The sequence below is a fragment of the Sardina pilchardus genome, chromosome 22 (genome assembly GCF_963854185.1).
Source record: "Sardina pilchardus chromosome 22, fSarPil1.1, whole genome shotgun sequence".
NCBI lineage: Eukaryota > Metazoa > Chordata > Actinopteri > Clupeiformes > Clupeidae > Sardina > Sardina pilchardus.
Window position 1 is genome coordinate 19386599 of NC_085015.1, and position 60948 is coordinate 19447546.

The 60948-nt window shown below is 42.3% G+C and overlaps 5 protein-coding genes across 5 annotated transcripts; 2 read left to right on the top strand and 3 right to left on the bottom strand.

Moving 5' to 3' along the window:
• Positions 1–8364: 8364 nt before the first annotated feature.
• rgrb (retinal G protein coupled receptor b) lies at positions 8365–11647 on the bottom strand. The gene is made up of 7 exons (XM_062527097.1): positions 11572–11647; positions 11112–11268; positions 10777–10898; positions 10274–10433; positions 9236–9353; positions 8859–8972; positions 8365–8493 (listed from the first exon to the last, which is right to left on the bottom strand). Exons 1-7 carry the CDS (start codon positions 11645–11647, stop codon positions 8365–8367), a joined length of 876 nt encoding a protein of 291 aa, XP_062383081.1.
• A 4633-nt stretch (positions 11648–16280) lies between these two features.
• On the top strand, positions 16281–20110 carry lrit1b (leucine-rich repeat, immunoglobulin-like and transmembrane domains 1b). Its single transcript, XM_062525702.1, has 4 exons — positions 16281–16402; positions 17086–17546; positions 17923–18228; positions 18613–20110. Exons 1-4 carry the CDS (start codon positions 16281–16283, stop codon positions 19692–19694), a joined length of 1971 nt encoding a protein of 656 aa, XP_062381686.1. The 3' UTR covers positions 19695–20110.
• Positions 20111–23847: 3737 nt separating this feature from the next.
• Positions 23848–26342, top strand: LOC134069855 (leucine-rich repeat, immunoglobulin-like domain and transmembrane domain-containing protein 2). Its single transcript, XM_062525982.1, has 3 exons — positions 23848–23952; positions 24283–25067; positions 25531–26342. Exons 2-3 carry the CDS (start codon positions 24296–24298, stop codon positions 26340–26342), a joined length of 1584 nt encoding a protein of 527 aa, XP_062381966.1. The 5' UTR covers positions 23848–23952; positions 24283–24295.
• A 4408-nt stretch (positions 26343–30750) lies between these two features.
• On the bottom strand, positions 30751–43940 carry LOC134069675 (cadherin-related family member 1-like). Its single transcript, XM_062525704.1, has 17 exons — positions 43889–43940; positions 43110–43205; positions 41809–41954; positions 41651–41701; positions 41448–41537; positions 41036–41122; positions 40199–40315; positions 39648–39791; positions 39353–39431; positions 38977–39077; positions 38632–38835; positions 37722–37874; positions 37213–37377; positions 36549–36616; positions 34445–34673; positions 33726–33980; positions 30751–31720 (listed from the first exon to the last, which is right to left on the bottom strand). Exons 1-17 carry the CDS (start codon positions 43938–43940, stop codon positions 31115–31117), a joined length of 2643 nt encoding a protein of 880 aa, XP_062381688.1. The 3' UTR covers positions 30751–31114.
• Positions 43941–51487: 7547 nt separating this feature from the next.
• Positions 51488–58594, bottom strand: ghitm (growth hormone inducible transmembrane protein). The gene is made up of 9 exons (XM_062525986.1): positions 58481–58594; positions 57662–57821; positions 57210–57312; positions 56843–56954; positions 56356–56497; positions 54441–54549; positions 53650–53838; positions 52592–52763; positions 51488–52242 (listed from the first exon to the last, which is right to left on the bottom strand). Exons 2-9 carry the CDS (start codon positions 57791–57793, stop codon positions 52158–52160), a joined length of 1044 nt encoding a protein of 347 aa, XP_062381970.1. The 5' UTR covers positions 57794–57821; positions 58481–58594; the 3' UTR covers positions 51488–52157.
• Positions 58595–60948: the final 2354 nt, after the last annotated feature.

Below are 60948 nucleotides of genomic sequence, written 5' to 3' on the forward strand. Positions count from 1 at the left end.
CATAGGAAGACAGTTAATTTTGCTCTGGCAATAATGCCTTTTTAATCCGTCAACACATAGAGGGATTAGACTCGGCTCACTAGAGAGAGCCCCATTTCATTAACGGGAGGGCCGTTTTCTCGGTCACTTTCGAAATGAAAGGGGCCACCTGATGGTCTGCCTGACCACAATTGGTGATCCACCTGTGTCAGTGCAAGACAAGAGTAAACAGCTATCTCTTAATGTTCACCTCAGACAATCTCTTAACACCTCTTGTCCCCATCGCTTTATGTGCGTCACCTTATTTTGCTCGTCATGGTAACCACAGCAACCAAAGCAACACCAATTGCGGTTCTGTGGCAAATTATGTTGTTTTATGATGTACCCAAAAATGGTTATTCCCAAAGTTTGTTAGTGAAAACAAGAAAGTTTGTATGGGGGGGGGGGGGGGGGGGAGAGAGAGAGAGCGAGAGAGAGAGATGTAAAGAGGCTATCTATCATAGAACTCCTGTGTGAGTGTTGGGTGTTGATAAATTAGAGCAGGAAGCACTAAAGAGCAGTGACGCAAATATGATTTAATCCAGATTATTCTATGCCCTCAATCCCTTAAAAATGATTTCTTAAAAAAGAGCCATAACAGACGTTGCTTGTGTTCATAATGCAAGTAAAGTAAGTACATGCATATAAATATGTAGAATCGCAGGCATGAAATGGAGTGCAGTCCATCATGTAGTGGTAGTGTATCAAGCTGAACGCATAACTACACAATTTCTCTCCGTGGTTTGGCACGTGTATGTTTCACGTTCAGTCTGTCCCGTGGTCAAGCCCTCAGATGAGGCTGGGGAGGGCCGAGTGTTTTGTGCTTATTAGCGCACACTCTGACGTCTGACCTCTGATGGTGTTCTCTGACCTTTGGGCTGGTCGTGCAGAGAAGAGACAGCCGTGACAGTGCAGAGAGAACAGCTACAGCTATTTTAAAATACAGAGCACTCTTTCCGCTGTCAAGCCTGCTTGTTTATACACAAACAAGCAGCAAACATACAGGCAGCACAATATAAGCAGTGCTAAATTAAATGTACAACTAAAGCAGAAACAGGAAGTGGTCATTTGTCATTTTATTGACTAAAATATTTGAAGTTGATGTCATCTATGTTATCTATGAACAGTGCTCAGGCATATTACTAGAAAGCTATACTAAATTCTACCACAAAAATCACCACAACTCAGCACAATTAATTATCCTCCAGCCAAATGACTGCCTCAACCACACTGACCTAAAACAAAGTAACACTGACACATGTCTGGGTCTTTTGCAATTATAACTATAGAGACAGAACCTCATCCTGGGAAAAGGGGAGATAACAGGATTTGTTGATCATAAGAATTCATAGTCTTATTGGGTCGAAAAGTTTATTCTAAAAATGAACAGGGGCCAATGAGGAGGGTATTATAAACTGAAAGAGACTATGAATTAATATATCAACTAGAAACGCAATTCCAAGGAATTACCAGTGCATGAAAATGCAAAAAAATATATAGATAGATAATGTAGATATGGCTACTAAGGTATAGCTAGGGTAAACATGGTGGTTGCATAGTTTAAAGAGAGTTGATAGTGTTTAGGTAGACATTTTAAAGCTTAAACATTCCTGTTCTAACTTAACTAATGATTTCTAACAGGTATTCTAAAATGTTAACTATGCTAACAATGATAACCAGGTTGATTGGTTTACTTGGCTAATGATTTCTAGCAGTACTGTTAAAAATGTTAACTATGCTAACAATGCTAACTATGCTAACAATGCTAACCACGTTGATTAGCTAACTTAGCTAATCATTTTTAGCAGTTATGCTAAAAATGTTAACAATGTTAACTATGTTAACAATGCTAACCAGGTTGATTAGCTAACTTAGCTAATCATTTTTAGCAGTTATGTTAAAAATGCTAACTATGCTAACAATGTTAACTATGCTAACCATGCTAACTAGCTAACTTGGTAATGAGGACTTTTATTTTGAAACATTTGTTGATGGGGTATCCATGGCTGCCACTATCAGGAATAAAGAAGTTACTGTAGTAAAATCATGTTGGTTGCTATGGAAACGGTCATAAACGCTTAATTTTGATAGTTGCTATGTTGGTTGCTAGGTGCATGGAGGTCTCATGTAGTTGACTGGAGGCATAGTTGATTATAACTGACAGTTGGAATGGTTGAACAGTTAAATAGTTGAGTAGTTTCAATGGTTAAATGATTTAATAGTGTATTATTGTAGTGAGGACTTTTATTTTGAAACAGTTGTGGAAAGAGGAAACAGTTAACAGGATATGTAGTCTTCACAGAGAGATTGTATGCTTAAAGCCTGAGAGAGAGAGGGCTGCTGCAGGTGGGGCTGGCCACCTGGCATAAGATTCTAATTGCTTAATGATCCGATTGTGATGTCATAGAGGCCAATGTTAAGTCTATGGGGAAATTTGTAATAGTTTTTAATTTATAGTTTAAAAAGTATAAAAGTTACAAAGTTGAAAAATACTTAGCAGCCTTCCCCTATTTAAGACCTACGTTGCGACGTTTGAATGAAGTTTCTAAGTTAAATGGTTCAAGCTGAATAGAAAAAATGAATTTGATCAGCGGAATAATAATAAGAAGAAGAAGCCTTGGAAGAACAGTACAGTGCATTTTCATGCACTGTAATTATAGCCTATGCTTGCCTTATGTCACAGCTTTACCTAATTTTATCATTCTTAAACACGTAATATATTTAATCACTTCAAATTGCTTCTAAATACAAAAGGGTACCAAAGTCAAGTCAAAGTTGCAGAGAATAAATAAAAGTAATGTTGAAGTTCATGGGAGTGTTTACAAAAGGAACAGATTAATGTACGGATTAGAGGCTATAATTCTCAATTACGTATCTTCATTAAATCTGCCTCCTGTTGTCACTTATATTGGATTATCTTCTGCCTAAGAAAGATACACAGGCAGTGATGGTTTGGAAATTGTTTTCTTGTCATTCAGTCATTGTTAACATAAGCAATTATGGGATTATTCAATTACCAATACGAATTATATGCACTTATAGACTTTTGAAGCCAGTTCATAATCTTGTGGTTATATGTTTTGCTACTATTGAAATTACTTACAGTACATGTTCATTATGATTTCCAAATACCCTATTTTTGAAATTGTCAAATATTATTATGATTTATGATTATTGTTGCATTTATAATTAATGACTACTACTACTACTACTAGCTCTGCCCATAGGCCTAGGACTAGCATTTCTCATTGATGAGTGTCTGTGGAGTGTCTGTTGAATACCTAAACCCTTCCATTAACCTCACTATTTAATTGTGTTGTGATCTCTACAGTCTCAGGGAATCCAGGTCTACTTTAGCTATGCGTTTCTAAGAGAGAGTGACTCTGTACAGACAGTAAGACCAGTTGCTCTGAAACCTTTCTAGCGGGTCCTTATTTAGCCTGTGCAGGCAAAGTATAGGCTTCCTCTACAGGAACCTGGGTTCTCAGAACTCACACTCTCTAGGTAATCTTGCGGATCTGTAACACTTCCGGGGATGACCTGATGGAGCCAGTGGGTTTGTGTGCCTTAGTGAATGTGTGCCTACAGTATGTACTGTATCTGTATACCTTTGGAACTTGGATGTATGTGTGATAAATGTTTCATTTCAACATAATCTTAGAACTAACTACATACAGTAGGTTATATTTTATACAGGTACATGTAGGCTACTTGACAAATATGGAGAAAAGCTAGCTTGTTGATCTTTCCTTCCAATATTATCATCTTGGGAATAACTATAATAATATAATAATAATTGGGGTTGTGGCAAAACAATAAGAAAAAAAAACATTTGGGATAGAAATAGGCTCCCAGTTGTTGTGTTTCAATCCTCTTCTAAAATGTGATATCTACAGTAGCATAGCATTCACCTATTATGTCTCTCACTGTTAAATCCAGTCCCTTACCATAGGCAACCAAAACCAGCACTGGGATAACACACAATTAACTTCGGTATGTGGTTCCATGACACGACATATGGAAGCATGAGAGATGTGAGTCAAATTACATTTCCAGATGGATAAAGTTGTCAGTTCTCAACAGTGCTTTCAGAAGATCAATTTGTATGTTACTGGTGCATTGCTTTCACACATCCACTGTTCTTGGTGTGAGAAGCTCGACCAAAACATGTTGGCTGTCACTGCGTCAGAGGTTTGGGTGTCAGATATTTCAGGTCCAGGTGAAGCCAAGAATGGCCTCCATGTCTAGTGGGAGCACCTCACCAGTCCACGCCCCATGGGGTGAGCCTTAGTGTGACAACAGCGCTTTTCTCGTGGATTATCACATGGCTTCCTGATGCATTAAGCCACAGTGGATACGTCACACCACACCTCCCTCCCTGTCACCTCTACATCCTCACCTATCATCAGGCTTTACCCCATCTTGTGCGCCTGCTCGCACTTTATGATTCTAACTTCATTCCTAAATATGTCTGATGACTTTAGAAATGTCCATGTGGCAATGTGATACTGAATTCTATAACTGGCATTATCTTTGAAGAATGTCGTAATTGTCACAAGGGCCAGCTTTAGGCAGGGATTGTGTCTTGTCCACCCAAACAAGGACAAGAAGTCAATTGTTTTTTTGTTTTTTTACGTTCTGTTCCGTTCCTTTCCGTTCCGTTTTTGTTTTTTTTCCAGTGTGCAGTCTCAAACCCAGTTTGGATGTAGATGTGTTGGGGTTGAGTGTAATGGTAGCTACTGTAGCTGGTATCTACAGTAGCTGTGCAGTAGGCTTATGTAGGCCTATATGTGTTAGGTAGGCTAAACCCCTCTCTTGATGCCTGATTAAAGGAACATTCTGGCCATTTTGCACGTATAGATCTCTGTTTCTCAAAGTCACTGTACTCAAGTTGATCCCCAGAATGTAACACTAGACTAGAGCTTTGCTCGCTGCTCTGTTGGCAATGATGGGCAAAAATACATCCAAATGTAGCTTTTCTCTGCCTACGAGACATGTCAACGGTCAACATATCAGTATGCTGACCTACCCGATATATATCATAGCCTAAATGCTGTATCAGAGATGCACTCAAAAAGTCACAAACTTGTGAAGCGGTACAAAGTGTGTCTTACATAATCAATGTATGCCCAGATTTAGCAATGTTGCAGGACAACCAATCGGTTTCATGTGTTCTGATTGGACGATTGAAGTTATCAATATTATGATGCAAGCCTGGGCAAATCCTTAAAGAGGAACTATACAGGTTTGGCAATTTCGCTATTTTCTTGTTTTACGCTTGCCGGTTTCTCAAGCAGAGCTTCCCCTACAGCTTCAGCATGTATATTTTACAACACAACTCAATCGGTCAGTCTGCCTTTTCATGAGCATGATCGCAAGGCTGCAAAACGTTCTGTTTGTCAGTGCCACTGACCCGGTGGCACAAACTTGCAAGCATGGTTTTTCCGTTAACAGGCGATAGGGGGACGCGAGACGGCCATCACTTAACCTGCAATAGGTAAAATAACCATTCCAATCACTCCGAAACTGCAGTTAAGGCAAATTAAGCTGAAAAAAAAAAAAATTGCATAGTTCACCTTTAATTAAATCAAATTTTCCATTGTGTTCCTTTAAGTGATACATGGGGCAACTTTTTGCAAGGCAACCCTAGGCCTATAAACACATAGCTTTATAGGCTACTCGACAAATGTGGAGAAAAGCTAGCCTGTTCACCTTTCCTTCCAATATTATAATCTTGGGAATAAGGGGTTGTGGCAAAAAAAAATAAAAATAAGAAATGGGATAGAAAATCTGCTCCCAGTTGTGGTTCAGCCCTCTTCTAAAATTTGATATGTAGCATCTAGCTTTCCCTATTGTGTCTTGTCTCTCACTGTTGAGTCCAGTCCCTTACCAGAGGCTACAACCAAAACTAGCACAGGGATAACATACAATTAAATTAGTTAAAAATATGAGTCAAATTACATTTTCAGATGGATAAAACTGTCAGTTATCAACAGACTTCAATTAGTATAGTTACTGCCTTGCTAGTATCGTTACTGCCTTGCTTTGAAACATCAGCCGTTCCTGGTGTGTGAAGCGTGGCCAAAACATGTTGTGTACTATACTGCATGTTGGCTGCGTCAGAGGTTTGGGTGTCAGATATTTCAGCTCCAGGTGAAGCCAAGAATGGCCTCCATGTCTAGTGGGAGCACCTCACCAGTCCACGCCCCATGGGTTAGTGTGACAACAGCGCTTTTCTCGTGGATTATCGCATGGCCCCGTTAAGCCACAGTGAATACGTCACTCCACACCTCCCTCCCTGTCACATCAGCGTCCTCACTTATCGTCAGCGTCCTCACCTATCATCAGCTTTTACCCCCTTGTGTGCCTTCTCTCACTTTATGATTATAATTTCATTCCTATATAGTTTGATGACTGACTATGAACTGACTACACCTTTGGAAAGTGTCATAATTGTCACCAGGGTCAGTTCTAAGCAGGGGCCAGATTGGCAAAAAGGTGATCAGGCCTTTGCTGTTGCGGCTACACGTTTGTGGAACCAATTGCTTTTAAATCAAGGCTCAAAACTCATCTTTATGAACTAATGTTACTTACTCACTTACTTACTTACTATGAAAACAATCAGTGCAACATAGCTTGTGTTGCTGCAGCCAAATAGTTAGAAAAGCCAGGCAGCTACAGTGCTACTAGGGGGGCATGATTTTAAATATGGCCCCAGAGCGTAGCAGCACAGCTGCCTTGACAAGGATGGGCAAAAATGTATTTTAAAATCAAATATCAAAATAATCTACGAAAAGTGTAGCCACACCATGTATCAAAAATAAAATACTGTGTTTTTGTGTTTTGAAAGTACTAGACATACTCTTCAAAAGAAGCATGCTATCACTTTGCAAACCTTCCATGTCTTTCATTTTAATCTATTCCTGCAAACAGTCAACAGATCAATATGCTGACTTACCTAATATATATCATAGCCTAAATGCTGTATCAGAGATGCACTCAAAAAGTCACAAACTTGTGAAGCGGTACAAAGTGTCTCTTACATCGTCAATGCATGCCCAGATTTAGCAGCAGAGGCTGCATTCATTGTTTTGCACTTTTATGATGTCACTACAACTACAAAAATACACAGATAAAGTATGTTGATGCAAAATATTAAGCTACAAATAAAATACAAATGACAACATACTATTTTGTATTTGAAATACTTATTTTAAATACATGTATCAGAAATGCCTATCCCTGGCTGCAGCAACTCAAACTAGGTTTTAATTTTTCTGTAGTCAATTTTCGTCCAATTTGATCACTTTGCTACAGTATGTTGCCCACCCTAAATTTCCACCAGCTTACCAAGATGTAGAAGGGTAAAACCAGTCATGATTGTCACACAAGATTGTCATATCTGAGCAATCATTTTACATTACTGATCTTGTGATGGGTTCAAAACAATGCCATTCATTTATAGTAAAGTATAGGATGGCCAATCAGAGAGTTCTCAAAGCACAAATTGTTCACGACACACACACCTGCCTCCTCCTCTGTGCGGTTACTTAGTATTACACATTTCTTTTGCCTCCTCGTTAAAATTGAACCATTTACCTAACAGTCACATGGAGTAAGACCTAATACGGAGAAGACATCTTTACTAGCCACTAAGGTTAGCCGTGTGCTCTTATATAAATTGGAAAGAAACGTCTTGGGAGAGAGCAACACTGGCTAAGCTGATTAGACCGAGTTGGCCTTGGCATGAGCCAAATAGCCACGACTGTGTCAGATAGACGAGTGGTCAGTGAGCCCGCTGAATTAGATGAATGGCACACTAGCCTTCTATTTACGGAAATGTCCAAGAAAGACCTGGGAAAGATCTAATAGAGCCAAGTGCTGATCTTCTATTGTTAGACAGAGAATTGTGTTGGCATGCTGAAGGTGACTGTGTGCATATACAGTGGAATGAAACAGTGGCATTTATTTTATAAAAAAAAATCCCCTCCAACATGTTTCTTTATTTGTAGAATAAGAGGTAAATATATTGAAGGCACAATAGCCATGAAAAGGGGCCTTAAAACAAATCCGTCTGTTTTAACTCAAAATATCTGGCCTTTTGCAGAATAGATTCAACTACTATGTTCCAAACAGTTCTTCATTTTCAGTTACTTGACAGTACTAGCCTAAGGCAATAAGTGGTGAGGAGAAAATACACTGATTAAAGAAAACACAGCCGATTCCTTTTATCTTCACACGTGGAACTCTTCCAAAGGGAAATCTACATATTAGCGATTGTGATTGGCACTGGTTGCATACAGTCACAGCAGATAAAGCAGCATTTCTGTTTCCTTGTGTCATTTTTTATTTCCTCTTGTCTGCAACCCTCTGACCAGTCAACAGCTGCCAGATGCCACCTCTGTAGGCCTCATTGGTAAATGAGTAAAGAACGGCATGGAATATTGGGGAGGTCTTCGCAATCACAGGAAGCAGCTGAAATGGGGAAAACAATTCCTTATTTCTAATAGACTTTTACATTAAACCCTTGACTTTCACATTAGATCATTACAGTTGTCAGATATCAGTTTACTGTCAGAGGTGGACAAGCTTCAGAGAGTCCCACCACATATCTGTGCCAGCCATTCATTTAAACCAGCTGATTTAATTAGCACAACTTTTCAGCTACAGCAGCTAATTAGTGAGATCACCTGTGTTAAGTGCACAGTTACCGTAGAACCAATAAATGGTTGGATGTTTACTTTCTGAAGTTGGACTTTTCCACCTCTGGTCACAATATACCTGATATGAAAATATTGTGTCATGCTTGTTTTGTAATAACCATGAAGAGCCTTTCTTACCATCCTTAGCTTTGGTGAGATCAATTTGACATTCTCTACACAGGCATACATGCACATAGCCACATAAGGCCCCCAGGTCAACAGCAGAACCTTAATTGGGATAGTGGTGTTGAACTGAAAGAGACAAAAAGAGATGAACAGTCATCGTATTGAACAAACTTACAGTAGAAAGGCCAAGCAGAAGGATTTAGTGCAGTGGCATCACCAATCATAGGTACATTAGTCTTATGCTGTGCACTGCAATTGTATGCATATGTATGTAGATGACATAATGCTATATTCCATCTGCAAGTTGAATTTTGAGCATTTAACATGCTTGATGGCGTGGTTTTTTATAACAGTGAAGCAGTTAGGCTTTGGTATGTGGAGCTCTGTACCTTGTAGTTGTGAGTCTTCTTGAAGTATTTGTAGATGGTGCTATAGCAGTCATGCATCACAAATAGAGGGACGAGGAGGTAGACGAAGGTAATTGTCAGCATGTAGGTGATGTAGTTCCTGTTGGGAAAAAAAAAACATTTGAGCTTAAATTCGAGTATGGTGGCATTCTTCTGCTGAGCTGCTATTATGCCTATTTCCAATTCTGAGGACTTGGACAAAGCTGCTATGGATGAAAATGGACAAGTTAAGCCTACCTTACACTGACAAGATTTGGGAAAGATTCTTGAAAGATTGTAGTCTTTTGAGTAAAGCTTGAATGAGGGGGATTAGTTAAAAGACTACAATCTTTTAAGAATCTTTCCGAAATCTTGTCAGTGTAAGGTAGGGTTTAGGTGATGATCTGGAGCAGTAAGATGCTTATTTAAGTAGCTAGCAGCATCATCATCATAATCATGTTCATAAATGATGGTACAGATAGACACTTCATGATATCCTGTTCCAATTGTACAATCAAATCTGTTTTTTTAAAGACAAAAAAGTAAAAATAGGAACAGGAATATTGAAAGAAACTGGGAAGATTCACTGAATGTTCATTCCAGTCTTTTCTAACTCTCTATTTCATACACTCCAAAGTATTTCTTCTTCTGGTCTGGTATTTCAATCTTGTACTGACCCAGCTCATTCAAAGACGGAATTAATCGGGAGGGCAATAGTGGAGCTTGGAGAGCCCCAAGTCTGCTTAGTGCAAGGTTATGTTTGAAATTATTTTACTCAAACTATCTATTAGATCAGGTGAACAGGTCAGGTTAACATTTTAATTTGATATTGTTTACTGTTACACTTATTAATCCATTATTTACTTCCAATTTATTAGTAGAGAACCTCAAATCGGTATTGCAGGTATTGCAGTAGCAGGCCTACCACTCGACCAACCCTGCTACCAGTCGTCGTAGTAGTAGTAGTAGTAGTAGTAGTAGCAGTAGTAGTAGTAGTAGTAAATTTAGTAGTGCAGAAACAGTAATAGGACGTTAAGTTACCTGTCTCCTTTGGTGTAATCCAGAGTGCAGCAGGTCCTCATTGGCTCAAAGTCAAACTCTCCCCAGCCAAAATAGGGCAGAGGGAGAGATGCCCAGAAGATGGCCACTACCCAGACCACAGTGCAGATGGTGCCAGAGGTAGCCCAGAACAATGGCTGCCCTGTGAGGGTAAAGAGTGATATCAATTTGAAAATCAGATTTGATAGCCTGTAGACATCTCTGACTACATACAGTATGTACGTGCTTTTTAGTCATCTTAGAGAAAGAAATACTGGATATACAATTCTATTGTGTTACTGGTCTTCAAAAGCATATAGCTTAAAACATCATTTTGTTCACGTTCATTGTACACTAAAAATATTGATCCAAATGAGCAAAATGTGTATGTTATTATGTTAACTATAAATGTAATAAGCAATAGTCCTAATTGGAGCCTTCTCTGTCCTTTCAGTCTAAATTCACAGAAATGAAACTGTGTTTCTATATGTTGGTATAATACTCACTGGTAGCCCAATAGTGATACTTGTCCCATGAAATCACAACAAGAAAGCTGATAGCTGCATAGATGGCAATTAATCCCTGGAAGCCATGGTTGATACACCCCTCCTGACCATATGGCCAGACCCTGTCACAAGAGGTTGTTGAGATTGTGAGATCAGTTATAGCATAGAGAGAGAGAGAGTCTATCTTTCACTATTTTCATTTCACTCACATAAAGACTATCGATTTTTCTCTGAATTGTTACATGAAATGTTACACTGTACACTTCTCAGTGCAGAAACCCCATTGTGAGGCCAACAAAGACAAGGTTATAAAATATAAGTGAACATAGGCCTACCTGATATAACTGGCGTAGGCGGCAATGAGGCCGTTCACATTGAGCATAAGGTCAGCAATATTCAGATTGAACACTATGAAGTTGCTTGGAGTCCTCTGGTCTCTGATTAGGATAAAGGACAGCGCTGCTATAGAGTTCAGAAATAATCCCAGAAGACCTGTGCGGAACAAGCAAGTGCATACAAAATCACAACCGGGCAATTAGTAAGACACTCCTTCAACTTTCAAGTTTACAACATTTACAATTTTGAATTGAAACATTCACTGGTAATGGGCTAATAGGCCATTTAATATGAAAAAGCATACTTTGATTTCAACAGATAGTTAGTGTTAATGTCAAATGTAACAGCTGCGACAAATTCTCTACTTGGGTCTACTGAATCCGTTCGTTATGCTTGTAGCCTTTCCATAAACAGTGCAATCTATGCATGTGACCGTCTGCACATGACAGCCTCACTTACCCTCCACAAGCAGAGCAGTGCCGAATCCAAACATATCAAAATCAGTAAAGCCCTCCGGTAAAGTATAGGCCGCCATTTTTAGCGGTTTGGTTTCTCCCAGATATGATTTGTGTCTCTGACTATAGTGTAGAGCGCAGTGAGTTTTGAAGCTCAAGTCTTTATAGGGTCTGTTTCACGTGAAAGGGCGTAAAAGCCATTAATCTGGTTAACCTCCCCCCGAATCCCTCAAAGAATTTCCTTACACTCAGTATCAGACTAGGGGCCGACCTCAATAGAAGGTTCCACACAAGTCTTGCTGTTGCACAAGTTTCTGCAACAGTGGCTCTGCTGCTGTTGGAATGCGCTATTGCGCACGCTAACCTCCCTTGTTTTGTCTGGTGCCGCGGGAAGATGCTCTACATTGCTTGCCTTTTGCCATCAGAGAGCCAATGCAACTTTCAAGCTATTTCTGTGCTTTTTTCGTTGGGCTCAGAGATAAAATATGCCTAAATCAATCAAGTAAAAACAATTGTAGATAGGCTTTATGGTTTTAGGGATTGGCCGCCCTATAAGGATAGCCTGTGAATTGTAAACAACTTTCACAGATCAATATCTCAGTTCTCATGTATGCTATTGAAGTCTGTAGAAAAATAGCAGTTTCAGTTACATTTTAAAAATGCGTGGATTTTAAAAAAGTGGATTTTGATCTCCAACTCTTCACAGTAATTCATCTATAACAGTTGCTTCACCATAAGACTTTCACCATAAGTTGAGCCATTAACCTATAATCTCTTTATGTTTGGGAAATCTAAAGCTCTGTGGGTACTCAAAGCCCTGTATATTGTGTTCTGTGTTGGTCTCTTAGTGAGTTTCAATGTCCCCTCTGAACTCGTCTTTAGAGATACAATGAAGGTATTAGAGGACTCAACATTTGAAAGTTATGATAGTAATTCTATATTTTTTGTGCCTATTATGATGAACTACTGTAGGTCAACATTTTTGTCATATTTCATCAAAAACATCACATTATCACATCACTTTACAATTGCACCTTCAGTGTGTCTAAATTTAACTATGGAATATCAATTAGGGGTGGGGAAAGAAATGCAAAAAAAAAAGAAAAACAAGGAAAAAAAGAGGAACGTTCATTTGCCCTTTTTAGGCTGGATAAAATCTTGAATTGAGTAACTCGAAAAAGTTACCATGTTTATGTGGAAGTAATGCGGCTCACGGTGGGCACAGTCATAAGCCTCTCTTGGCACATAGGCTGCCACACCGCTTCCACTGCAAGTAAAGCCACTAAACAAAGACTGCACTCAGACACAAAGGCAAGGCTGACTGTTTGTGGAATTTCAGAGTATTGTGAAACGTCAAAGACATGTGTGAGTGCGAAACACAAATCCCAAAGCAAGTGTGAGTGACTGGTCTGTGAGTGACTGACCGGTCTGTGTGGGACTGCCGCTGCTCACATGTCAGCTACGCCGCCTGACCGTGGCACTCCTGCCTCCGGGCAGATGTTCCCTGGCAGCCTCGAAGCTTAGGCCAGCAGCTGTAATACAAGTAAGCTTATTTGATGCTGCAAAATTCACATGTACAGTGGACTGTGTTCGGGGCACAGCACTAAATACTGTATGCATTAATATTAAGTCCCTGATAGGCATAGCATGCCCGCCCGGATTAAAGGCTTTCCAGATGTCTGTCAGAGGCATTCAAATCCCATCCTGCTTTGACCCTAGAAGCCAGCACCTGGACAGTGACCTTTCTTGAGGACACCTTTAGAGTAATCTAGACGGTGTACTGTATGCCTTTATGGGGGTCTGAGAGAGACATATTTTTTACTTTCTTCCTGGAAAGGGACTTTGCTTTTGATCATATTTTTGAAGCTGTCACTTCACTACCACAAGACAAAAAAATTGTCTGCCAATGCCTTGTGTGAGAGTCATTGCATTCACTCCAAATGTTGTGCATAAAAGGTCTTTTCTACCAAATTTGGTGTGCATACAAAGACTGGCAGTGGTTCAGGATCAGGACATCACATTTAAATACCATTATTTTTGGAAACTTTGACCTTTTTGTATGACAAGATACTGACACACACATGTCTTGAGATAGTGAGATATGTTATTTACAGTAACCTCTGAATGGACCATCATGACATTTGCTGTGAATCTAAAGAATGCTGTATGGATTTGCATTTACTGTACATCTGGCGCTACACCACAAATGAGTTGTCATTGGCTGGATTGATGCAGCCTCCTTGAGACAAACTAGCCACCAAAATAGCTGTTGGGGGACCAAAAACATATATTCCTTATCAGCAGAATGGGCTACATGTACATGCCCACCAAGTTTCATGGGGGGTGGCTGTTCTGGTGCCCCAGGTATCACAGGACAAATATTGCTGAGCAAAAAAAAAGTAGAAGAAATTTGAGGACAAAGCCCATATAACTGTAGTCTGGCTATCGCCATGCTAAACTCAATCTTTTAAGACTGAACATTAGTATGGGGAGTCTGCGCTTTATTTCTACTGCACAAGAGGCGTGCTCTTTCGGAGGAGGGGTGGGACTGTCTAGCTCTATTGGCATCATTCAAATCCTGACTCCGTACGCTTGGATAATCCTTCAACCAATCAGACTAATGATCTGATGCATCTTTTGGATAAGCTAGTTTGTGTTTGGAGCCAAAGGTTCTGGCAGGGAACAGAGGAGATAGATATGCAGGTTTCCAGCCTGAAATCCAAATTCGCCGGCAGGTCAGGCAGGGTTCACTCAGCCCAATGTAGGATAAGATAAGATAAGACAAAACTTTATTTGTCCATAAAACGGAAATTTGGTTCTAATAACTGACCATAATTATTATACTGAAATAAAGGGAGAAAATGTTATTTAAAAAATAAATGTTTGACAAAAACCTAACCTTCCCTTACCTGGAGCTTTCCAAACTTGAACAAGATTTATGCTCCTTGAACCTGTAACACATTGAAAGAATGGTCCAACTTAATAATGCTAATTCTGAAGGATAGCAGAATAATAGTTGAAATTCAATAAATCATTATGTTGTATGTATACAAAAGTGTAGACACTACTGTAGGTACAGAGTACTGTAAAGCATAGCGTTTCAATGAAGTCTGAGACAGTGGTCCGTCTAGCCAGTTGAAAACTTAACCTGGACAATGGGCAGTGTGACGTCAGCTACATGTGATGTGAATAAATAAATAAATAAAAGCGTAAATCAGATATGCTTTTCTATGTGAATGGCTTCACACAGCCATTACAGGATGCCCTAGAGGTTCACACAAGGTTAGTCAAGTAGGTCTTTTGTTGCTTCAAACAATGAGTTGTTGTGCTTTCTAGGGCAAAGATGGAGACGCAAGCCAAAGGGGACAAGAAAAATCAGGAGCACTGTGTTACTCAATTAGTAGTTAAGCTCTAACCCTTTAATAAAACAAAAGGGTTGTATTCAATGTACATATGCATTGCATATGCAATGGTAGGCTTTTAAAACCAGTCTATTTAAAGCTTTAGTGTTCAAAATACATATTTTTTTAACTTCCTCCAATGTCCCTGTTCATTTCTGCCCAGTTCTGGAGATGTGGAGTTCCTCTCCAGTATCTGATTTCCAGTTGACGCTGGTCTTGTCCTAAAGCCTGAGACTCACAAAGCAACTCCTGAAGGTACATCATCTTCAAATCTGGGCATAGGCCGACACATTTACTGACTTAGAATTCACTTTTTTGTTTTGTTTTTAAATCAGCATACTGTAGTATGATATTGCATAGATACATCAGTATTCTGTTTATTCGGCTCATAAGGGGAGCTGTGAGTTGAGCAAATGGGTGAAAATAACATATCTGTTCTTACTGCCATCTACAGGCTCACCAATGTGAACAAATATTATTAGCATGAACATGGCTGGTTTGTTGTTGTTTGTAGAGTTTGATTGCAAAATGTGTTTGTCAGTTAATGTAAAATAAACATGTTGTGAGTACTTAAGTAAGATTGTATTATGGCACACTGTTCTCCCGTTTAAATTATTCTTTGACCTGTTTTAATTCAGATTAAATTAATGGTGAGGCATTAGATACAAATATTTATTATTGGAAAAACATTGTGGAAAGTGATCCAGGATCTGTATGAAAAATAGTCTCTCTGTTACCAGTTTCTCATTTAACCATTAAGTAAATACATTCATTTGCATGCATTTGTGTATAAAATACATTGAAAAGCATGCATTTTATATAATGTACAATGCAATTTTAAAATCAGTAAAGTATTCTGTTTTCTACGTCTATATTTAACACATCAGATCAGTACAGTATAGTACAGTTTGTCAACCTATGGTAGATCCTTGATACTAGTGGGAACTGGGAGAGAGGGAGATCACCAGTAAAAGTAGGTAAGAGTTCCAAACATCGTCAAAGCCTCTATTATTACCCCTCAGTCACTACCTCAGGTCTGCTTCTTCTGTATATAAACAAAGAGCACCCATATAGCCTATCAGCTTCTAGGAAGCAATAATCGCGTCAATGAAAATAACCCAAGTCCTCTCCCTAATCCTAGTCTATCCTTTTTATCTCAGGATCCGACGCGGCACAGCACAGTCCAGTACGGGCCACTGAGCGAGCAGGACAGTACGATGCCGCGGACGCTGGAGGAATAAGTCAGCTCCATCTCCTCTCCGCGGATGTAGGAATAGTCCGGTTAGGATACAGCCAAAGAAAGCAAGTCACCATGTTGGGCCGTGCGGAGTTGGCGTTCTGTGTGGCGTTGTGTTGCCTTCCTCTGGTTTCCTATTCCTGCCCTTCCCAGTGCAGCTGCTTCTATCACAAGCTGAGTGATGGCTCCAAAGCTAGGTAAGGGCTAGAGAGAGACATTGCAGAGCTGCTATATTGCAACATTTGAAACAGATGGAAAAAATTGCATTTTAGTTTTTTTTTTTAGAAGCATGGTTTGTGCTGTTTGTTTTGCACCATTTTGTTGGATAGCAGATTTTCAGGACTCTTTATTTAGTGTGGGATTAACTTGTGCATGCTTTTTAATCTTCTTTCCTTGTTAGGCTGTGTGTTCTGCAGTGTAGCTTCTCACATATACGGCACACAAATGAAAAGCCTCTCTGCCTCAAAAGAAAAGAAGCAAAGATACTGCCTTTTAAAAACTGTATTATTTCAACTGTAAAACAATAAATGGCCAAAAAATTAGGAAGGAAAGAGAATGGAAACTGAAAGATCTGCAATGATTTATGCACAAATGTGTTTCTCTGATGCATCAGTCTTTTGGAGAAGTGTCAACACTTGAAAGGCTGTGATGGGTCATTTTGACCACTACATTTTTTTTTAAAAAACGACTTCCTTTTTTTTTTTCATTTAACGACCTGTTTATTTTATTTTATTTTTTAAATTCTGCTGGAGATTTTTTTTGGATTTAAATCCCAGCGGTCCAAGTGACTGCCTTAGTGGTTTCTAGTAGTTTTGAAATTGTTGGTAGTCCTGGTGTTCAGAGCGATCTGTTGATCAACTCAGTCTATTTCTCTACTCAGGAGCGTCCTCTGCAATGACCCAGAGATCACTTTCATCCCGACCAACTTTCCCCTGGACACGTCCAAGCTGCGCATCGAGAAGACGGCCATCACGCGCATCTCCAGCCAGAACTTCCACTACCTCAGCAACCTGGAGTTCCTGTGGATGTCCTTCAACGCGCTCTCCTCCCTAAACGCGGACAGCTTCCGCGGCCTCTCCAGCCTGGACGAGCTGCGGCTGGACGGGAACGCGCTCACCTCCTTCCCCTGGGAGTCCCTGACGGACATGCCCAACCTGCGTCTCCTGGACCTCCACAACAACCAGATCGCGGCCATCCCCAGCGAGGCCACCCTCTACATCAAGAACCTCACCTACCTCGACCTGTCCAGCAATAGCCTGACCACTGTGCCCATTGACGTGCTCAACACATGGCTCAACGTGAAACCCTCCGTTGACACGGACAGCTCCAAGATGATTTTGGGTAGGGCTGCACATTAGATCATTCAAACTTATTATAGTATTTGAGGACAGGGTGTGTGATGTGATACAGATAATTGTTTGTGAAGAACAAAAATATCATTACAAGTGTCAAATGTAAAAAATATATAATTTCAAACACAAGAATGCTGAGGCAACTTCAATTAAATTAATTTCTGTTAATAAAGTAACATTAATAATAGTATGTCTTGATGTTAAACGGTAAAGTTTTTTACTAAACCCTTTTCATCACCAACACAGAACATAAAATGTAACACAGAACATGATATGCAATGCAACTGGAAGCATAACCTTGTTCTTTGACAGCTAATAACTCAAAGGACTCTGATTAACTTGAATAATATTGTTTGTGTTCAAAGGTCTCCATGACAACCCTTGGGTCTGTGACTGCCGCCTCTTTGACCTGGTGCAGTTCCAGAAGAGCCCGTCGTCGGCGGTGGCGTTCATCGACACCCGCCTGCGCTGCGCCGAGCCCGAGAGCCTGTCGGGCGTGCTGTTCGGCGACGCCGAGCTGCGGCGCTGCCAGGCCCCGCGGGTGCACACGGCCGTGGCGCGCGTCCGCAGCTCGGTGGGCAACAACGTGCTCCTGCGCTGCGGCACCATCGGCGTGCCCATCCCCGAGCTCTCGTGGAGCCGCGCCGACGGCAAGCCAATGAACGGCACAGGTGAGCGAGCTGTCCCCTCGCTATTTTGGCGTGACAGCGAGCGACGCCGGTGTGTGTACCGCTCGCGAGCTAAAATAAAAAATAAGCCGGCGGTCCGTTGCATAACTGTGCCATTTATTGTTGCCGTGATGGGAGGGGAAGGGCAGAGGCCAGATCGGGCGGCGGGCGGTTTAAGCCGGTCCTCAGAGACAATTCTCTTGGGATCAGAGTGTTTATCTCTGCCGGGCTTTAATGTGGGTCTGTTGACGGCACCATTTCTCTCTCTTCTTTTGTGTGGCACCGTTTGTTTGTAGGTCACACCACCGAGGGGTAGATTAGTTTTTACAGCGACTGCACGCTCACGCTGTTCTAATATGTGCTGCGGGTTCTTCTGTGTCGTTACAGTTCAGCAGGAGGTGTCGAAGGAGGGCATCATCTGGTCCATCCTAAGTGTGCCGGCCGTGTCGTACCGCGACTCGGGGAAGTACGTCTGCACGGCCACTAACTTTGTGGACACGGCGGACGCCATCATCTCCCTGGTCATCTCGGACACGTTCCGCTCCGAGGAGGTCATGTCCTCGGGCCCGCGCAAAAACCGGGGCAAGAAGGGCGGCGGCGGCGGCGGGATGGGCCGTGCCGCCTACCAGGAGAAGCTGATCGCCCGCTACATGCCCCCGTCCACCACGTCGGGCTCGGTGCCCATCATCGAGCCGCTGGGCACGGGCCGCGGCTCGCTGAAGATCGAGAGCTACAGCGTCTCGGACGGCGCGTCGGACGGCCAGCCCACGGGCGGCTCCACGGTCATGGACGGCTCGTCCATGGAGATCGCCAAGGAGGTGCTGTCCAACCTGGCGGCCAACGCCTCGTCCCTGCAGCAGGGCCCCGAGCGGCGGATCGTGCGCTCGGTCAAGGTCATCGGCGACACCGACCACACGGTGTCGCTCAACTGGCGCGCGCCCATGGCCACCAACACCACGTCCTTCAGCGTGCTCTACGCCGTCTTCGGCGAGCGCGACATGCGCCGCATCAACGTGGACCCCGGCAAGAACCGCATCACCATCGAGGGCCTGGTGCCCAAGACCAAGTACATCGCGTGCGTCTGCGTCAAGGGCCTCATCCCCAAGAAGGAGCAGTGCGTCATCTTCTCCACGGACGAGGCGGCCAGCGCCAGCGGCACGCAGAAGCTCATCAACGTGGTGGTCATCACCGTGGCCTGCGTCATCGCCGTGCCGCTCACGCTCATCGTCTGCTGCGGCGCGCTCAAGCGTCGGCTGCAGAAGCTGCTCGGACGCAAGTCCAAGGACATCCAGGACTCGTACGTCACCTTCGAGACGCTCGCGCCGGGCGCCAAGGCCAAAGGGATGGAAGGGGAGTACCTGACGCGACTCAACCCCGACGAGTCCAACAGGCTCCTCTCGGCGCGGTCCAGCGTGGACTCGGAGGCCACCGCCAGGACTGAAGGCCCGCCCAACGAGTACTTCTGCTAATCGAGAGTGGACCGTCCTAAAGGCCAGAGGCCAATCACACTGAGCCACGCACACTCACTTTCACAAACACTGAAACTGGCTCAACAACACATGTTGTGTTGTATGACAAGAGTGAGGCCAGCTTTAACTGACCAGTGAAGCCTCATTGGCCGTTTGGTTCTCTGGAGGACAGATGACCCATTGCTGTGAAGGTGTTAAGCGGCATTAACACCAAGAATGATAACAAAAATTATAACTATAACCATAACGATAAAAGCGTCCACACTGACCAACGATAACGAATGTTAATGAATGTGATGGCTAAAATGTGATGGGTTCTGATTGACTGTTAGCTTTTTATTGTTCTCAAAATCAGTCTGAAAGTGATCCCCAACAATAACGATCTTTATGTCGTTATCGTTATACTTTATGTGTGAACGTCGTTATTCGTATTAACGAGAACAATATTTGTTTATAGTTATCATTATAATTATCGTTCTTGGTGTGAATGACCTTTTAGAATGTGCCTGCAGGCCTGGTGGAAGCGATGTTCATTAATGTTGCTGTAAAGTCTTTGATGCATTTTACTATTTATTTTATAATCAGATCACCCTCTGATTGGTGTGCTGTGATGAACAAAAGGGAGAAAAAAAATCTATTTATTTTTTTCATTTGACGACCTGTTTATTTTATACGTCATGCTCTGTTTTTGAGACATATACCCATATAGTGGTGCGTCTTTCAGATGATACTTTGCTAGAGTACCTGAAGCCCATCTCATTGAGAGGATGGTACACTCACAATCCGCTCAAATAACTCAACAAGTACCTTCTTCTTTTCTTCAGCGTTTGATTCCCAAAAATGTTTGGAAGATAACTGTAGGCCCAGTAAAGAATTAAATATTTTTTTTAACAAAATATAAATCTATGTACTGTGTGAGTTAATGTGCCAGGTCGACTGTGTTTCAATTCTAACCTAGAACAATGTACATATGGTATCATCTCTATTTATCTCATAAGATCATATAAGTCTAAATGTATGAAGGAATAAATCTTTTTTTATATAGTGGTGTGGTGATTTGTGCATTTTTCTAGAAATGTGTCAGTAGGCCTATACTGTATATATGATAATGCAAGATGTCATGAAACAGGCTAGAGGTCACATGAAGGTCAGAGGGAAAGATGATAAGGCAGACAGGAAGCACGTCTTTGAAAATTCAGAATGAGTGACAACTGCTTTGCTGGGATCTGACTAGACATAGTCCACTAAGTGTTTAAGTCCATCAACATGACTGGACAAGTTTATTTTGTCACACCTAATTTAAATTCATTTTATGGCTAATTTAATCAAGCTATACGCTGGATTCGTATTTTCGATGGGATGTTGCAACAATTCATTGTTATTTTTGTTATATAGTTTAACCTTTGCTTTTTTTAAGGTGTCCAATCACCCCGAATATACAGTGTAAGGAGGACCGCTAAAAATACCATGCTCCATTTTGGTTCTTAAAAGTGACGCAGAGGGGGATTAAGTGTAACAAGCTTGCTTCAGTGAGCCAGTGAACTTGCCATGTAAAAATACCTCGTGTTTCCTTTTAAGGAAAAGTGCATCTCGTCCTGTTCAGTGAGGGTGATTGCACCAAAGCACAAACCAGACCAGAAATTGCCATCATGTTGCGATATCAGTTTTTAGATTTAGAATTTTAAACGAAAGGGCCCTAATTTGAACACCCGTTTGAAGTGGGCCAACAGCTACAAGCAAGAATGTACTAAAGATAAAAAAAAACCAATTGTTTTTCTTACTTATGATTATGAGCAAAAATAGCATGAACATTAGTGCAATACTCCCCCACAACACACAATAGCTTTTGTTTATGCATGAGAGACTTTGTTTGTCATTTAAATTAGGGCCCATAACTGTCCAGAGAGATAAATAAAGTGTAAATAGGAACAATTCTGGGTAACGTTTTTAACGTGTCATAAACATTCATGACTTACAGTATTCATAATGTCTGTATGGCATGTTCATGGCAGTGTACTGTCACGTTTATGTAGATACCTTCAAGTAAAGTGTTGGGTAGGTTACTTTAGAAATGTAATGTGTTACAGTTACAAGTTACCCTGTCTAAATTGTAATAGTAGTGTAACTATTTGAATTACCTTTTCTGAGTAACGTAACTAATTACTTTTGATTACTTTTTGATTACTTTTCCGATTTTTTTATGATATATATAGTCCCCAAATCCATGCGAAGATTTCGGCCTTGGTCTACAGGCTGCCGAGCAGTTCTATACAAGCGCACAAGGCAGCAAGGGCATTCAATACATGAATTAGCATCACATTTTTTGTGAGGATAATATAATGATAATCATAACACGTTTACAGGCAGGTATGTAGGCCTACGCTGATGGCGCTGTAGACGTGATAGAGCATATCAGAAGGTCCCGTATCAAACTATGGCTGTGGAGGGAAACAGTTATTTTTACATACAATATTCTTTGCCAGATGCTGACAATATTGAGATGTAATTCAAATTGTAATTTTGAAAAATTTCAAAAGTACCTGTAATTGAATTACACATTTTTCTACAGTAACTGTAATATATTACTGTTACATTTATTTTGTAATTAAATTACGTAACTCAATTACATGTAATGCGTTACTCCCCAACACTGAGTGTAACCTAATTTTTTTTCTATAGTCACACTCCATATTCTGTGTGGAGAGAGTCCAAAGGAGAAAGACAAGGAGAGAGGGAGACGTTTGCTGAAACCGGGTTGATCGGTCAAGCTGATGATGAAGATAATTTTCTAAAACTTTCTGTGTAGGATTTGTAGGACTATACTGTATATAACTAACACATCATTTTATGATATACAATTAATTTACACACACTCTCTCTCTCTCTCTCTCTGTCTCTCACTCTCTCTCACACACACACACACACACACACACACACACACACGTAGGGCGTAAGCATGTGAGGGCATGCATGCGTGTCAGAGCTCTACTGTCCGACAGCAGACAGCCACAATGACCATATATGGTGTGCAACACCTCACCTCAGCTGTTATCAATTTATGTACTGTGCACTGTAGCGGATGACTCATTTTCTGTGGCAAAATGCATCATGTCGAAACAGTTTTACACCTGCATGGCTTCTTTAGTATTACGTCGCTTAATTCAATGACATTCTATTTTTAAACTTACTGTATTTTAATGTATTCATGTTATTATTATATATTTATATATCATTTCATTATAATCATATCAATGCATATTTTTGCACAGCTGAAGGATGTGTGTGTAATAGTATGCACTGTTGGGCTGACACTGGCGTGCTGTGACACTCTGTGCTAAATGCAGACATCTAAGACTTGCTCTACAGAACCAGCCCGATAGGTCAGCTTGATTAGTATGTGACAGTGCTCTTGTCTCCTAGAGACCATTGTGCTTGACCTGATTCCTTCCTGTCGCGCGGCAGGACACACACACAGCTCTGTGCGGCCCTCTACTGTCCTGGAGAGGGTTGCCGGTCAGCTCCGAGATCTAAAAGGAGAGGAGTCTCCCAGCAGGACATGGAGACAGGTAGCGTGGTGATGTCACAGGTGGCACGACAAGTGGAAAATGTCTCCCCTCCTCCCATCCACCACATGGTCGACTAGACAGAGTAACTGTTTGGAGTCAAACAGGTATCAGGTAGAATGATATCCATAATACCTGGAGTCAAGTATATTTCTAACTTTAATACACTTTTATGAAAAACTATGAATATGTTATTTTTTTTGTGTTTCTTTGCTTTTGACAGAACAGAGCAGATATTCAGCAATATTTTATTTTTTTTCTCTGTGACTCACTCATCTTGGATTGGCAACATCCATACTTTTTCAATGAATTTCACACATTTGTGTTTTGCATAACTCTCACTCCTCATTTCAGCATCACAACTTTCACAACTCTGCGAAGAAACTGCACCCAAAGATGTGCCAAACTCTCTCTTCTCCCTCTTTGGTCAGACATCTTGATGCTGTTTGTTTTCCTCAGATCTCTGATCTGCGTCAAGACGGCCCGGGAGGATTAGCCGTAATAAGCTTACCTCGCCAAACCCATGCTCATCTCCCGGGCGACGCTCCACATGCAAGCTCTCCATAGCCTATGGACCATAGGAATATGGACTCCATCTATGGAACACTAGCCATCATCTCAGTCCTCCTTCAAATTAACTCTGTATCATCGTTCTGTGTCACTGGCTGTTCCTGCACCGATGATGGCTTCGGAAGGTAAGTGTGCCCAAGGTGATGAAACGTCGGTAGATTCCAGTCTGTGTGTTGTCTGGTTCACCGTGAACGTAACTGCTGTTCACACTCAACCTGTCAACCTAAAATGACAATTTTGGCAAAAATTATCCTAGGCACAAGCCATTTCTTGTAAATAAATGGCTTTGCGTTGTTGTTATTTTGTGTGGGGGTGGTTTTCTGTATTGTGTTTTACTACTTGTGATAGATGCCGGTGCTAGAAAATAGGCTACTATTATGACCTATCATGACTATTACCCACAATACCTCATGATCATGTCACATCATAGTTCACTATGGTCACCCGATCTCTAGGTCCCTGCTTTGTATGGAAACCTCCCTGGGCAGAATTCCCGACAACATCCCTCCCGACTTCACCAAAATCCGCGTAGAGAACTCCCACCTAACCGAGATCCCCCAGAGGTCCTTCTCTAGCGTCAGTGCCTTGGAGTCTCTGTGGCTGAACTTCAACGACATCACCCTCATGAACATTAAGAGCCTGGAGGGTCTGACCAACCTGACCGAGCTGAGGCTCGAGGGCAACAAGCTACGCTCCGTGCCCTGGACGGCGTTCCAAGACACCCCCAACCTGAAGATCCTGGACCTGAAGCACAACCGGCTAGACGTGCTGCCGGAGAGCGCCCTGCGGCACCTGTCTGAGTTAACCTACTTAGATTTATCTTTCAATCAGCTTACGGTCGTCTCAAGGGACGTCTTCCTCAACTGGCCCCGCTTCCAGAGGCCAAGGCCGGGGGGCAGAAACGAGGAGAGCTCGGCGGCCAACGTGGTGCTCGCCCTCCACGACAACCCCTGGCTGTGCGACTGCCGCCTGAAGGGGTTTGTGGAGTTCGTCAAGTCGATCAGTCCGCCGATCATCCTCATGAACTCTTACCTGACTTGCGCCGGGCCTGCTTCCAAGGAGGGCAAGTTCTTCCATGAGGTGGAGCTGAGAAGCTGCATGAAGCCCGAGACGTCCACCGCACAGGCCAACGTCACACTGCCCCTAGGGGCCAGCGCCTCACTGCAGTGCCTGGTGAAGGCCAGGCCCGAGCCCGTGGTCCGATGGATCTACAACCTCAAGAACATCCGAGGATTCACAGGTGAACTTTGAGCTTTGATGGAACTCTGATGCACTAAATACCTTTGGCTATCAATGTCAATGTCAATTTATTTGTATAGCACTTTAAAAAAAACAACAACAAGTTGATCAAAGTGCTGTAAACAAACGATCAGACAAACAAGAAACATACAAAAGACAACAGAGGCTAGACGGAGCGGTGTAATCGCCAGCGTGCCCGTGACACCAAGACAAGCCATACTGTATATGTGCACACATATGCTATTTTCAGTTTTACATTGTTAACATTGCCAGACTCACAGAGAGCTCTCCTCTTCCATTTCCTCTAGTCATTTATCAGAAATAATAATGGCATCTTATACACTTATAGTGCAGTGCATTGTGTAATGGTGTGGTGAAACTAATGGAAAATAACACTGTTGTTGACCACAGACATTTCTATAATCCGCTGACCTCTCGTGTTCTCCTGTTTCTCGGGGCCGCAGTGTCCCAGACACAGGTGGACGAGGACACCATTAACTCCCAGCTCCTAATCCCGTCGCTGCACCTGGTCGACCGCGGCGTCTACACCTGCGCCGCCAACAACTTCATCGGCAACTCCTCCGTCCGAATCGCCGTCGGCGTCGTGGCGAGCAACGTGTCCGTGGCGGCGGCCTCGGGGGCGCCCCACCCGCTGGCCTCCGCCGAGGAGAACGTCTACATCGACTTCCGCATCGCCAAGCAGACGGTGTACGGCATCACCGTGGAGTGGTTCGCCGTCACCGACAACCCGGCGAACACCTGGTACACCATCCACTTCGGCCGCTTCGACGCGCCCAAGAAGGAGATGATCTACATCGGCCCGGGCATCACCAGCTACTCCGTGGACCGCCTGCAGCCGCTCACCAAGTTCGAGGTGTGCCTGGCGCTGCGCAACCAGACGCCGCGCGCGGGCCAGTGCATCGTCTTCGTGACGGGCAGCGACGTGAACGAGCTGGAGCAGCGCGAGCGCCTCATCCACATCATCGTGATCGTGTGCGCCATGGTGCTGGCCGTGCCCGCCGGCATGTACGCCTGCACCACCGACGCGCGCGTGGGCTGCTGCCAGCGCCTGAGCGAGGTGGTGACGGCCATCCAGGAGCACCGCAAGCAGGAGGAGCGGAGCAGCGACGCGGCCAGCGGCGAGCGCCAGGGCACCTTCGACAGCCTGCAGGCGGCCAGCGACGAGAACCTGTGCCGGGAGTCCGTCGACGACCACAAGATGCGACGGCGGTCCGAGGACAAGGTGCCGAAGGGAAGCAGTGCCCAGCTCTACTGACCAGCGCACTCGGTTTAGATGTTTGCTGCAACACGTGGTCTAAATTCAACAACACCTGTATGGTCCGCACACGTTTTTGTAATGTTTTTTGCTAATATAGTTTTTGTAACCCCCCCTGTGCAAAGCTGGAGAGACATCAGGGCTGCGCCAAGAATTTTGTCAATCAAACAAAACAAAGTAGCAAACTAATCCTAGCCTAAACACAGAGCTCAGATTTACATACAGTAGCACATCATCAAAATCACAGCTGCTCCTGAAAATACCAGGCAGCATTGGCCAAACTGAATAAGTCCTCATCAGAGGAGCATTAGTTGACATGGCATCATTTCTTGACTAGAGATGTGTAAAAATTGTTCAACAGTCTGCAATGAGGAGAAGACTGTAGAGGATTTAGATGCCTTCTAAAAGACAAAGGGACATTATCCTCCACTTTCTTTGGAGGAATGTCACAATTTATTTTATTTCTTTTTTATTTGTATTATTTTGTGGAATCACAGTATATATCCAGTGTTATTTATTTTCCAAGATTCATTTGATACTTCTAGGCAAAGGGAAATACTATGTATTCAATTTGTTAATAATTCCAAAGCTCATGTGAATCATTTATTATTTGTTTACCAGTTGATGTAAATAAATGCCTTATAAATATCTGTTTGCCATCTGTATATTGAACTACAATTATTATCTATGATGGGCCACACATAATTCCACCTGTACACCCTCAATAAATTCAGACATACAGACTGATACCTCATTCTCAGTGTTAACAGGTGGATGTGGCTGAATATCCTCTCTCAATTGACGATCTCATCAATCCAATCTACATCAGTAGACCGGTTAAAGCTTTAACAGATAGGCTACTATTTAAAAAGAGAGTGAAAATCAGCTGGAAATAATTGTGTATGCAATCAGGAAATTATCTAAATATAGAAAACGTTGTAGTTATCAGCTACAATTTTCATGAGCTAATTAATTATACTCTCAAATAGATTTATTGGATAACCATTTCACTGTTACATAGCAGATTAGTTAAAAGTACATTTGGATTTTTTATATATATATAGGCCTACATATATTCTATAAGATAATATGACTCATTGCTCTAGGCCTATAGCTGCCAGTAAAGTGGAGGAGAGATTGTGCCTCACACTGAATGACATTATCTAAGTGAGCTATCATTGGTATGTTCCACAAGGGTCTCACTTTTGATTGTCTTTCAGCTGTCTTTCCCCTGATGTCTGATGAAGGGCTAGGGGCCCGAAACGTTACACGTTGTGGTGATTACTAAAGAACACTGAGGAGCATTCTCTGGTGTGCGGACTTCCTGTTCTTTTAGCTGTCTTTCCCCCAAAATACAGCAGAAACTAATGTGAAGCATGGGAGGCTAAACCGTAAACAAATAAAGAAAATGGCAAACATGCTAAATGTGTCCCAATGATAGCCTAACACATTTTCAATTCAACAATTCTAAAAAATAACATACAAAAAAAATCAATATAAAATATTATAATGTGTTTATATATACAAAACGTATGCCAATGCTCTATTTGATGGTGAAAAATGAGAAACCAACTCGGTGAGATGGAATACATGTGGATTGTTCATTCAAACGTGCCATTAAATGTGCATTTGTTTGTAATCCGATAATGTAGTGTCTATATTTCTCAGTGCTTTGAAAGTTGCATGACTAAATGAGTGTCTGTGGCTTATTCCCATGCAAGCACGTGAACTTTCCCAGTTACTAGTGCTATTCTGCACACAATGGTGTGCTGCATTATGCTCTGACATTATGCAAAAAAATCTGCATAAACATACAAGTCAAAGTCAACTTCATTATCCAGAAGAGGGGGAATTCATAAACAGTCTACTTAAAAAAAAAAAAAAATACTATCAACAAAACTCACTGCAACTGCATGAAGCTATGAAGCTTACAGTTCTTTGGTTGGGATCATGTGACATTTGGATGACCTAGCTTACTGAAAAAGCACATTAATTATAGGCTACATGAAGCACAGCTTCAAAAGAACAATAAAGCACTAAAGTTGAAGAAAATATTTAAGTTTTTTTATATCACATTCATAAGCAATGGAATAAATGAAAGCAAGAGCTACACGATTATATCTAGCAACCATTGACATGTTCTTCATAAACACATATTGCTTGTTTTTAAGCATGTCAAGGTGTGTTGTAAAAATCCTGATAACATTATGTTGATAGGTAAATAGATTGATTGATGAAATACACTCTGTCATACTCTGTTTCACTCCGTTATCCAACCTAATAGTAAAGCTGATTTGAAAGTGGATGTGGAGGCCCACCAAAATAGAACAAAGGTTAAGGGGGCTTTTAAAAATACAATTAGATCAGGAGAGGAAGAAGGGCCGCGACTCTGCCTGCTGGGGACCTAATCGCAACTGTCCGTTGACCAGGCCAGGCCCATAGTGGGTTAATCTGAGATATACAGGCAACATGAAAGCTGCCTTAATAAGTCTTATGGCACTTTTATATAGGCCTACCCGGCACTCTTTCGAGGAGCCTGAGACCTCTTCTTTAGAGTAAACCAATAAGCCATACCATAATAATGCTATTAAGCCTATGGTTTCTCTTTTGGAAACATTCTCTTTTCTTTTGGTAGTGTTTGCAAATGAATTGATTTTATTTAATAATATTTCATTACATCCATTTCAGTAGGCAATGTTGCTTATATGATCCAATCGCAGCAGGAGAGAGAATGAGAGTGTTGTTTTTTAAAATATTTATTCAAAACAATAAATACAAAGACAATATAAGACATCACTGAAGGGAGAGACAGAGAGAGAGAGAGAGAGAGAGAAACCTGATATTCACTGTGCTTTTATGACTATAAAAGCACAACAAATTCACCATAACTTGAACAATGTAAAGAAAAATCTACCGATCTTCTGAATTTCTCAGTAACACTGTTTTAAAACAGAGAAGCTTTTTACAATGCAACATCATTATATTACTGCCTCTAATTGAACATCACATTTCTATATATATTCTGTATATATTAATGTTCAAAGTAGTTTTAACATACTTTAATGTGTTAAAGATGTTTTATTTTGCACTGTATGTTTATCTCTATGGATTTACAGAGTATGACAGCCAGTTTGCATGACTCTTTCTTTTAGCACCTGCAAAGTAATTTGTGAGAGAGTGTGCATAAATCATTGTACAGTCTACCATGCAACTGATATTCCTCAGCAACCACAATGGCTTCACTTGCTCACTGTGTTTAAAAATAGACTGATATACTGTATAGCCTAGGACAAGGAATTAGCCTGACCTGGCTTACAAACATGCAATACACAGCTGAAGCAGAAAAATCAGAAAGAAATAAGTTTTAAAAATATGTGAAGTTACAAAGAGACAAAAAAAAGAAGATGCATCATATAAAAGCTTGTCTATGATTGTGCGTGTAACTAAAAAGCTTCTGGAAGGGTCTGGGGATGGACGGGCCATCTGACTGAATGACCCAGCCGGGACTAAATCTGTTGGTTGATTGACAAGCTGTAATCACACCCACTATACGCCCTTTAAGCATAGAATGGCAGGCAAGTACTCCTTTAGCCGTCTTGAGCTGAAATGCATCTGCTTACAAGCAAAATCACTCACATGCACACACAAACGCGCACACGCGCGCACACACACACACACACACACACACACACATACACACACACACACAAACACTGAGTGATTTATGACTTACATGTGATGATTAAAAACAGGATCTCATGCGTTGTTGATTGATTGACTGGTAGGAATGTCTTGTGTACATCTGTTGTTTTCTGGTGTACAGTTTTGCAAAGAGTTTACAGTAATTTACCCAGTGCATGTAACATAATACTGAAAGATCATGCCACAGGAAGTACATTCCTTTACTCAAAAGAGTGGAAAAATGTAAAAAAAATACTACTAACAGAAAAAAATCGAGTTAGATTCATCACATACACATCACATGGTTTGGCAGTTACAATACATTCAAAATCTCCATTCAATAAAAGCAGTCAGTACAAGAACAATCTGTTATGTCAGTGGCCTTTTTTCAGTTCAAAATAAACCTTTCAAACAAAAAGGGTCTTTTTAAAACATGAAGGATTTCCACATCCAATTGTGCCTAAGCATGCAGTCCATTAGGTAAGCAGCTCCAAACATACCTGCTACGGGTTTGCCAGTCTTACACCTGAAGGTGGCAGTACAGTAACGAAGGTCCTCACACGTCTCAGCTCCTCGATATTGAGTCCACCTCCATCTCCGCCTCCACCTCCGCCCGCCCCTGCTCACCCCTGCCAAGCCTCTCCCGAGTCTCCAGCAGCCTACAGGAGCAGCCATCTGACTGGAACATCTGAGTGAACTAACTCTTAAAGACGTGATAAATCGGGCTTTAAGATCTCCTCCCAAAACCTACAGGTTGGCTTGTTTGGTATGAATAACGAACGATGTCAGATTACAGTAGATTGACTAGAGTGGCCGGCTCTTCCGGGCATATGTGAGAATTTAGCGAGGTGGAAGGGAGGTAGGGTGTTATCTGAAAGGATGGAGGGATATTCTGTCAAAAGACGGCAAAAAAAGAAGATTTGACAATTTGACCAAATTAGTCAAACATTCACGAGCAAGTCACCAAGGGACAGTTCGTCCTTGACAGGCCAGTGGAAAGGTGAATGCCCTGAAGAGGCCTTCAAAAAAGCACAGCACTCTCTTGCAAACGCTTGGTATATAATGACCGCATGTACGGGGGGGGGCAGGGGTCAGTAGTAGTAGCCTTTGTTTGCCTCCTTTATCTTCTGCTCTAGTTTCATCTTCAGCTCAGAGACCAGCGCGTTGTTGACGCTGTCAGAGTCAGGTCTCTTCTTCTTGGAGCCTTTGTACGCCAACGTGCCCGATATGGTGGGCACCGCCCGCTGCCGCTCGTACGGTTTGTAGTTGACGGTCGGAGGAGGGGGCAGTCTCGGGGCACTGGGCGGCGGGGGTTTGGGTCCGCGTGCGCTGTTGTTGTTCAGGTTGAGGTTCTGGCTGCCGGAGTTCTGGCTACTGGCGACGTTCTCGCTGCTGCCGCCGCTGCCGTCGTCGCCCTCGGGGTCCTCGAGGTCGAGGTCGTCGCCCGCGCTGTCCGGCCGGCTGAAAGGCGACTTGAAGAAGTTGAAGCTCCGCGCGGGCTCCCGCTGCCTCCGGCGGATGATGCGCCGCGCCGGCATGATCCTGTTGGTCTTTGTGTTGCGCAAAAACATAGCCGTGGAGATCAAGATAGTCACTAGCACCATAAGACTAATGAACCCAGCCATCATGCCTAGGGCTTTCAACGGATTCTCTCTACTCTGCATTAAAAAGGCCGCCATGGGCCCCTTGAGGGGGGTCTGTAAAAGAGCACAGAAAGAAAAACTAAATCAGGTCTCATGGTCCACCACACAACACAACCCGACTCATGCATGCAAGACTACTGCAGGAGCGTTAGACAGCACCGCACTGGCAGAGGAGGCCACAACACCAGCTCAGGGATTCACCATACAGTAGGTAGACATCTAGACACCAACACAAGAATACACATCTAGACACCAACACAAGAATACACATCTAGCTATCTCTGTTGACATGTAGAACATGCTGTATACACATAACCACATGTTAAAGACTTTCACACTCACAAATACAAACACATGTACTTGGAAACAGTAGTAACACTCACACTCACATCCACATAACACACGTACACATGCACTTGCACACAGACACACACACACACAAACACACACACACACACACACACACACACACACACACACACACACACACACACACACACACGCACACACACACACACACACATACATTCACTTACACACATACATGTACACACACACACACACACACACACACACACACACACATACACATTTACATACAAATACACATACACATAGCTGTATATGTACACGTACGTACTGTATAAACGTTCACACACACACGATAAACTATTCTACACACTTCAGTCTATTGGGGAGAACTAGACTAACAGGGGTCTCTACACACGGTGCAGGATGTCACAAGTGCGTCTGTCAGTGCAGTGCAGATGGGCTGTGTCTCTGTGTGTGCCTGTCGCAGTCCACCATGTCCTGACCTACTATAGCCTACATACAATGGGAACATTGTATGCTCTGTAGTATGCTGCCTCTAACGTGTTTTCTTTTCGCCCTCCAGTAATGAGCCATTAGAAGTTCTCAGGGAACGTGTGGAACCCAGGGCTAAGAGCAGGCCAATAGGACTGAATGGACATGGGTAGAGGTGCTGTAACTGGGCATTGTTCTCTCACACTGTCCCAGTCGATTGGCAGAGGAACAGCGCAGACCAGAGGAACTATTAGGACATACTGTAGGAGGCCCTTCTTCTTTCCCTTTTCTAAAGGATCTCAATGACCTCAGTTAAAAGAGAAAGTCGTTCAAAGTTATCTGGTAATGCAATGCTAAAGAAAGTACTCAATATTAGTGTACTATGATTTTCATAAAGGAATACATTTAAATTCAAATATATGTGTCAGAATGATCTATAAATTGGGTTAAATTAACTATCAAACTAAGAGTGAAAGAAAATATATGTGAGTAAATAAATCAGAGCACATAGTGCTTAATGACTGGAAGAAAAAGAACTGTACATAAAATGATACAATAATAAAGAAAAGTATCTATGGGGTGTGCTCAGGTACTCTTTTACAGACACGTTATCATTAAAGTTTTGAAACTTTACAAAAATAAATAATTTGTTTCAAGTGTAGGAGTATATTCAGTAAGAAATTATAGAAAAGTCTGAAATCTAGAAGCGGAAGGGTCACGGTGTTGTCCTGCGTATGATTTTTCGGACAGTGGCTTCAGGATGGACCCTAGCCCTGCGGACTGAGTTCCAGTACAAAATGGTGGAAATAAGGACTGTTATTAAAACAGTGACCGAGAGAGTGCCCAAACAAATTCCAAAAACAGTCCCGGGACGCTTCCTGAGGCTCAAGAAGTATGACATAATGCGCTCTTTGATCTGAAAGACAACAACAACGACAACAACAACAACACAACACACAACACAACAAAGTGAAAAATGACTTATGAAGGACTCTGCCCACTGAAGACTTGGTAACTATATGGGTGGATGAATGGAAAGCATGCAAGCCAAAGCTAGAATTCTGATGTACAGAAATGACAGGATGCAAATCTACAGTTAGCCATAGCTTGCTAGGCCTCTTGGTAGGTCAATGTTTCCCTGTTGGAAAATCCCATGATTAAACGGCCTCTACTCTGCTACGTTTAAAGATTTCTTATCATAAAATAAATAAAACAATTTCAACCAGTCGAGAGAGAGAGTGAAGTGGAGTCTTACCGCCTCAGTTATGTCAATCTTCAAAACGGCCGTGGTGCTAAACGATGGCTTTCCTCGGTCACGGGCTTGGACCACCAGGGACCACTTGCAGTCCTTCTGCTTGGTGATGTTGTGCACAATCTCCAGCGATTTGATGTAGGGCTTGAGCTTGATCTCGCCCGTGGCCCCATTGATCTCAAATATGTTGTCGGGGTCAGCTCTCATGATGGAGTACTCAATGACGTTATTGGGCTCCTCGGCATCCTCGTCCACAGCCTGCATAGATTTAAAATACGGCCAGGGGGAAAAAATGAGTATGGTATAGTCAGATTTTTACATTACATTAAATTACATTGCTTTTTAACCAAAGCAGCTTACAAAGTATTTTGAATTTCCCCTTGGGGATCAATAAAGTATCTATCTATCTGGTAAACGTTTTAAGCTTTTCAAAGAAATTCTAACAACAATTCTAGGAAAAAAGTAAAAAGGTGGAGTGCAGATTCCTAGACTTGTAGTTGAAGATGCCGTTCATTTCATACTGAAAGTATGATGTTTATTTCCAGTGAATCATTGTAATTATCACAAGTGAATTGTCAGTAACCCTTACCCTAGCCTAGGCTAGATATGATTTTAGAAGGTAAATGACCTAAAATGAAAAGTCAAATGAACAGCTAGACTAGACTACCTAAATGTGTTAGCATAGTGCTGATTTCTTGCTTGCACTCTCATCATGGACACACCTGTATTTTCACTGGGGCACCAATGATCATGGTCTTCTCCAGGAAGTTGTCGTTGAACTCAGGAGGGTGATCGTTGAGATCCAACACCGTGACAAAGACCTCGGCCAGACTGTACTTGCCCTCCGTGTCCTCGGCCTTCACATAGAAGTTATACTTGGACTTCACCTCGGCGTCCAGATTGGCCCAGGCCTGGGTGTAGATGATGCCGGACGTGGAGTGGATGAGGAAGCTGAGAGAGAGAGAGAGAGAGACCACATGGTCAGTTAGGCTCATCTGGTCGAAGATCCTACTAGAGGGATAGGACAGCTGGTTGTGGACAAGAATTCAGGGGGAGGATATTTGCCAGCTTGAAGTCAGGGAGACTATTGAGGCTAACAGCTGATGGATTAGGATTGATATCGGGTATAATTATGCTGTGTAACGTCTGGGTCGTTAGTCTTTTCACCAAAAAAGATGTGGGCTCACTCCTAATGATCTCAAATGACTAATGAATGTACAGTGCATGTGTGCGAGGTGACTAATTCAGAAGGTAAGAAGTGGGACCGAGTTAGAGAAATGGTCGTTCCATTGTTTGGGAGGATTATATTAAAAAAATAAAAAAAAAACGTGGAAAATCAGCTCTCACTTGCTTATGGCAGTGTTCCATGCAATCACTTAATCTTGGATTAAAAAGAGGGGCAGAATCTGTCCTGTCATAGCTGGACACTGACAAAAAACAAAAACTCCACCAAACCATACGGATCAAGTTCTGTAAACATTTCTCTTTTCCGAAAGGCCACTTTCATTTGGCTGCTTCCCCACCCGCATCTATCGCCTCCTCTCTTTAGACGTTTCCTTGTGAAAAATCACACTCCGCACGGAATCTGTCAGGATTCACACGTTTATAATTCGACGGCTGCTTTGTCGAGACCATATGCAGAAAAAGGGGCATAAATTTGCACATTTCTGCTCACCCAACTCCGATAACTCCCTGTGAGTGTCAGTGAGTGTTTCTACCCCCAGCTGTCATGCTGCTTGCTAATTGGCCCCAGCCATAGCAGCCAGACTTGGGTGTCTATTTTTGCCGCTTCAATCCAATCATGAGCTTAGCTAACACCTTGCTGCCATCCCTAAGCTGTTTGTGTAGGAGTGGAGCGATTCCCGTTAAGGAGGACAGCCAAAGCAGCCATGTCCCCCTTGTGTGTTGCCAACTGACCTCCTCACTGAACATGGCCGCCATGGACTGGCCACTACCCATAGTGCCGCCATGGCCAGCACTTCTACTATCTGGTCTATCTTGGTCAGACACACACAAAGTTGCACACACTCACACAGTACACACGCACGTACGTACGTACGTAACACACACACACACACACACACACACACACACACACACACACACACACACACACACACACACACACACACACACACACACACACACACACACACACACACACACACAAACACAAACACAAACACACACTGCTTGAGTCTGCTTGAAGTCTAAAATCAGCTGTGCAAATCAGCAATCTGCCCTGGTGAGCATCAATGATGCAAAAATATTCACAGGAATATTTCAACAGAAATTACACTGCTGACTGAAATATTATGAGGACACATGGTGTCAAAATTAGCCTTAAAAAACGCTTTCTCATTCTAAATGTAATCGATTTTTGCCACCAATCAGGTGCTATCAACAAAAACAGCCACAATACATGTTTAATCCCAGAACCTCTAACCTTTCAAGGATAATGAACAACAACAAGGATATTAAAAAATCCCTATAGGTCTCTCTCACATTTATGGCGCATATTAATTCACATATTTATTTAATTTTGTTTTAGATGAAAGCCAGCGATTAAACATTACGTAGTATTACAATGTGACAGAAAGGTCACCCTCTGGTGTCACAGGGGCTTCCACCCTCTCTGTGTAAATGAGTTATTATGGGATGGGCGCATTAGAATTAACGATATTGCATAAATGATCGTATCTGCTACATTGGCAGTGGTCTGTTGCCATGGCGTCCAACAGTGGGGATTCGGGCGCGCCCGCGCCCCGACAGTACGGCTAATGCCCAGAATTGGCGTGTGAGAGAGGGGTCACTCTCGATACTCACAGATCAGCTCCTGATCCATAAATGGAGTACTTCACTTCACCCCACAGCCCAGAGTCGGGATCGGACGCCTGGAAAACAAACAAACATGTGCTCAAGCCTGTGCTGAAGTACACACACACACACACACACACACACACACACACACACACACACACACACACACACACACACACACACAGACACACACACACACACACACACACACACACACACACACACACACACACACACACACACACACACACACACACACACACACACACACACACAGACAGACTAGAATTAATTATTGTGGTTTCTGTATTATCGGTCTGCATTATATAAGTTGACAGACCAGAGATGGGAATGAATGGACCAAAGCCACCACAGGATCCATTTAACTGATTGGAAGTGGCTGATACTGTGTGTGTTTGTGTGGCTGTGCGCGTGCACGTATGTTTGACAGTAACAGTGTGAAAGTGTTTGTGGTAGGATTTGACCTCCAGAGCTTCCAGTCTGGAGGACCAAACAAGTGCATAGGTCAGAGATCAGGGCCTGATACTGCCAGACTGCTGTCCCAGTTACCTCTTCTTACACACATACACACACACAAATACACACACACACGCATACTGACACAGTCTGACACCTACAACTTTGTGGTGCCGAATTCTGTCAAACTTACTGTCACAGCCACGACATTGGATCCTCCAGGGGAGTTCTCAGGAATCCTGGCGATGTAGTACTCGGAGGAGAACTTGGGCGTGTTGTCGTTGGTGTCAATCAGGTTGATGATGATGTCGGCTGTGGCGCTGAACCTCTCTGGAGTGTCAATCTCAACTGCCAAGAGCTAGGGAACCAAAAACCCCATACAATTATCGAAGGGAGAAATTTTAAAAGTGGGTTGAAAGTGCATCTTCATTCGAAGTGGAACTCACAAGAAACTAAACAACTTATTTACAGACTATAACTGAAAGGTAAATTAAACTGTAAACATGACACTTAAAATCCAAATGTATTCAGCATTAAAAAATACTATAATAGCTACTGTATGATTACTGTATGATAGCAATAGTCATAACAGTTAGCTTTGGTAGTAATGTACAAAAAAAATAACACAACAAAATGCACAACAAGCAATAGTCCTGTCTGCTCTTTCACCCTCCCCTGTGATGTCTGCAGGCATTCTCGCACCTTAAATGCTATGAACTGGTATTTCTCATAGTCGATGGCAGTGGAGTTCTCCACAATGATGGTGACCTGGGCCTCGTTGAGGACGGTCTGTGGGACGACTCTGAGCACTCGGCCCGGTCCGACAAGCCTCAGCTTAAACTTGGCATTGGCTCCCTGCCGGACAGAGCAAAGCGGAAATATTAAACCAAATACCCAGGAACGGAGGATTATACACATTGTGTTTGCAGTCAGAAAAAAAAGACAAAAAGCATTTGAACCGTGGCGTGAGGGATAAAGTGATTTGCTGTGATCACATCTTGTTTGAGGGTCTGTCGGAATCATTTTCAGATCAACAAAAACAAGCTATCACGGAAAAAAATACTTAAAAGCCCAAGTCCATTACTTTAATTGTTTCATGCAAACATATCTAATAAGAGCCCCAAAATAAACTGTTCTAGTTATGCAAGCCAAAAACATGGAGCAGCAATCTGCTCACTTTCAGGGGGTCTGCCGCGTCACATTTTAGGAAATGGTGACATAACCATGACTCCCTTTGTGTGCATATTAACTTTTGCCTTCGTTACTGACTCTCTAGGATTCATGGAAAATAGAATGGCACTCTGAATTTTGTGACTTTTAATAACTCGAAAGCGAACTCAGCAAATGTTTACTACACAATTAACAGCCAACGAGAGGGAGAGAAAGACAGAGAGAAGGAAAGAAAGAAAGAGAGAGAAAGAGAAAGAGAGAGAGATCTGAAATATCTTTACATCATGCTGTCAGTCTTATAGACCATTAAATACCACTGCAAATGCGTGGCACTGCTCATACAGATACCGATGCATATTTTGATGTAATGCATCCTATACTATAGGGCCTAAACTTAGTGAAAAGTAAAAGAATTGAAAAAAGAGACGTAAGCACACTCTACCTGGTCTGAATCGTTGACAGTGATTTTCAGACCTCGTAGAATCTCCCCTTCCGGTGGGTGTTCGTACATGGTCAGCTCAAATCGACTTTGAGGACCGTTCTCCCCATAGAATGTCGGGGGGTGATTATTTAGGTCAACCACTCGGATAGTAACCATGGTGATCGCATAGCTCAGTTCTTCATTCTCTGGTCCCAGCTCAAAGGCCTTAGGAAAACAAAACAATAAAATGGTCAGAAAGATACAAAGGATAACTTCACAATATGAGCCCTTCTAATGGTAGGCCTACATTCATATAATCTTGTAATAACAGTGTTCATCTGCATTTGAATGGACTGTGACCCTCACCTTGACTTTGAGTTCAAAGAGCTCATTCCTCAGCTGGACTGGGTAGGTCAGTAGACTAATGCATCCGCTGGTGCTGTTAATGCTGAAGTATCCTTCACTTCCTGGATGATACAAAACCAATTCATCCATTACTGTAGGTTACGCATACGAAAGTGTTCAACTCATCCACCTAGTGTGGCAACAGTCACAAACACATTAGCTATACCGCCATGGCTCTGTTCTTTGGAGCTCTCCTATTTGCATTTTAGATTTCTAAATGTGGCATAATGAGTTGTGTGTTCTTTTTTTCTTAATTTAGCGAGTGTTGGGCTTAATTGACTGGCATTTACTAATTTCATTCTGCTTTTTTTCTGAAAACAACACCTGAGATGCTTACCATTCACAAAGGAGTAGTGGATAGGATTGGGGTTGCCTTCATCGCCGTCTTTGGCTGAGACTGTGAAGATCTCTGAGCCCTGAAACAACAATTGTTTAGTCATGTTTATCCTCAATAACTAGCCGTGGAGAAATATGTTATTTACAAACAACTGAATATGTCTTAACCTATGACAAGTACACCTCTTAATATTTCAGGCCATGTTTCCAATGCATGGATTAAGCCTAGTTCTAGACTAACAGCTTTTTTTCAATGGAGATTTGAATTTTCTTGGACTTTCTACAGCTCTACTTACAGGCACAGACACCTCGTACACATAGCCAAAGTAGGGTGTTCCCACAAATGCAGGAGGAGTGTCCTGGGAGTCCAGGACGTTGATGGTGACAGTGGCGGTCGAGGTCATCACCTGGTACTTCTCATTATACTTGCCTCCCCCATCCTGAGGCAGAGGATTAAGAGAGAGACATATGGACTCTTAAGGGTCATTAGATAGTGGATAATGTCAGAGAGACCGTACACAGTAAGCCCCTGGACAATAAGAACTGCGCATTGCAAGGGTCCATGAGCAACTATTCACTACAGAAAGAGTGGAATAAAATACAACATTTGGGATGGTTGTGGAATAATATCATCTATAGTGTGAATTTACTATATAGATTACTTTAGTTCTTCAAAGTATAGGCTACTGTTCCATTCATGGCATCAGGTAATTAAACCACCACAGTCATTAAACCACCCCAGTCATGTTGTCATGGTGACATAATTCCAGCCATGGAAGGTTGTTAGTGGGACATTAACCTTTGACCTCTCGCTTCAGTACACAGCAGGGGACAGAGGGAGACTCACCTTGGCCACCACAGTCAGGAAGTGGGTCCTGGTTGTCTCATAGTCCAGTTTCTCACCAGGTTTTATGCGCAAGACCCCACTGTGGCTGTCTATGGTGAACTTAGTGTTGGGAGAACTCTGTGGTTAGCAAGACAGAGAGAGAGAGGGAAGGAGAGAGGGGGACAGAAGGAGGGAGGGATGGAGGGAGGGATGAATGGAGAGAAGGAGGTGATAGAGAAGGAAAGAGTGGTGATATATGAACAATGATCAGTATAAGCAATGTTTTGATGACTAACCCCTCTAAAAACTGGTAAAGTATCTGCACACAGTAGAGGACATCAGAGGCACCTTATGTCCTGGGATAATTCTTAGCTTTGTATTCCAAATGTTCTAATGCTTTCATCCTTCAGATGCTTCCATCTCATTCTCTCTCTCTCTCTTTCTCTATCATTGTCACTTCATTCTAATCCATCACAAAAAAAGCTATTTTCTTGAAATGGCTGCTGCTGAATGTGTCAGGAAATCCCATCAGCCTTTTTGTGTGAGTCACTGTTGCCACGTGAACAGCACACGCTCTTGTCCAGTGCCAGCCAAAGACAGGCCTAAGCTGCGGCTTAGCCCTCAGTACCTTGCTCAAATGTAATTGAAATTTAATCCACTGAGGTAGCAGCACATTTTCTAACTGCACTGTGCCACTGAAATTAATAGTTCCCCCCTTGTCCTCATACGGTGACACAATTTTCTTTACTCACGCGTGAATGCATTTCTATACATGGATGATATACTCATCTAACAGTCATATGGGGACACACAGTTTTATGGGGACGTAAATAAGCCAGGTACTCAGAGCTAGGTTACCTGTAGATAGTAACTGACGCTGCCTCCAGATCCCAAATCTCGGTCCACTGCCTGGACCTTATAGAGGCTGGTGCCTTCTGCTGTGTTCTGAGTACAAGATAGAACATAGATAGAGTGAGATGACATTTGTGCCCATTAAGAATTCCATTCATCTGTAAAGAGAAATTGATTATAATATTTAAAAATCTGGCATAGGTCCATTGTCTCAGAGCTAAGGGAGGGAATGCACCATCCCCTCATAACAGTTTTCACTTTCAGAGACTATTACATACTATTTAAAACATCAGCTTCACATATAAACTTAAGAACATGTCATGTGCCTTTAGCCTGATAAACGTGACAGGGTCATAGCCACTGACTTCTAGTTGCCAGAGCTGATAAGCCAATTTCGTGCTGTAATACTCATACTGACCTCGGGAACGTCCACTATGAATGGCAAATTGATAAATTCAGGAGGCTCATCGTTGGCGTCTGTGATGAACACTCTTACTTTCTCCACCACCTGCGTGACAGGGCAAGAATAGAGAGGTCAGAGCAAAGACGCTCGACTGCGCAGCTGTGAGTTGCTATTTTTGGGGAGAAAACAAACAGTCGGTTTCTCAACTATTGACTCACCTTATTCCTTCCGTCTGTAATACTGACAAGAACTGCAATCTCGTCTTGTTGCTAAACACAAAAAAAGAGACAATGAAAAAATCCCCAGTCGCTCAAGCAAAGCAGCCACACAGTTAAAGAGAACAAACTTGCTCTCATCTCGTCTTGACAAAACATACCTCTCTGTCTAACTCGGCGACGAGAGTCACGTTGCCCGACTTGGGGTCAACTTTGAAGTATTCCTTAGAGCCCTTCTCAAAGGCCAGGCCGTAGCGCACAGGGTCTCCCTCGGGGTCAGTGCCATTGAGCACGAATACCTGTGTGCCTGGACATCACACAAGAGGACAGAGACAGACACCATATGTACATCAGTATCACAAGATGAAACAATGGCACAACTACAGCGCCCATAGGACATTTAGGCCCATATGGATCTGGGTTCAAGTCCCACTTGGGTCATTTCCTGATCTCCCCTCCCTTCTTGAAATTCCCCTTGGGGATCAAATATCTATCTATCTATCCATCTATCTATCTATCTATCTATCTATCTATCTATCTATCTACTATATATCTATCTATCTCCCACTTCTTCTTCCTGTCACTTCCTTCCTGTCCCCTCTTCAATGTCCTGTCTGCATACTAGCCCCCAAAATATACTTAAAAAGATAAAACAATGTGAAATTACCCACCAAACATTAGAGAGAAATATTCTTGAGTCACTATGGATATCAAACAATAACATGTATGCTTGGTGTGCTTGGTCTCGTCTAATTTTGATCACCTATAAGACCACACTTCCACCTCCAGTGGTTTGTGGGTAATGATTATTGTTGGACGCATATGCTTGAGCTGGGGGTTGCGTCTGTGTCCTTGTTATTAATCAGCCGCGTGCGTCACGCAATATGGAGGGCATTACTGGATCTGCTCGTCTGATCTGTCTGCTCATCAGCCGCACACACGCAGCACAGACACCATATTCATGTTCACAGACACAGCTACAGACACATCCACATCCACAGCTACGGACACATTCACATCCACATCTACCAACACATCCACATCCACATCCACATCCACAGTCAGCCAGAGCTACAGACACACTCACAGTCAGACACAGCAAAAGACACAGACACAGCTACAGACACAGCTACAGACAGAGACACAGACAGAGCTCCAGCGCTGGAGCTTATCTCCACCTCTTTTCCACACCTTTCCAGCTCTCTATCTATCCCCCTCTCTTTTTCTCTCGATCTCTCTCCCCTCACCCCACCCACCACCACGCACACTGTAGGTCTATAAATGCATACAAAAATGTCAAACACACAATAACACAACATAAAAAGCATACATAAACACAGTTGGAAACAATGACCAGCCCCACAAACACATACAAAATCATACAGTATAATATTAATAAACACCATTCAGACTGGCTGTTATTCCCCCTCCCCCCACTTGTTATCATGCCAGAAACACTCACCCACAGGTGTGTCCTCTGATAAGCTGAACAAAGCCATGTTTCCATCGAGGCTGCTTGGCCCATTGTCATAAAAATATGGAGCATAATCAGACCGCCCTGAAACAGACCAAAAGCGATGACATTAATAAAACTGTCAGAGTGATCAATGTTTTCATCAAAAGCCCAGAGATTACTAAAAACTGTCAGAGCAATCAATGTTTACATAGATTTAAACAGCACTGAAAGAAATATGTGTGCTTCAAAATGTCAGTTGACCAAAGATATGCGTATGTACTAACTTTAGTTACATAAATGTTTTCATACAACTACAGTACTAGAGTACAGTATCCAGTCCTGAAACCAATATACAGTGCAATGTGTAAATGAAGTGACACAGTCAGATCAATTTGTATGTGATGATATCTCGGCTCGGTTTTGAACGTGAGACATCAGCATTAAAAAGTGAGGCGCGCAACGCCTCATTTTAATGCAAGCAGCACTCACTTGCTATAGGAGCAGGTGAACAAATGAACAAAGAGGTGAGGACAGAGAGGAGGGAAAAAAACAACAAAGAGAGCAAACAAAAAAAAGTCGAGTTAGAGAACAGTTGTAAGGCTCACACTCAGAGCCCCCCCCCCCCCCCCCCCCACCCCCCATAGCACTCTCATTATACGCTGAGAGGATTAACAGAGGCAATCAGTGCATGCCTGTCCGGGAGCCACCAACCCACCCACTCACCCGCGCTGACCACAAACAAAACAAAAAAAGGACGGCCGACGGCTCGGGCCAAAAAGACTCACCCAGGGAGAGGTGGATGGCGACGAGGAGCAGAGGAACCCCAGCCCTGGTCATCCTGGAGGAGAGGAGCGAGCGGGGAGGCGCATGCGGAGCGTCGGGGAGACTCGCTGCTGCTGGAGAGACGCTCAAACTCTACACACACACATACACGCACGGCTGAGGTGCGGTGCCCTTCTGCAGGAGTGTAAGGAGCTGGAGGAGCTTCTCAGCCCCTAATCCCGTGACGCATCCTTAGCCAACTGCACACATGCACACACACACACACACACACACATTCACACACATACAGAGTCACATACGCACACAGTCACACACACGTACAGTCCACACACATCTCATAGCCAACTGTTTCTAACCACACATACTGTAGACTGAAATCACACCTAGATCTGATTGACTCTTGGCACCTCTTGGGGTTATTAAAACCATAGCTATTAAAACAGCTGTTAATATATTAACTTAACCAACCAATCATTTGTGACAGCGCTCCCAGTTGTTCTATGCAATGATTTTTTTTCTTTTCAAAACAAATTTCACTGGTAATTTTAAGCCACTAGCGAGTATCCCATTATCTTGATTGCACTGATGGGATAGTTTACTAGAAAGGATAACCTTAAGTCCTCCTATCCATCTTACCAGAACTCCCAGTCTCCCATAAGCTCCCACTGCTCTTAAGCACACTGGCTTGGTAACCAACCACAGCATACATACTGTAAACAGAGATGTGAAACGATTTAGAAGCATTCCAGCTCCTCCAAGCATACTGCATAGTGTAGAATTATAATACTGTAACAAAACACATGTTTGAGGGGAGTTTGTATGTTGGGATAAAGAATAATGCAGAGAGCTGTCCTTCATTATATTATATTGTGGTGAAGCCTGGGATAAATATACTCTGTTGTTGGTCACAGTTCATGAAACCTGTGCATCATAAGGTGTTTCAGATGAAGGTACTTTATTTTACTCATGAACGTTCTGTTCGATATTTGAGTGGCTAATTTTAATTAATCTACTTGATTTGAGCTGTGCTGTGCTGAAACGGTGCATTTACAATCCAAATTCTGTGAGTGTGAACATCATTTGGTGTCACCTCATAGGTTTGATTTGATATGCATTTAACTAACCACAGAAATATACTGACATGGATTTTAGCAGGCTGTATGTGACTACCTAAAAGAAATAGAAAAACTTTGCAAATGCCACAAGTGACCACTTAGTGACTAGAGGTCAGCCAGAGTGGTAGTTTTCATCTGTCCTTCACACGACCACATATGATCACATAAATCAAATGTAGGGATCAAAATTAGTCGTTTATTAAAACATAGCTCAAAATGAGTGCTGTTGCTTTAAGCTGTATGCTCGTTATCTACTTCTGAGTCATTGGAAGTGTTACTGACACCTACAGTATGTTTCTGCTGATTACACTGTTGGATGTTTACCCTCTGAACTAAACTCCTATTTTTCTCATAATTAGGAAGGAGGATAAGAACACACATCACATCACATCACAGCAACCATATGAAATTTTAACTGAATGTTGCAAGTGATTCCGAACATATTAAATGATCTGTGACAAAGACAAAAACAAGAAATGTGAATTTGGATGACTACTTCTCAAATCTGGCTCTTCCACCACCAGCCCAAGGAAGCATACAGTACATCTTTCAGAGGATGTGTTGAATACTGAGAATGGACTGTATGGAACTTTCCCAAATTTTCCTACACTTTTAAAATGAATGTGTTGGAAACAACACAAACTGTGTTGTCCCTATCTGGACACAGAGATGTGTTAAAAAAACAACGCAAGTTGTGCTATTTTCAACACATATTGTGTAACAAATAACAAAAGCAACGTGTTGGAAGCAACACAAACTGTGTTGTCCCTATTTGGAAACAAGTTGTGTTGTTATCAACATATTTGTTTTAAGAGTGTATGATGTCTCAACCCACCTATTTAGTCAATGAAATGACTTTTGCAGTCACAATCAAAAAACTCAACACCTTCATTTCCCTGTCTACTACAATAGCCTACTTTGCCTCACAACAGTGATAACCATCTGCCTCCCTATTTCTATAATTGGAAAGACATCATTCTTCATTGCCATCATTCTCACAACTTGTTTAATTCTGTTTTTGTAAAAACCACTGAATAAATCATCACGATTTTAAAACGGAACGAGACACTGGCAGTGGTGCTTTTAAAATGCAGTAGCGTCTACAGGCCATCCCTCTGGTCCCTGCTCTAAAACTGACGCTGTCCTCCGCTCACACGGGTGGACCAGGTCAGAGCTTAGCCATGTGTGCCTGGCCTCAGCCTCCCTCACCTGAGCCAAACGTGCTCACCTCTCATGTGACTTCACACTCACAGACAGCACACTGGGCACACGCTTGGAAGTGAGGACATACACAAACACAGACACACACACAGAAAACATGCCAGATACACACAGACACACACAGACACACACACACACACAGACACACACAGACACACAGACACACACACACACACACACACACACACAGGTAGAGTATTCTTCCCACAACGACTCCTTGATTTGCTGTGATGGAATTAAGACCATGCTCGGTGGCAAAAGGTTCAAGCGAAGGTGACGAAGAAGTGAACATTCCAACAGGACCTACGGCAGACACCTTGACAGGTGGAGTTGTGAGCTATACTTGGCGCGATCCAAACATCCAATTTGAACCTGATCAAAGATGTCTTACACGGGCCAACAATTACTATGTACTGTTACAAGACTCTGACAAGAATGAATGGGTGTAAATCTTAAAAAAGAAAAATGTAAAAAACGTGTGAAATGTGTGCAAAACTCATTCAGACTCACATTTGTCCAATCTGTGAGCAGACTACTAACACTCTGGCTAAGGGTGAACAATTTTGAAAAATCAGAAGTAAAAGAAACTACTAAATATGACAACCCAAAGAGATATGAATACATTTTAAACATGTTGTACATAAACACAATCTCCTTCCCTCAGTCAAACTTGTCACATGCATTGGGCACGCACAACGCATACCACCAAAAAACATCAGACTTCCAAAACAGTCATGACCTGCTAAAAGCAAAGGGGGTAACTTCCGAAGCTTTTAGAAGATCTTACTCAAATCTGACCTTAAAAGCATGGAGTGGACAAGTCAATCAAATATGATTATGCAGAAGAAATCTCTCTGGAGAGACAGAATCAGCAGTCAGCTGTTCCTCACACAGAATGTGCTGGATGGTTCAGGGGGTTTATCTCTCGTGTGATTCTATAACAGTTTAGATGCTTTATGGAAGATAAAATATACATATCTTTATTTTTATATTATCTAAAGGCCATTCAAAACATCTGTTTGTTGAACCACATCCAGCATCAAATTTGCCAAAAGAACAGGTCACGTGTTTGGCTGAGAAAGATGAGTAAATCGCTGAATAGTACATTGGACATGTTTGGCTCAAAGGGATTTTTAAAACTTGTAAACTAAGAAGGAGAGAGAGGTCAAATGTAAACTATTTTCAAAAAGTAAAGAGAGAGAAAGAGGAGATGCGTCACAGCATGGTGGGCTCCTCTGAGTGATGATGTCTAATCCCGCCGCCGCATGCTGTCGCTTCTTCCCCCCTCGCATGCAGCCTCTCACTGTGATCCCCAGTGCTCATTTCCACCCAGCCCCTCCACACACACACACACTCTCTCTCTCTCTCTCTCTCTCTCACACACACACACACACACACACACACACACACACACACACACACACACACACACACACACACACACACACACACACACACACACACACACACACACACACACACACACACACACACACACACACACACACACACACACACACACTGTTGTGATGACGTTTATCTACCTCAGGGGGACACAGAACTTCATGGCAAGCAAATGGCAGCGGTGAAATGACTCATCCTGAGCAACACACTCCCCGCCAGGGCTGATGAACCACACCGGCAGCAGCAGCGGTATCTGATTCGGCACTGCGTGTTCGTTCACACTCCTCGGGGACGGGTCACGTGATCCGCAACACCAACATTTCACATTAGCGCAGCAGACTATCAGAGAACGGCCTATCAGAGGGCGGTTTGCACAGCCTTTTCACAGGTAGAGTATATTAAGGTCTAACCAACGCACTGGTGACGCACATCGGAATTCACACCACTATCCTTTTCACTTTAACACGTATATAAAAAGGACGGCTAACGAGTTTGTGAGGCACCATTTAAGCACAGGAAGATCAGTCAGTGAGTGAAAAATCAGCCGCATGAACCACGACCCAGTTTGAGAAAGAAAATGAAACAAAGTGTGTATTTTGGGATATTCCAGTGAGTTTCACACTATGTGCAAATGTTAGATTTGGAAAAGCTACTCACACTCACACTGATAACTGTCTCCAACACCACAGCTGAGGAGAGTTAAGATGAATTGCCTCGCCGTGAGTGGGGAATGTTACACCTACAAACAACACAACTCTACAATTCCACATCAGTGAGTGGCGGAACTGGAAAACAACAGTATCTAACCATGAGGATGTGACCCCCTCCCTCTCTCTCTTCCTCTCTCTCTTTCTCTCTCTGCACAGCATTCACAGCCTTTTAAGTTTGTTACTGGTAGGAAAGAGACACTTTGTTCACACCTCTGCAGTCACCATCAAACTCATAAACACAAGACACTCTTATGAAGCAGCGCCATGAATACAAACTCGTCAAGAAGACTACAAGGGGCCCCAGTCGTGGCGCGACTGGCTGGGGCACCTGCACCGCACGCCGGCGACCCGGGTTCGATTCCCGACCCGTGGTCCTTTCCGGATCCCACCCCACTCTCTCTCCCACTCATTTCCTGTCACCCTACACTGTCCTATCTGATTAAAGGCATAAAAGCCCAAAAAATATCTTTAAAAAAAAAAAAAGAAGACTACAAGGCAGGCCTGTGTCTGCCTTCAAAGTCTTAAAATCGACAGATAAAAAAAAATCAAGGCCACGGCTTTGTCTGCAATCAAAATCCAATTGTCCGATACAATGATGGCCTGCAGTCGGTCATTCAGAAAAACAATCTCTTAGAAGTCGTGGCACTGACTGACTGCGGCTGCCAGATGTGGCCTTGCGTGAGGTCTGTATGGAGTGTGTAGATTAGTGAGGGCAGAAGGGGGGGGGGGGTGTGATGTAAGATGGCAGGGCGGAAGAAATGGCTGTGTCATGTGACCGAGAGGCTGCCCTCTGCATGGGAAAATTAAAGCTCTGTCGCTTGCTTACCTCAGCGTCCTATGCGAGATAGTGGGTGATATGCTGAGAATGATGTATGTTTTTATGTGTTAAGAAGTCGGGCCTAGATTCGGGCCTGGATCTTTTGGCTGAATGCGCTTTTGGAGGTTTTGCACAGTTCGCATCTTTTAGATTGCACCACATCTCAGTACATCTAGCAGGTGTAGAATGAATGCATCACCTTTCATACATTTGTCTGAAAACAGTCCAGTGTAAGCTAATTGGACATTGCTAAGTGATCCTGGTCTTAATGTATTATTATACTGTATGGAAACAACAGTGATGACATTAAAACATCATTATTTGATATTTCAATAAATATAATTTTGAATATCATTAAGCAAATCTTGGACCGTTCCGAGCATTAGTGATACTGAATTATTCTATGAGCAACTGGGTTCTTGGGCTGAATGGGGGATTTAATCACTGAAGGCTTCTTGCACTGATCCGACTGCTGGCTGTTCCGACACACCAGCACAGGGACCTGCCCTCTGGTGGTTGTTAGCATTGTGAATGAGGATAAACATGATGTATTGAAAACAACACACCACCCACACCCACCCACACCCACCTACCCACACACACGCACACAGCCTTCCCATTCACCAGCCTACTCCACTCCCCCAGGACCTATGCACCAGGCATCCGCACACTCCTCCCATCATATTCCGCAATATTCATAGACTATAAGCCCCGGGCCCTGATTAGGGGGTCCTAGCGAGGTGAGGTGGCTGTGGCCGCGGCCGCTCACATGTATATTTCAAACCAGGCACCTGCATGCCGCCCCACAGCTGGGAGCATCTGCTTTGGACTCCGGCGCGCTCCAGAGGAAAAGGGCAGATGGTGGACAAGAGGATTACTCCCATAATCCTTTGTCATCTGGCGCGAGGCATGGCGGGGGCCCTGTAGGGAAATAGAAGGTGGAACATGTCAACCCCATTGCTCAGGGACACTGGGGCTGAGAGGGCACTGCAAAAAAAAAAAAAAAAAACGTCAGTTTACACACACATATAAAGTTATACACACAAATACATCGAAACAGAGGAGGCCTAAAAAAGTCATGTCTGTGCTCTTCACTTTGAATAAGTGTTCTAGATTGTTCCTTCACTCCTTGTTCTAGAAGTTGGTATTCACTCCTTCACTTCACTCCCGCTACATCTGGAAGAGGATGTGCTTTTGTATGGACAGGTCGGGGGGTGGCTACCTAGCAAACAAACCCCGTGGCTGAGTTTCCATCGCGATGTCCTCTCTCTGTTCTCCTGGGATTATAATCCATGTGAGTAGGATTTGATAAAAAACAGATGGACTGCGAGTGACTCTCTCGTTCTGTGTGCTAATGGTCTCTCAGGGTTTATAATATCAATGCAGCATTTCCCGCACAAATGTAAGACTTTAAAACCACTAACAGACCCAGCCCAGTCTCTGCGCATTACTGCTGATGTAACGTTGTGGCATATTACAGTTTACTGAGTAAGCCCATAAAAATGCATATGGGAATATTAGTGTTCAATACAGCACTGCCAGAAAACAAAATAAAAAAACTGAAGATTACTGTACCTTTAACTTTGGGTGGCCTATGTATTGTACATCATGGGCGGAATATATTACTTGCCCCTGAAGTCTGCAAAAGTTGAGAAAAAGATCAGTAGTTATTGTGAAAACATAAAAATGCTCCCAAACAAAAACAGAAATGCTGTGGCTTTTCATGAAACACAAAAAACAAACAACATTCTCATACCTGTTTGCTTTGTGTGCTGACTAATTCTGTGGAGCCTGCCCGTTTAACTGTTGTTTCTGACAGGAGAATGGAGATCTTTGTACACCATCTCTCCAAATATCTAGATAGCACTGGAAATAATGATCCAAATCAAGTTTCATTATAGGCAGATCTTTTTGATAAATTTTACACCAACGACTAGTGAGGCAAATTGAAAAATAAAAAACACAGAAATATCTTTAGTTTGAACAAAGACTAGCTGCCTTAGTATGGGTTGTACACTAAGGCATGACTCTTATGTGGTCATTCCATTCAGAATGGTCCCAGAGGTAAACTCTATCTGATGTAATTTGATGACTTGATTCAATGTTCATGACCATGTTTAAATCATCTTAAAGGATTAGATTACGAACCTCTGATGACTGCAAACACAAATGAATGACATATGACTTAAACACCGGCCATTTGAAAATCTCCCTGAAAAGAAAATGTTCTTCAATGCAAGAGGATTGTGTGATAGAGGGAAAAGGGTAAACAATTGGACTGTTTTTGAAAGAAATCATTTCTGTGCTTTGGAAATAAATATTTGGTAAGACGAATTCAATACATATTCATTTATTGGTGTTAACAAATCAGACAGTTTACATAAACCATCATGACCATCAGCCAGTGCTCCGATTCCTCTCCCACTTTAGAAATGTAGCATCATTGCAAGTGTCATCAAAAATCTTACACTGCACATGTTAGACAAAGGAAACAAATGGCATTTGATAGCAACCTCCTCTTCCATCTTAACTCTCATTTACTCTTGTGGCAGCAAAATTATCCCTCACCTTCAATAAATAGCAAAATAAAATGTATGTTTTATCATGACAGAGCTGAGCATATTATTATTTTTTCTTTTATTCTTTTTTAAAGTAGGCTAAACGAAGATGTCCTTTCCCTCACCTCAGGTTCATCGTGTTCAAATAAAATAGGCCACCTTTCAACACATACTGTAAAACAAGAGCAAAACACAGAACCAGGCAATTTCAACCTCCCTATTTACATCTGTGGCAACGCTGTGCAAACCTGACCACAAACAAACCCAAGCCTACATTTAAGCCAAAACTCAATACTCTCATTGCTTTATTGGTCTAACTGTGTATGAGCAGAAGAGAATCTCTGGGCATAAAGGTGTACGCGTGTCTGTTGGTTGGACAGTTAAGATCTAAGTGCTCGGAGACGACTGGTCGCCTCCGCCGCTTTTTGGAGTCTTCAAGGACGACTTCACTTCCTGCGGTTGCCCCCTCCGGACAGGATCATCACCAGCCTCATGAAGATGTTCAGGGTGTCCATGTAGATGCCCATACACCTAGAACACAACAAGCAAGAGTAAGGACATGTAAGGCCTGAGAGGAATCAGGATATGTTATCAGGATATGTTATCAGAAGATATACTGTGTTACTATGATAACCGTGTTGTAATCTGGCTAACAACCTAGCACATAAGTTTGTTTAAAATCTCTGTAGTTTGTTCAACTTCATTATTCACACACATCTCAGGAGAGACATCACACATTACACTGCTGCCTTGACAAGTTGAAAGTGGTAGTAATGTAAGTGATGAACTATTATACAGTCAACCACCCATTATTAACTGTGGAGGAAGTGGTAGATATCCATAGGCAGGAATGAGCCAGGTGAAAAAGCTGGAGACTCACGCATTGATGGGGTCGTATTTCTGGACGCCGTACATCGGGTAGGTCTCGGCGCGCTTGATGACCTTCTGCGTGTCGTAGAGCAGGAACATGCTGAAGAGCACCAGGCCTCCGTATATGGCCACGCCGTACAGGCCCGCCCCGAACGCAGAGGTGGGGGGCAGGAACATGGAGCCTGATGGACAGAGGAACCAATCACGTTTGTTCAAATACACCTGTATTCTACAGTAAGGCTGAACGACTTCGAGAAAATATCTAATTGCTCGTTTTGTTAATATCTCATTTTTTCTGATAGATATTGCGATTGTGGCTTGACTTATTATCATTTTTCTGCTAGCTCAGTTCAATATTCACCACACCACACATTAGAAAAGAACTCTGGAATACTATGCATTGGGCAAGGTTGTTTTGCTGTGCATTCGTCATACAACTGCCCATGGTGCTTTCTCAGATGTTGGTACATGTTTATCTTGTTGCCTCAAGAGGTAGCATGATGCTTCCAAATAATCAATTGTGAGCTGCATGATTAATAGCAGGCTTTGAAATTTGCTGATTGCATTAGTTGAAGTTATAATTCCAATCAAAGTTTGATTAATCTTTCAGCCACAATCTACAGAGCATGTTGATTCCCATCTAGAGGGCGTCTAAAACTGGACTCAGTCTGTTATTGGGGTCACTGGATTTACCATATCGCCTTCTACAATATCATTTTGAAAGTATGATCCATGTTTGTGGACAATACACTGATCAATAAACACTACATTGAACACCTCTTCCAATGCATGCATTACAAACAACTCCACTGATGGTGAGCCAAAGAACAATTGTTCACTTGTGACGCCAAAACATTGGATTCTATCCAACATCTTTAATATTGTGCCCAAGTTCCTACTCATATTTGTGCAAATGAGTGCACACATCCAAAATATACAGTATATTCACAGGTGCCAAACAATTGATAAAGATCTATTGAGATCAAAACGCTGCCTTTTTAGATTAAATTAAGTTTTTTGGCGCTCATGTACAGTGTGCAGACCATCTCCCTCCCAATTCCTACTCACCTATGGAAGAGGCGAAGACCACGCCGAAGCCCACAGCCAGGGGGCCGCCCATGTTCAGGAACTTCTCACTGGGGGCACACACGGCCACGGTGGAGAGGCCGCCCACAATGCCTGCCGTGTACCAGGCCGCCCGCAACATCAGGGGACCGCCCAGCAGAGTCATCGGCGCAATCACCGCACCCATCACACCTGGCATTAAAACACACACACACACACCATAAATAATCAATTCAGTTTAAACAACAGCATACAGTAGACTGATCATAGTGTGGGGGAAATCATTTAATCGATTATACAATCGGCTACACAAAAACAAATTATGATCATTTTAGCTATTTCCCAAGGAACACGCCATCTGCCTGCCTCTATGTGTCTTTTTAGAGGTCCAAAACATTCTTCCATATCTATATTCATTACACTGCTAAAACCCCAGCCCAGCCCAAGGCAAGTCTTATGTGTCTTACGCACAGGATTGTTTTCATTTAGGAGAAAAGGAGAACATACACATATCCTACAAATCAATGGTATTCCACACATATCCATTCATGTGTGACTAATTCAGTGATATAACTACTCAAATCACTATGCAAAGGTTGCTGCTCAGTTTTTCAGTTACCATGCCTTGTCACCATGTCTTGTTTTGGTTCACCATGTCCTGCCCTTTACTGCCCCCTAGAGGCCAGGCTGCTGTACTTATGATCAACAGAGGGCTTCCATAAAACAGACCGTGCTGCTGCAGCAGCGGCACAACAGGTCATCAGACATCAAGCAGCACAATCACACCAGAATACCTGCATGCAGCAACCAAGCCAGGTGTTTGGGGACTGGACTCTGTTCATAGGAGATGGACCGCACCAGCATGCCAGCTCCAATCATGGCTGCAAATGTCGCACCAATCGCCTGAAGAAAAGGAATCATACATACTGTAAGTACTTCTGTAGGTCAGACTACTCTGTATCTACATATAAAATAATATAAAGCAATAAGCCCCAAAAGACCCCGTTTATACATGTCAGCATTTCAAATTAAGGCACAGCAACAGGAAATGCAATGATTTATCATTTATAATTTTTCCGCCAAGAAATATATTTCTTCAATCAAAATGGTTGCCAAGTAAAAGCACCACTGAGACACAGCAACTCTAACTTTTGTTTCACAGCGAATGGCGAAGTAATACAAAATGAAATGCGATCAGACCGAAATATGGTTTTCTTTTTAGTACAACCAGTTTGACTCAATGAGTGTGTTTACAGCCACACTGAAACACTGAATAAAAATTGATTCCGCTTTAAAAGACCATGTAAACACTTATTCCGCATGAAAATGGTTATTTGGAATTCAAATTAATTCTGAAGCAACTGGGTGGTTTATTCCGATTTTAATGCAGAATTAATTAATTCCTTGATCATGTTAACCTTTATTCTTCTTATAGTTTATTCCGTTTGTTCGGCGAAAACAGTTTTTATTATGTTTGTGTCCATGACGTAACGTTAACCCAAGATGACAAAAAACACAGTAGCCAGCTGGAGTTCCCCCAGACGTTGAGCAGAATACAATAAAGGCAAATACGGTAAACCTATTTTCCATGTAAACTTCAATTCAGAATTATAATTTCCATGTAAACTCGAAGGAGAATATTATAATTTCGAAATATTAAAAAAACATAATGTAAACGTGCCAAGTGTGATCAAATGCATCTGCCAATTTGTAGTTCCAAATATGCTATCCGATCACTGATTAAGCTCACACAACTATGCTAAATGGGTGTGTCAACATACTACACCCATGTCATTTATCTAACAATGACTCGGCAGGAACATGACTTCGACTGGCCTTTGGAAATGATGGCAAGGCTTTTCTGATCTCTTAGCAAGGATGGTTAATTGGTGAACCAGAAACATTATGGATCACAATATATTCATAGTAGCCACTAGCCATAGTAAATTATGTCTGCCCTATGCCTTTCGTTTGAAAAGATTAAATCGCAAACATACACTGTATGTAATTTTAAGCATACTGTATGGTCCAATGTTCAATGCCAATAGATGACTTTTCTTCATGAAGTGTATATGTATAATGAAACTACTATAAGCTACTACTACTACTACTACTACTACTACTACTACACAATGAACAGAAAAAGACAAGTTATTCATGGTTTTCATCACAGGTATTATCACACACTATCCACAGGTGTATTAATCAAGAACCATTCAGTCTGCATTCATAGGCCCCGCTCACACATACATACTGTAGTATCTGAAAACTTGTGAATAACTTGTCTTTTTCTGTTCATTTTATGCCACCCACACTTTTTTTTTTTTTTGTTTTAAGAATTTAAGAAAAACCTTTTGTCGAAAGTGACTTCATTAAAGGTGCTAAGACTTCATTAAAGGTGCTCTAAGTGATGTTATGCTATTTCTAAGCTAAAACATGGCTGGACCAGGCTGTTTTTGAGCCTGGGCTGTCTACAGAGACCGCTTTTTTTAGTGTATTCAGGGGAGAGGCAGCTAGTGGATTGTGACGAGATGTTTGCAGTATGTGACAAAAAATGTTTTAGCTTAGAAACCACGTAAAATCACTTAGAGCACCTTTACAGAAAAAAAGCAAAGCATAATTCTGACAGACTGCACATGGCACAATTCCCACCGGGAGCACCATTCCCTATAACGAATGTTCCAGTCAGACTAAAAACAAAGCTCTTACCAGCCAAGACCCCCTCATCATGAGGCCCATGAGTGCCGGGTTCCTGCTGACGGCCATAGCAGACAGCGCCGTCATGCCCACACTACCAGCGAAGTACATGTAGGTGGAGTGGATGCGGTCCTTCACATACTGGGGCCAGATGCTAGAGACACGGAAGGGGACACAGAAGGTTTGGGTTTTCACAAACAATCTTGTACAACATGGCAAGACTCTTACAACATGACTCTGTGAAAACGACTCTGTGAAGACAGTGTTACTGTTTTATACAAGTTAAAATAAACAAAACCATATTAATACCATATTAACTGCCCCCGTGCGTTAACCTCAAAATCAATGTATAAGCCGTGACTAATAGTCGGGAAATTACGGTATTTAATTCGTTTATTTCTCAGCAGATCTTATGTTTACAGTAAAGGCAACAGTTTTTGCTTTCATAAAGTGAGAATCCTGGCTATACTTTCTACACCTCTACGAGTGCTTTACTTACACAGCTTTCTCAATGGCGCCTATTTCATTCGACATCCCCAGGCCATAGTAGCACAGGGCTCCCATACCAACAACAGCTCCTCCAGCCAAGACCATCTTGCCAATCTGGTCAACTTGAACAGAGAGGAAGCAGGAGAGAAGAGTAAACAATGTCAATGTTTGAAGGAAAGGAATTCCGCATCAACTTTTTTATGATTAAAAAATAAATAAATAAATAAATTACAGAATTTACTGTGTTTCTACTTCCATGTGAACTAATGAGCATATAGGGGTAGCATGAAGGGTATAATGTACATATTCCATGTGTATTTTATACAAAGGTTTTTTTTTTCTTTTTTTAAGTAACTGCTGCTGTGAAGTGTGATTACTTTTGAAGGCAGTCTCATGAGCTGGTTCAAATGCAGCTTCATGGAGTTGTTCCTTTGAGGTCTTTGCGCGACGGAATCCAAACCTGGGTCTGGTGGAGTATCTCTGACAAAGAAAAGAATGCATCCTTATATTTCCAAGTTTAAAGTGACAACTTGACTTCATGCCATCTCACTTAATCCACAGCTATTTGTCTAGGCTCCTGTCTTCATGTGAACAGACTCCAAATCCAAATTAGCACTGAACAGCAGAAACACAATCTGCCATCAGCAGGCGTCGCCAAGAGCCCACAGTTTGTTTTTAATGAATGAAATAAAAGCTTTCATTTCTCGGGTGTAGGCTATTTACATAATTTCTAGACAAAGGCGTATGAACTTATAGAGGACCAACATTTTAACCTCATTTTGAAATGTAATAAAGGAGCTACAAGTAAAAGGGTAAATCAGTGGTTTACCTGACTTTGTTTCACAAGTGGTTGATATGTTTTGGTTAGAGATGTTCTCAGCGCCGGGGACCCCTGCGCTAAGGTCGAGCGCAACCCCATCACTGGGGCAGTCCTCAGGCATACTAGCCTCGCCGCAAGCATTGTGTCAGTTTTATGGACTTTGATTCCTCTGCAAAGCAAGAAAGGTGATCACATGTCTGGGGAGTAGTATTAAGTGTTTTTTCAAATATATTTGCATTGCTTACTTAGTCTGCGTTATGACACATTTACAGTGACGCAATAGCTATGTAACATCCCATACGCAGTTTCAAGAGCTATGTTGTACATGCTAACCAAGCAACTTCACTTAGCTATTGCCTGCCTAAATCTTGCTAATGGAACAACAGTTGTCACCACATTTAGTGTCTCAGCTTATCTACTAATCATGTTGGGTTCAAATGCATAACCAAGAGTGTGAATGGAAATTATCTAACGTTGACCCCCACAGTCAAACATCGGGGTTGCTAGCTATGTTCGTTACACTGCGTCTGCATATAATCGAGTTGAGATACTTTATTACACAGAATGCACAATGTGATAACTGCGGAGACTCAAAAGTTAGTAATTAATAACTGACCTATGACTGGGAAAAAGAAAACAATCCTGAAATCGCAGTGTTAGCGTCCATGTTAACATGCTAGCGGCTATCTCTTTTGGTTATCTTACTATTTTGTAACAACCAGAACACATTTCCCGTTGTTCCTTTGCATTTCACAACTGCACATGACCAGGTTAGAGAAAACACATGGTTACAGTCTTGCAAAAGTAGAAAACTTAAATGTTACTTACTAGCAACTTGATGAGGACACACACTTCACCTCGCACTGTTTTTGGTTTTTCCAGAGCGTTCTAGGAATGACGCAGTCACACAACTCGGAAGTAAAACTCAGAACCGGAAGTACGTCACATTCCTACAGGTCTGATGCAACTCGCAGATAATAAAAAGAACTTGTTATAATAAGAAATAGCCTACACTTTTAGATGCAACTCGCAGACAAATTCATACAAATTAATGAAACAATTTAATTTCAGCGACTTTAACGAAAATAAATTTAGGATGGGAGAAGGATTCATGAGGGAAGAAAAGCCCATATTCGGTTTGGCGTTTTATCCACAGCCGCCCCTAGCTTGGAAATGATGTTACACCAGAGACACTGGTTACACCCACAACTGTCCCCCACACATAAAGCTATTTTAGGTATGGAATAACAAAGACATTTACAGTAGGCTAGGCTACTTCAATTGAATCACATTATGAGTTCAGATTGCATAACCAACCAGACTCTTTATGAAAGGAGGAGAATATCACCAAGAGGGACAAAGTGTTTCACGGGCACCAGCTGGCAGAGAACGTGGATACTCTCATACAAATTCTATATATCCCAAAAGTTTAAAGAAGTACATAGATATATGTCACAGTATACAGATGTATAGCCTGCTTCTTCAGATGTATTTTTAGACTAGATAACAAACATTTTGTAAAGTAGCCTAGCCTAAACCCAGAATTTCTGGTAGAAAATATTGTGTAAAATGAATCATAACGTTGAAACTGATTGCAAGACCGCAATAAGTTATTATGCACTTTAAACATGAAAAATTTCAGTTGATTATCAGCGAACATCATATGACTTTGATTCAATTAAAATAGTTTTTGAATCAACACATCAGACTTGATTTTTTTTTTCACCTCATAAAAGTCTAATTTCGGAAAATTAGAGTTATTTTCCAACTTCAAGCACTGCTTTTGTTCTAGGCCTAATCTACATCCTCCACTGAAAAGATTTCACCCCTATATTGACAGGGAGAATCAAGTTAACTATAGCTGATTTGGTGGTTGCTCTAGGAACTGGTCGTTTAGTGATCCATTCATAAGCGGCACCTCCACAGTCCACACAAGCCAAGAAACCCCAATACAACTGGCTGAGTGCTGGGAGGTGCTGCCTGTCTGCCTGACGTGCCTGCCTGCCTGTGACACTTTTTCTAGTGGAAGAAAAAGGGCAGGGGCTCAAGGCCCTCGTTGATGTAGTACTGTGTGTGCATATGTCTTAATAGCGTTTGACTCTGCTGAACATAAACCCTGGGGATTGTAAGAGGGGACATAAAACATTTCTATTTCAATTCATGAGATTAATTTGTGTTGCCATTAACTAACAATGAAGATATACCAGATCATCCCCATTGTTTTTCCTTCAAAAACCAGCCACTGGCTACACAAACAGCAGGAGTCCTGCATAAGACGTTATAGCACAGGAATTGGCATCTGAGACGGTGGTCATTACTCCTAATTCACCCTGACCTTTTAACTTTGACCTGAACAGTATGTAAGGAACTCAAAGGGTCATGACTCATGAGGAAAACATATTGCAGTAACTGCACTCCCTCATGCTCCAGCCTAAGCAATATGATGAATAGCAGGTCCACCACTTCAGTTCGATAAGAGCTGGCGTGGGGAAGTTGCATTTGCCATTTAAACTGAGTTTCCTGCTTAATAACAAAACATGTGTTTGTGGCGATGATGCCACACTTTTCAGTACAGGACCTGGTAGCTTAGGCCTACTGCACATTACTTAGCCTACAGTATAGTGCTTGACATATGATACACGGATTTGATAGAGTATGGATGTATGGAACATAGAAATGTATTAAGAGAACTCTGTGTCAGTGCCAGTAGGTTAACTACAGAAGCGGGGATTTAAAAGCTGTCTTAACCCAGCTGTTTGAAGGCCCTCTGAATACCATGGCTGATTAAACACCTTACTGTGCTATGGCTGTTTAGCACAGGCTATAAATAGTGGGCGTGAAGCAGCCAGGTGGAGTGGGAGCGTTCAGTAGATGATGCAGTGCCTATACAGAACCACTAGAGGGCAGACATCCAAAGAGGAATAGTGAATGTGCCTTAACCAGTATCTCCACGGTATCTGACAGCATAGAGCATAGTTGCCTGACACTATGCACTAAACACAACCCAAGAGCAGCTTAGCAAATAAAAAAATCATATTTGTGTATTGCATGTTTGTTGTCGTTGTACTTGAACTCTGCACAATGACAATAAAGTTGAATCTAATCTAATCTAATCATACACAACTAGAAAAGCACTCAGAGAGTGCAGCTACCTCCGCCTGCATTGTTCTTCTTAAGTTGTCATACATTTGAACCTAAACTATTCAGATCGCCACCATGTGGCCATACCATGCCATTACACCACTAAGCTAAATACATAAACGCTTCTGGAATCCCGAAAGAATTACGGATCAGTC

Bases quoted from the DNA above. Each gene is read 5' to 3' on its own strand.
- lrit1b (XM_062525702.1), top strand. From the start codon at position 16,281: ATGTTGGGCCGTGCGGAGTTGGCGTTCTGTGTGGCGTTGTGTTGCCTT. The intron at 16,403-17,085 runs GTAAGGGCTAGA...TTCTCTACTCAG, and splicing joins AGTGATGGCTCCAAAGCTAG to GAGCGTCCTCTGCAATGACC. The intron at 18,229-18,612 runs GTGAGCGAGCTG...GTGTCGTTACAG, and splicing joins CAAGCCAATGAACGGCACAG to TTCAGCAGGAGGTGTCGAAG.
- LOC134069855 (XM_062525982.1), top strand. From the start codon at position 24,296: ATGGAAACCTCCCTGGGCAGAATTCCCGACAACATCCCTCCCGACTTC. The intron at 25,068-25,530 runs GTGAACTTTGAG...TCGGGGCCGCAG, and splicing joins GAACATCCGAGGATTCACAG to TGTCCCAGACACAGGTGGAC.
- LOC134069675 (XM_062525704.1), bottom strand. From the start codon at position 43,940: ATGACCAGGGCTGGGGTTCCTCTGCTCCTCGTCGCCATCCACCTCTCC. The intron at 43,206-43,888 runs GTGAGTCTTTTT...GGTCTGTTTCAG, and splicing joins CGCCATCCACCTCTCCCTGG to GGCGGTCTGATTATGCTCCA. The intron at 41,538-41,650 runs GTGAGTCAATAG...CCTGTCACGCAG, and splicing joins TTACAGACGGAAGGAATAAG to GTGGTGGAGAAAGTAAGAGT.
- ghitm (XM_062525986.1), bottom strand. From the start codon at position 57,793: ATGCTTGCGGCGAGGCTAGTATGCCTGAGGACTGCCCCAGTGATGGGG. The intron at 56,955-57,209 runs GTAATCACACTT...TCTCTGTTCAAG, and splicing joins TCATGAGACTGCCTTCAAAA to TTGACCAGATTGGCAAGATG. The intron at 53,839-54,440 runs GTATTCTGGTGT...TTTTAATGCCAG, and splicing joins GGCTTGGTTGCTGCATGCAG to GTGTGATGGGTGCGGTGATT.
- rgrb (XM_062527097.1), bottom strand. From the start codon at position 11,647: ATGGCGGCCTATACTTTACCGGAGGGCTTTACTGATTTTGATATGTTT. The intron at 10,434-10,776 runs GTGAGTATTATA...TTACCCTCACAG, and splicing joins GTATCACTATTGGGCTACCA to GGCAGCCATTGTTCTGGGCT. The intron at 8,494-8,858 runs GTAAGAAAGGCT...TCCCCATTTCAG, and splicing joins TCTCACCAAAGCTAAGGATG to CTGCTTCCTGTGATTGCGAA.